The 70,744-nt window shown below is 34.2% G+C and overlaps 7 protein-coding genes across 11 annotated transcripts in view; 1 reads left to right on the top strand and 6 right to left on the bottom strand.

The window, feature by feature from the left end:
* Window positions 1–2,967, bottom strand: part of LOC114717718 (sulfite reductase [ferredoxin], chloroplastic) — a 4,545-nt gene extending 1,578 nt beyond the window's left edge. The window contains exons 1-4 of the mRNA XM_028902916.1: window positions 2,660–2,967; window positions 1,385–2,164; window positions 1,011–1,307; window positions 181–378 (exon numbers count right to left, since the gene is read on the bottom strand). Of these exons, the coding sequence (XP_028758749.1) occupies window positions 181–378; window positions 1,011–1,307; window positions 1,385–2,164; window positions 2,660–2,827 (1,443 nt within the window). The 5' untranslated portion in view covers window positions 2,828–2,967. The remainder of the gene's footprint in view (window positions 1–180; window positions 379–1,010; window positions 1,308–1,384; window positions 2,165–2,659) is intronic.
* Window positions 2,968–12,200: 9,233 nt separating this feature from the next.
* Window positions 12,201–20,388, top strand: LOC114717721 (serine/threonine-protein kinase rio2). Of its 3 annotated transcripts, XM_028902918.1 has the most exons (15): window positions 12,201–12,325; window positions 14,858–15,119; window positions 15,211–15,349; window positions 15,498–15,544; window positions 15,642–15,712; window positions 15,796–15,909; window positions 16,044–16,219; window positions 16,306–16,394; window positions 17,037–17,154; window positions 17,304–17,377; window positions 17,652–17,699; window positions 18,537–18,693; window positions 18,928–19,038; window positions 19,538–19,624; window positions 19,861–20,049. In XM_028902918.1, the coding sequence occupies exons 3-15, from the start codon at window positions 15,266–15,268 to the stop codon at window positions 20,047–20,049; spliced, it is 1,365 nt and encodes a 454-aa protein (XP_028758751.1). In that variant the 5' UTR covers window positions 12,201–12,325; window positions 14,858–15,119; window positions 15,211–15,265. The 3 variants fall into 3 exon arrangements, with proteins under 3 accessions (XP_028758751.1, XP_028758753.1, XP_028758752.1); XM_028902920.1 differs by lacking the exon at window positions 14,858–15,119 and having other exon boundaries at window positions 12,202–12,325; window positions 19,861–20,388; XM_028902919.1 differs by lacking the exons at window positions 12,201–12,325; window positions 14,858–15,119 and adding an exon at window positions 13,538–13,731.
* A 2,640-nt stretch (window positions 20,389–23,028) lies between these two features.
* LOC114717723 (probable caffeoyl-CoA O-methyltransferase At4g26220) lies at window positions 23,029–25,374 on the bottom strand. Its single transcript, XM_028902923.1, has 6 exons — window positions 25,298–25,374; window positions 25,064–25,192; window positions 24,884–24,963; window positions 23,801–23,945; window positions 23,581–23,712; window positions 23,029–23,434 (listed from the first exon to the last, which is right to left on the bottom strand). Exons 2-6 carry the CDS (start codon window positions 25,130–25,132, stop codon window positions 23,144–23,146), a joined length of 717 nt encoding a protein of 238 aa, XP_028758756.1. The 5' UTR covers window positions 25,133–25,192; window positions 25,298–25,374; the 3' UTR covers window positions 23,029–23,143.
* Window positions 25,375–27,791: 2,417 nt separating this feature from the next.
* LOC114717716 (protein RRC1) lies at window positions 27,792–39,324 on the bottom strand. Of its 2 annotated transcripts, XM_028902914.1 has the most exons (18): window positions 39,256–39,324; window positions 38,112–38,199; window positions 37,900–38,035; window positions 37,679–37,721; window positions 35,091–35,151; window positions 34,830–34,982; window positions 34,417–34,533; window positions 34,165–34,330; window positions 33,175–33,287; window positions 33,026–33,073; window positions 32,278–32,499; window positions 32,045–32,103; window positions 31,825–31,909; window positions 31,588–31,725; window positions 30,989–31,213; window positions 30,103–30,905; window positions 29,267–29,433; window positions 27,792–28,616 (listed from the first exon to the last, which is right to left on the bottom strand). In XM_028902914.1, the coding sequence occupies exons 2-18, from the start codon at window positions 38,184–38,186 to the stop codon at window positions 28,333–28,335; spliced, it is 2,895 nt and encodes a 964-aa protein (XP_028758747.1). In that variant the 5' UTR covers window positions 38,187–38,199; window positions 39,256–39,324; the 3' UTR covers window positions 27,792–28,332. The 2 variants fall into 2 exon arrangements, with proteins under 2 accessions (XP_028758747.1, XP_028758746.1); XM_028902913.1 differs by lacking the exon at window positions 39,256–39,324 and having other exon boundaries at window positions 28,333–28,616; window positions 32,993–33,073; window positions 38,112–38,186.
* A 5,698-nt stretch (window positions 39,325–45,022) lies between these two features.
* On the bottom strand, window positions 45,023–47,921 carry LOC114717717 (pentatricopeptide repeat-containing protein At5g03800-like). The gene has a single exon (XM_028902915.1). The coding sequence runs from the start codon at window positions 47,892–47,894 to the stop codon at window positions 45,123–45,125; it is 2,772 nt and encodes a 923-aa protein (XP_028758748.1). The 5' UTR covers window positions 47,895–47,921; the 3' UTR covers window positions 45,023–45,122.
* Window positions 47,922–48,756: 835 nt separating this feature from the next.
* Window positions 48,757–61,860, bottom strand: LOC114717722 (heterogeneous nuclear ribonucleoprotein H2-like). 2 transcript variants are annotated; one of them, XM_028902922.1, is made up of 3 exons: window positions 61,849–61,860; window positions 53,234–53,401; window positions 48,757–49,762 (listed from the first exon to the last, which is right to left on the bottom strand). In XM_028902922.1, the coding sequence occupies exons 2-3, from the start codon at window positions 53,245–53,247 to the stop codon at window positions 48,985–48,987; spliced, it is 792 nt and encodes a 263-aa protein (XP_028758755.1). In that variant the 5' UTR covers window positions 53,248–53,401; window positions 61,849–61,860; the 3' UTR covers window positions 48,757–48,984. The 2 variants fall into 2 exon arrangements, with proteins under 2 accessions (XP_028758755.1, XP_028758754.1); XM_028902921.1 differs by lacking the exon at window positions 61,849–61,860 and having other exon boundaries at window positions 53,234–53,449.
* On the bottom strand, window positions 56,782–62,896 carry LOC114717720 (armadillo repeat-containing protein 8). The gene is made up of 8 exons (XM_028902917.1): window positions 62,552–62,896; window positions 61,077–61,796; window positions 60,615–60,710; window positions 60,430–60,513; window positions 58,733–58,967; window positions 58,486–58,646; window positions 57,126–57,404; window positions 56,782–57,031 (listed from the first exon to the last, which is right to left on the bottom strand). Exons 1-8 carry the CDS (start codon window positions 62,894–62,896, stop codon window positions 56,981–56,983), a joined length of 1,971 nt encoding a protein of 656 aa, XP_028758750.1. The 3' UTR covers window positions 56,782–56,980.
* Window positions 62,897–70,744: the final 7,848 nt, after the last annotated feature.

Below are 70,744 nucleotides of genomic sequence, written 5' to 3'. Positions count from 1 at the left end.
AAAAATACTTAAAACATACTAAATTAAGACGGGAAACATTGCCATGAAGACATGTCATTTGAAGTTAATGAGCAAAGTAGAGAAGTACTTGGCATACAAATATAATTCAGCAATAAAGCAATCAGGCTGATCTTTATTTTCAAGAGATCATATAATTCAAGCAAGCTGTAAAATCCTCACCAGCAGACCAGCTTGGGCAAGAACTGAAGTGATGGGCCGTTTCCATGCAGCAAGAATATCAGTCAAGATGATGTTTTGGTTTGGAGTAATCCTAACATTCAAATTGTACTTCTCAATAACTTCCCGCAATGTCTTCTTCATATTGCCAGCAATACGACCATTATCAACGTGAAGTCCACAAAATAAACTGCCATCACCCTGCCAAAAAAGGAAGTTAACAAATGAGCCTGTGATGCTTATGGAATGAAACAATCGTTTAGGCAAACTGGCAAAAAAATCATCATCAACGGTTGTCAGCTAAAGAGTACTTAAGGACTTAAAAGAGAGGTATGAATGTAGTTTTCTCACACAGCATAATTTGGTCACATCTCTAAAGAGTTATAACTTACATCATACAAGAAATTAGTAAAACCTACACCATATTGAACTTGAGGCTTTAAATTATATTTAATTAAACTGCTTGATGCTATTTTATTAACATATTCAATATTATAAATGGCATGCCCCCACAAGGCAAACAGGATTGAAACAACTTTGACTTTGTCAGATAGGAAAGCTCGAGATGAAACATGCTTTGTCCTCGTATCAGATATGAGATTTGATTCCACAATGTGTACATGGAACATATCCAATACTCTAGACCATTATTCTCTAATCAAGCAAGTCAACCACAATATGGATGGTGTTGATTAGCAAAAACGTAACATATTAATATTGCATGTCAATCATACAACTTTCCCAGAATACTAATAAAGGCATCAGATATTAACCACTCATCTAAGGAACCAGCCTAAGGCATCAGATATAATCCACTCATCTAAGGAACCAACCTGCTCATGCCAACCCAGATAACCTTTGAACTCCCACTCAGGCAATTCACGGAAAGGTTCAAATTTCTTGCCATAATATTGCTCAACTACACTTCTGAACTTTTCAATTCCCCATGAGCTGACCAAATATTTCATTCTACTATACTTACGGTCATCTCTTCTTCCATTTTCTCGTTGTGTAACAACAATTGCTTTCACCGCATACAGAATATCCTCTTTAGGCACATAACCTAGAGGTTCAGCCAAACGAGGAAAAGTTGCTTCCAGCCTATGTGTTCTTCCCATCCCCCCACCAACCTGCAAGCACAATCACAGGAAAAAAATCACGAAAGGCAAGAGAACTTTTGTTCAACAATCATTTTATTTCAACTTACATATATGTTGAACCCCTGAGGCTCCCCTTTGTCATCAGTCACAACAACAACGCCAATATCATTTGTAAGAATATCCACTGAGTTATCAGTTGGCACTGTAACAGCAATTTTGAACTTCCTTGGCAAGAATTGAGTTCCATAGATAGGCTCAGGGGACTCTGGGAAATTTGTCCCATGAGAGTTATCATTGCGTGCCTGCACAACTTCAGGAGGTTCTGCAGACATAATCCTTTCCCCATCTACCCACATATCATAGTAGAAACCAGACTGAGGGGTCAAGAGTGCAGCAATGTTTTCAGCTGTCTGCTGTGCAAACAGGTAATCTTTCCTAACAAGTGGAGCAGCAGGAGCAAGTACATTTCTGTTTAGGTCACCACATGCACCAAGTGTTGATCCCATATTCTTAATAATGGTGCTCATAACCGTTTTAAGGTCCTTCTTGAGAACGCCATGAAGTTGAAATGTTTGTCTTGTGGTCAATCGAAGTGTTCCAATTCCAAACTGGTCAGCAAGATCATCCATGGTCAAGTAAAGTCTGTTTGGAACTTTGCCACAAGGGTTTTTAGTACGTAGCATGAACGAGTACGATCTTGTACCACGCTCATCTCTATTATACTGTTGATAGCTACCATGGAACTTGATCAACTGTGTGGCAGCTTCATTTATATTAGGAGCATCGGTCAGCAATTCCTCATTAAGAGGATACCGTATGTAATTACTTTGCTCTTTCAACAATTCAACCTTGCTGCGCTTCTCTGTGGCAGTTTCAACCTTCGTCGGCTGCAGAGAAATTACAAACACTATAAGGTGATTATTCAAAAAAAAAAAATTCTGATCACAATGGGACCGCAAACGTTGGCAGCAGGAGCATTCAATTAATGAGATGAGTTCGAGCTAAATTCTTTTAAGCTTAAAACTGGCGAAATCTCTCGGTGATACTGATAAAACTATCACATCTATAACTTCAATATTCAAATTTAGATTTCAAGCAAGCGATCTTTTAATCATTCGATTTTATAACTGGGGAAAACAGAAGCACAAACAACCAACACTGGGGGGGGGGGAAAGCAAGACAAAAAAAACTGTCAGCCATTTCGCTTAGATTGCCATGCGAAATTAAAGCTGAAAACAGAGCTTATTACGCTCATAAGCCTACACTTTCACAGCTTCCAAACAGTCCATCGATCAAAATTAATAAAGGAGCAAATTTCAGCTTCATGTTTTTTTTTCAAGGAAAGAAAAAAAGAATGATTAAAGTCATCAATGGAATCACACCGTGGACACAGCGCGGATGAGGGAGCGAGTGGAAGAGAGAACGGAAGGAGCATGGACTGTGCGAGTGAGAGCAAGAGAGTTTGCAGTCCTCAAGCCATGGAAGCTCGGAATCTGAACCTTGGGGTCCTTCAGAACAACAGGTTTCGCAGCTCCCAACGACGTCGTCATCCCCCGGAAAAAATCCCCCAGCAGCCCAGCGATGGATCAAGATCCAGCAAGAGGCAACTCCACAACGAAAATGGAAAGAGGGTTTTGTCTGCGTCAGTGTCTCAGAACACAAACGAACGGTGTGCGAGCAGCGCACCACGATTGGCAGATTAATAAAGTGGAAGGGATGCTGGCTGCCGATGCTGGATGGTTTTAAAATATTGTTTGTTGTGACTGTGAGGGCGAATACACCCGCACATGGAAATTCCGAATAATGTGAATTAATGGTTTAAAACACATACCACCTCCAGTAATTAATATACGATCTCGTTTGATTTTTATTTTAATATTAAATATAAGATTTCAATCCACTTTATCTGTGATATTTATATATTTTTTTAAAATAGTCTTTCTAACAATAGTAGTTCTAGCGAGTACACTTGATTAGCAAGAATATTTTAAGAAAGACAATACTTATTTATGATAAATAACTAACTTAACTTCTTTCCTTAATCTCCTCAAATTAGTCAACTAGTTTTTATAATTAGAATAGGAAGTAATATTAAAAATAGTTTAGTGTCAAAGATATGTAATGGAATATGAGGAGTTCGATAATTATTTATGAGGGACAATTAAATGTGAGAAGTATGAAATTAATGCAACAACAAAAAAATTCTGACCTGGAAAGAATAATGCAAATTTTAGTAAGAGTAAAGATGGGAAGCTGATAAATTTAATTAGTTAGCCGTTTTTAGCTCCCTTCCTTAATCATGTGAAATTAGTTAAACATGGCTTAATTTTTACAATTACAGATTTTATTATGAAAAATTGCTAAACAAAATAGATTATTGCATGATTTAATTGTCTAAATATACGTGAAATTCATTTAAGGACACAAATATGAATCTTTTTTAGTTATTCCTGTGAAAAAGAAATATTCTTTAGTTATACTCTTCCGGTCTTAAATATAAAACCTTTATATACACTAATATAAGAGTTTTATATTTAGGACCAAAGGAATATATAGACTATCTTGTTGGCCAACCTAAAAGACACTTACACTTAAGGATATATTACTTCTAACTCAAGATATGTTGCATCCCTTCAAAACGAGTTATCTTTTTCACAATAAATTTTACTGAGGAGGATTTCGAGCAATTTTTCCTTTCATAACTTATTCTGATATATTAATACTGCCTATGGTCCCAATTAATTTGACTTTTAATTTAATTCTAAATATAAAATTCTGATTCAATTTATCCTTCAAATTTATTCATTTTTAAGATAATCTTTGTAGTAGTTACACATATTAAAGATTCTATCACATGATAGTTTTAACTAATACATATAATTAGCAATAATATTTTAAAAAAGACAATATATATTTATTATAAATAATTAATTTAACTTATTTTTTTAATTTATTTAAATTAGTTAACTGAGTTTTATAAAAACACACGTTTCCTCATGCCCATATTTGAGGACAGTTAAAGAAGACGTTTTGGAGTACTATTGAGTAATGGGCTGGACTATGACTCTTGGTGATAATAAGAATATGTGCACTCTTTTTCCTTTTTGGATACATTTAAGAACATATTCTTGTGGTGTCGTATCTGATAGTGCCCCGTGGGGTCACAAGCACTGTAAGGTCCTCGTGTGTGACGCGAGCGCCTTCGTCTGTGTTTAATTTTTGTGTCAGAAGTTCTATCTCACGCGCCGCACACGTCCGTGATGCCTACGACATTGCCATTATCTTACACAATTTTAATAAAGGTAATTAAGAAATTGATGTTAATTCTATGTATAAAATTTATTTTAAATACTTATTAATTATTTTATATTAATTTTATTGATATTTTTTTAATTATAATCAAAAATAAAATGAGGAAGAAAATTAAGAAAGATATTTAGAGCTTTTAGAAAAATATATCATATTAATTAAATTAACTAATATTTTTAACTTACTTAAATTAATTAATTAAATCTTACATTAAGAACAAAAAAATTTTATTGAAAATTTTTAATGAATAAAAATATTTAAAAATTTGATAAGAATTTATTTGATTATCTATTAATATACATGATTTTTATAATTTTTTATTCTAAATACTAATCTATAATTGTAATAATTTAAATTATTTAAGATAAATAGCTTTAGATTGTCCCTTCAAAGTGAGAAGCCTGTAAGATTGGTTTTTATTTTCCAATTAATATGATGTCTTCATGGGATAAGATATGAATTAATGATATGCATTATAGGTGATCAGAGTGAGTGCTGAATTAATTTTTTTTAATAAAGTTGAGATTTAATTGTTATAAAAAATGTTTTGGGAAATTTAGTTACAGTTAAACCTGGAAATGCTTAAATCTAACATTCTAATCATATAATTGTATATTTTTAATGATTCATTAGACTTGCAATTTTGCAATTTACATAAAATGATATTAAAATAAAAATAAAAATTTTCATAAATTATTTATTTTTATATTTATGCAATGTTTAGAATACATACTATATAAATCTGTTTAAACTTAAATAAAATTATATAATAAAATATTTTAGTTATGTGATAAAATTTAGTTATAAATTTTATAATTCAAAATAGAATAAAAAAGGGAGCACGCGCTGCCAAGCGAACTGTATAGTGCGTGGGGGGGTAGACAAGACGAGCCAAATCGAAAAAGGTAGGAATCCGCGAGACGTGAATCTGGACGGAATATTGGGTCCGATCAATGAGGTGTTGAAATTATCGGAGGAGTCAAATGAGGGTCTGCTGCGGCAGAAAGCCATCCAAACCTGAACATCCAAGTGAATACTGTGTACTGACAACCGAGCGCTGACTCAGTTAGGGTTTTAACCATTTTCCCACGTAAGATGGAAGGAACAAAAGTTACCGGCGGTAAGAGGGAGCGGATTCGGCACTATTTTGGGCATCCTAATATTTTAAAATATTTTGTAACTAGGATTTCCTTCATAAAATATTTTAAAATATTAAATGTATTTAAAAACATTTTAAAATTATGAATATAGTAAAAAAAAATATTTTAAAATACTGAATACAACTGATAAAATATTTCAATGTATTATTAACCAACTTAACTTCTTTTTTCTTTTGATGAAAAATTTCTTATAAAACCATAGGAAATAAAGAAATTTCAAATCAAGTTGACAAATTCTAAAAAAATATCTAATTAATCCATGGATCTAATTTGGGATTTATGAAAAATCATATAAAAAAATTCGTTTGATGTGTGCAATTAATAAGGATAACTTGAGAAAAACATTATAAATTTAGAGAAGAATTGTGTATTGAGATTTTATATTTAAAATCAAAATAAATATTTAATTAATTCCTATATTTAGCATAGAAGGAGTAATACTACCTCCAATCTTTAATATAAGAGCTAGTTAACTAATTTGAATAGATTAAGAAAGTTTATTAAGTTAGTTATTCGTAATAAATAAATATTATTTTTCCTAGAATATTCTTACTAATCATATGTATTAGTTAGAATTACTGTTTGATAGAACCTTTAACATGTAAAAATACTATAACGATTATTTTAAAAAAATAGATAAATATGAGAGTTAAAATAGATTTGGATCTTATATTTAGAATCAAATTGGGCTAAAGTATACATTTGGTCCTTTAACTTTATGTGAGGTTTCAGTTTAGTCCTTTAACTTTAAAAAGTATACTTTCAATCCTTTAACCCCAAAATTGTTAATCTTAAATGATGATTTTTTGTAACAATCATAGTTGTTTTGAATATTAAACTTCATATGTTAGCATTTAGTAATATTTTATCAGTATTCAAGAGTTTTGTTAACAATTTTGGGATTAGAAGACTAAAAGTTTATTTTTTAAAGTTGAGGAACCAAAATAAACTATTGTGTAAAGTTAAAAGACTAAAAATATACTTTAGCCATCAAATTGAAAGTTAAATTAATTTTTTTATTAAGTATTGGAGCACTAGTTAACATGATCATGAAAATTCCTGTGGGGCATGGCAAGTGATCACATCCGGGCTCTGTCTCAAAAAGTTTGGCCAATGTCAATTACCGGTTGAGGCTTCTCTATCATGATGCTCATTTGGAGAAGTTGGAATTTGATGTTGATACCTCTCTCAGTTTACCACGAGTTGTTTCTTCTAACATATCATCACCGCACAAGGCCCAAGCTAACTAGTTCCTACAAAAACGCTAACTTGAGTTATTTTAATTTTTTTTTTAATAAAAAGAGCAATTGTACATTAAACAACAAGTACAAAAGGCCTGAACCAACCAAGCACAAACATTTTGGCCGAAAAAAAACCAAGCACAACACATAAAATATAAGACTATGTCAGATACTAAAAAAATACTAGTTTTAATCTTTAATATAAAATTTAGTTAATTAATTTAGAAAAATTAAGAAAGTTACTAAAGTACTTTAAAGTATTTATATTTATCTTTTTTTAAACTAATTTGCCTTACTTATAAATTGATATATAATCTAATGATGCATATAAATATTTTAGACAAATCATGTAACATATGCTATAATTAAGTAATTTAGTAATTTTTTTTGTCTTCCTAAATTAGTCAACTAGGTCTTACATTAAAAACAGGAAGCAGTAACAATTTTTACAAAAAAAAAAAAAGGATGATAATTGATCATATGAATAATAAGAAAACTGCAAAATAGAGACCAGAATATACTACTCCAAGTATTAGCACCTGCCAGAATCAAACAAAGAAGCAATGGATGACCCTTATGAACAGAGGACGCTCCCAATATGCTCAACTATCAAACAATAAAAGCAATGGATTAAGGTTGCCTAAAAAATTCAAATTGGGTTTCCTCATCAAGTTCCAACTCCGGTCCTAATTATAAGAGCCAGTTGACTAATTTAAGGAGATTAAGGAAGTAAGTTGAGTTAGTTATTTGTCTTAAATAGGTGTTGTCTTTTCTAAAATATCCTTGTTAATCAAGTGTATTGACTAAAACTATCATTGTTAGAAAGACTATTTTGAAAAATATATATAAATATGAAAGACAAAGTAAATTGGGGTCTTATATGTAGGACCAAAATAAAAGTCAAATAGGGTCTTATATTAAGGACCAGATGTAGTATTAGTCAAAAACCATATGAGCATAAGACCAAAGAAGGAACAAATTGTTGATCTTTGGCAGCTTGGGATCTTGAAAATCTTCAAACCCAAAACTAACTACAAGATCATCCTTTTTCCGAACTACTTCTCAACCACACCCATCTTTAAAATCAATACCCTCTTCACCTTTAAATTTTTTGTGAATATGTTGCTCGCAGTTCTGTCACAACCTCCTCCTCAATCTGGCATCACTTCAAGGAAGAAACTTCGAAAGGAGAATCAAACACCATGTCAACCATTTTAGAATCACTAAATCCATACCTTGTCCTTGTTCAAAATTTTCTCAAAGCTACCTTCTATTATTTGTTTTTATTTTCTCACTAAATTTTTCCATCCTTTATTTTTGTAAGTCACTTGAAATTGAAGAGTAATTATTGTTTTTCTGGCAAAAAAAAAAAAGAAAAAGAAGAGGAATTATTGCTTATTGATCAATTTTGTCCCTCCAATACATGTTTAAATGTAAGCTAAAATGAGGTATAGTGTGCATTAGAGGAAGTAGCTAAAATTGGCCTTTTGGATTAGAAAAGTCACTGTTGATTAATGTCTTCAGCTTATAAGCACACCACCCTTATTGGTTCTTCTTCCCATGCTTAATCTTGGGCATTAATTTTGTAGCTAAAGCAATATTATTTGATATCAATCTCTCTTGAAGAAATCCATTTGGAAAAGGAGCCAATGATCTCCTTCCAAATTACCCCCCCGGTAGTCAAAAAGCTAATTGATCTAAAATCCATTGATGGCCCCATCAATGTATTATCCTTCCCATCATTTTTTCATCCCCCACATCATGATTCCTTTACATATTATATTATGATATTTTATCCAATTTTAGACGTAAGAGTTATATAATTAATTCATATAAAATAAAAAATTAATTAAATTAAATATCTGTAAATGCATATTGCTTTTTCTAAAAGCGTAATATTTAGGTTAAATTGCTTATACCTATTATATAAAGTTTTCTAGTTACATATGGCCATGTATTCTATTTTTCAAACGTTAGCATTTAATATCATTTAATTATAAACCTATCTAGAAAAAAAATAGAACACGAGTTTATATGTACCACTCTGGTTCTTCTTAATTGTCACTTATAGAAAGGAATTTTATTTCTTTTTTATTTGTCCCTTGTATCCTTTTTAATACCTGATTTCCAATTCCGCCCCTATTAATTACGGAAGACAAATACAAAGGTGACGAAAGGGGAAATGCATGAGAAAAAAAATATGCAAGTTACTCTTTCGCTTCTAAATATAAGACTCTTATAGTATAATGGTTTTATATTTAGGACTGGAGGAGTATTTAATAAGGTTAAAAGTCGAAGATTTTATGTATTTAGTGATCTTCCTGGTATGTAAGAAACTACTACAAGTGACAATTAAAAAAGACTAGAGTGATAATTGAAGAACTTGATATAATAAATATAAACAATTTGACAAAAGTATTTTTCTTTCCAAAATATTCCTTAAAGTTGTTTGCATTGTAACTTACTATTGTTCCGGTAGGTCCTTTTAATATATGCAAACAATTAAAATAGTTTAGAAAAAAATTATAATTTCTACGCATATAATTTTAAATTTTTTAAAATCATAATCTAAATATTTTTAGTTATGTAAGCTTATCTATTTAGTAATTTTTTAAAATTTAAATATACAGGTTTTTTTGGCCAAAAAAGTTATTTTATTAATATCAAAAAAATCAATACAATCACTAATAGCCAAGAGGCCAAAGAAACACTCAAAATTTAAATATATAGGTTGAGTAACATAATATTTCAAACTCTTATGCACAAAAGAACTTAAGAAATTAGCAATTTAATATAACACAGGATAATTTAGTTAACATAATTTATATTCATTAATTTAATTAACATAATTTATATTTATTTTACTTTAAATTTTATCAAATTCAGTATAATTTATTTTTATTAATTTTATTATTTATATATTATAAAAAATTATGTAGAGCATATAATAATAAATGCATAAGAAATAAAGTGTTAAATAGATATTGTCCATCTCTGGTAAAAAAAAAGAAAGATATTGTCCATATTTTTTTCACCTTTATAACATAGTAAATCTTTGAAAGAAAAAGTAAATTTTCGACATTTTGTACCAAATGACTAATAGATATAATTTTATCCCATAATTAACTAATTTTCTCCAGTCAAAACAAAATTATCTTATTTACATATCTTAATATTGAAAACTGGATTCTAAATTTGAATTCTGATTGTCTATATGTTTTGAAAAATTATTTTGGTTTAAAAATTTCAAAATAATTAAAAATATCATATCATATTCCTAAACTTGCTATAGGATGAAACACCTTCAATTCTCAACTTTCAAGGAATCCTCTCCCTCCGCTACCTTCATCTGACATTTCTTCTTATGCTTGATTTTAAGGATATATATATTTTTTATTCTTTTGTTTTAGGGAAAATCCCAAAAAAAGTCCTTGGAATATGGGAAATGCCAGATTGGGTCCTTAAATTTCGAAAATGACAGAATAGGCCATTGACCCAATCTGTCATTTGTGAAATTCAGGCGAATTGACAATTTTGCCCTCATTTATTCATTCACTACAATGATTCAAGGAATCACTATAAGAGTTTAGGTGTTACTTAGATTTGTGTAGCGAATAACTACTCACTTTTTCATAGTCAGGTGTCTTGTTATTAACTACAACTAATTCTGTAATCACTAGAACAATGTAAGCATTACCTAGATTTGTGTAGAGAATAACTATTCATTTTTTCATAGTCAGGTATCTTATTATTGTCAGGTACCTTATTATTAACTACAACGAATCTTGTAATCACTAGAATAGTATAAGTGTTACCTAGATTTGTTTAGAGAATAACTACTCACTTTTGCTCAGGGGCAAAAATGTCAATTCGCCTGAATTTCACAAATGACAAATTGGGTCAATGACCCATTCTGTCATTTTCGAAATTTAAGGACCCAATCTGAAATTTAGTATATTCTAAGGGCTTTTTCTGGGATTTTCCCTTTGTTTTATGTGTTTTCCTGTCTTGTGCTTGATTTTAAAATATTCTTATTATCTATTTTACATCTTTTCATTTTAACAATTCTGAAATCGGAAAAAAATAAAAAAGAATATGTATTATAATATAAATAATAAATAGAAATATCATTAATAAAAAAATTCAAATAAATAAACAAAAACAAAAGAAACTCCCTCTTGTAAATTCAAAACATAAATAAAATACCAAAACTTCATCAGAGGAGAAGGTTTTAGCTTTCTTCTCCCTCGGAAAACCCATTTTGTTTTCTGCGAATCTCTTTTCCACTGGTATGAATGGGCTCTCTGATTCTTTCACTTTTTCTCTGCTTTTCATCCTCATTCGCTTGTCATTCTCTCTATGTTTTTTTTTTTTCCCACTTTGCGTCTTTTATACTTTCAATTTAGTAATTGAAAAGGTCCTAATCAACCCATCACAGAATTTTTGAGATAGTTAGGTATTCAAATAAAAAATTCAATTAATTATCTATATTAATTAAAATTCAAATTCAAAAATAAAAGAAAAAATAAAAAAATGATTGTTGAATTTCAAAATTCCAAATAAGGAATTAGTACAATAATGTATTGTGATTTACTTTTTAAATGTAATCATTTTCTTTACAAGTGTAGTAACTGATTTGAAATTTTAGAATTTAATAGTCATTTTTTAATAAAATTTTTCCAAAATAAAATTAGTTTTTATCTAATTTTATTGCCATTGCCAAAATAAGCTTCAACTGTCCAGCCCCTCTCGATAAGATCTGGGGCGGGGTGCAAAATGGGACTGAGACGGGTCAGGACTTGAGATTATCCACAGGATGTCCCACCATGAGTTTTCTATTTTTATTGCATTTTTTTGGGTTAAAATGGGTTTTGAGGTATTCAGTATCTTAATATATTTTGTGATACATTTAATATTTTAGAATATTTTATGAGATATTTAGTCTTTTAAAATATTTTTTTAGATATGTTTAGCATTCTAAATTATATTTTGATATATGTTAAAATATTTTTCAGATACCTCTATTATCCTAAAATATTAGTAAGTGTAAAATTGTATTAAAAAATTAATTTTTATTTCCAATCAGGGTTTTGTTAGACAGGGAGAGAAAAATTTTTCCTTCCATCCTGACAAAATTGCCTATAGCTTTTTTTCGGTATTCCAGTGTTGCCCTTTTAACCTGCAAACCCTTCTCGTTTCTCCTCTTGGGGGTTCAGCTACTCTTCTTCCCGCATCGGTGACTGTCGCCTCTCCTCCTCCAGTCGTCGTCGACGCCACCTGATCCTGCAGCCGCAGCGCCAGCCGCCTCTCTTCCTCTGCCCATCTTCATTGTTGTCAGGTGAGTATCTCTCCTAGATCATGTTGATTTTTATGTTCTTCATCCTTGTTCTTGCTCATATATGTCTCAATTATGTGGTTTCAAGCTTCTGGTTTTATTCCTTTTCTTATTTGATTCAGATTTCCTGTTTCTTCTTTGTTTTAAGTTTCCCTCACAATTAGTCGGACTTCAAATTTTCTGACTTGCACCATGGGATAAACCAAGAAGCGTCGAAGTTATTACATAAAAGTACATTATAAGTTGAAGTCTGACTAAACAAAACCAAAAAGCTGAAGTTCATAAATGCAATACTTAAGTTGGGAATATCGATGTGAACTTTAAAGGAGACTAAGTTGAAAATTGAAATAGCTTTTTGCTTAAGACGTCCTTGATTGAGTTCCATATGACAGTTTCATTCCATAATGAGCCAACCCCGACATCTGCACCATGAGGAATGCATTATAGTATATATAATGAATGTTGATTCTGCCTATGTAGCTGCAGCCTTTGGTAAATATGGCTTCCCTGTTCCGGGGGACCATCCAAAGTAATTGTTTTTGCGTTGGAATCTCGTGGCTTTCTATTTGGTCTACTTTGTTCCTTGTCTAATTTGATATTTATGCTCAATCATTTTTGAGAACGTACTGTGAAGCTGTATGGCATGTTTGAAGGTTCAAATCAAGGATACCGTTGTATTATGAGTACTATTGAGGTTGTATTATGAGTACTATTGAGGTCCCAATCTAATTGCTGGAGGCGCTGCATGTTTTACTCTTACAATCAACTAATCTTGAACAGTTGCTTTTTCTCTGTGTTTACTGTTTAGTTGACTTCATGATTACATGGGACATCGATTGATTGATTTGTATTACCAGTTCTATGGTGATCTTCATTTTCATTAGACTGATTGCTTGTGACTTTTGGTGAAGTTTGATGTGCAACCTTATGTACACAGTTTATACTCCTCACTCTTGTTGTTTAAATTATTAACTTAGAAGGGATTGGCCCATGGCTCTGAAGTTCATATCATGGCATTCTCCTTGCAATTAAGGTTTTGAAGGGAGTTGTTTCCCCATCGATTGTGTAACTTCTTACAAAATTTACACTTTGATAAGACCTTCTTATACACAAACTTACAATAAGACTAAAAGTCAAAAATGAACAAGGGAACACTTGAGATTGATAATGGTTTTACTGAATAACACGGGAATAGATGACCTTTGCACACTGATACAAAAGCTATACAAGCTACAATGGAAGTGACGATTACAAGCTAACAAGGAACAGAACAAGATACAACACAATGGACTGATAGACTTGTCAAACTTTCAAGAGGTTGGCTCTCTCCACCCCGAGGGCCAAGATCACAGTTCAAATTCTCCACACCCCCCGCTGAACCCCAAAGAGATGGTTTATAGACCTGACAAGTGAGTTTCACCACTCCCAACTCATGGACCTTGACTATAGCAGTCCTATAGCTACCCTACTCCCTATTTCTTTCTTCAGAATAGCAAGTCCAGCTTCTGCACAACAAAAAGTAATTTTCCCTTTTTATGCATCTTCCTAAACGTGATCCTATCACACTTTCAGTGACCTACAGTTTTGTATTTTTAATGTGCAAACTGCAACTTACCGGTAGAGAACTTTCTTAGAGTTCATAGTCTTGTGGCACTCCAACTCCAATGTTGTTTTGGTCATCATTGTCTAAAATGGAGGCTTAACTATTATTTCCTAATGCATGGAGGATCTTGTATTGTGGTTAATGTCTTGTCTCTTTTTATCCAACTTAATTTTCTAATTTTATCATATTTTAGAGAGGTAGAGGATTTTTAATAGGTATATTAAAGTTAATGAGATATTACATTATTAATAAAATCATCATTTAAAATGCATAGAGAAATAATCTATGATATATGAGTAAGGTAACAAGTTTTTGAAAATTGACTAATTAATAAAAGTAATAAGCATATAAAAATAAAAGAAGGGTAAAGTTGTTCATATCAAAATCTCTCCCCTGCCTTCCTGAACCAAACAAGATAACAATGAAACACCTCCCCTCTCTTCCCAAACACAACTTTAGAGCTTTCACTTTTCATTCACTCCGCATATTGCGGCTGCTTTCAGTCTGGTTGCCTCTGGCTTTCAGGTTTCAGTGCTTCTCCTTCTCCTTTCCCACTGCTCAACTCCAACTGGAAAATCTTGTAAAAGCTTCACCAACTATCTGTGTTGCATGCTATCAGTATTCTTCTTCTTTGAGTTTGTGTTTCTGGTGCTTCTCCTCTACCTCTCTGGGTGCGTATCTTGGTGTGTTTTTCATATCTAAAGGTTTCCCCCTTAGCTGTAGACTGATTTTTCTGAATTAAAATCTGGTAATTGCCTCGTGTCTCTCAATCAATCAACCTTTCTGGCCCAGTTGTGATTCTGATCGGTTCATGGGTTAATTTATGGTTTTTGAATGATAAATGTTTTAGATGAATTTGCTCCAGCCTTCTTGTTCATGGATTTATATTAGCAGTATCTTAAATGCAATACTTGGCAATGAATTTGTTTCAGGTTCATCTGAAAATTTGATCCCTTTTTTTTTACCCTCCTGAGGAGTAGCAAGTTGGGGGGACGGGACGAATGGTGTTGGACAGGATGCAGGACGCAATTGCTGTCCTGTCATTTCCAGGATGCAGGATGGGGTGTCCTGGTCCCTTTCCATCCCGTGCCTACCCCTACTTGTGTTAGAGGATTTTCTGGTTCTGCTAATCTGCACAGTTTTAGTCTCTTTGGGTTAATACAGTCCCATGCTAAACTAATTAGATATTTTGAGGTTTTGTTTTTTCAAAATATTGCAATTTATGCCGTAGTTTCATTCTGGTCACATACAAGCTAAACATTTATAGATGAATTTATGTTTACAGCTTGAAGGCCTAGTAAAGCAATCTTACTAATTGTTAAGGAGTAAGACGAGAGATAATGAAGCTTGATGTGGATGTATTGAGATATCTCTCCAAAGATGATTTTAGGGTTCTCACTGCCGTCGAGATGGGAATGAGGAATGTATGTATCTCTCTCTTATTATACATTTTTTATGATTTAGGTGGTATATAGTGATTGTGTGTATATCCATGGAAAAAGATAGAGAGTGAAGTTGGTTTATCATTGTTTTTGTCACTTGCTTTGAGCTCATTGAAACTCTTCTTTGCAGCATGAGATTGTACCTACTGAACTCATTGACCGCATAGCACGTCTCAAGTATGTTTTAAGGGCCTTTTGAGTAACCAATTTTTTTGCTTTATCATCTGAAGCTTTACTTCTGGCATTATTAAATGGTCTTCCAACTATTGTGTAGGCGTGGAGGCACTTACAAGGTTTTGAAGAACTTGCTCAAGAATAAATTGTTGCACCATGACTCTTCTAAATGTTTGTAACCTCTAATCTGTATTACATAGCGTATTCAAGTTCACATTCAAGACTCCTTCTAATTGAAACTTACCTTGATGCAGATGATGGCTTCCGCCTTACTTACCTTGGCTATGATTTTCTTGCCATTAAAACTATGGTGAACAAGGGAGTGTTTCAAGCTGTTGGTCGTCAGATAGGTGTTGGAAAGGAGTCTGGTACAATTCTGTTTCTTGCTTATAAAGACGCTAATCATTGACTGAAAAGCTTAAATTTTAACTGCTAAACCTTAACCCTCTCTGCTGTCACATCAGACTTTCATTTGTTAAATAATGTAGTTGTCCTCTGCTAGATATCTTTGAGGTTGCCTGTGAAGATGGAACAATTCTAGCAATGAAGTTGCATAGGCTTGGCAGAGTTTCGTTTAGAGCTGTCAAATCAAAGCGTGACTACCTAAGGCATCGTAGTAGTTATAACTGGCTATATTTGTCTAGGCTTGCTGCCCTTAAAGAATTTGCATTCATGAAGGTTCTTCTCTATCATTTGTTCCTTTTAAATTTATAAGGTGGTTATCTTCATAGTTGATTCTCATGACTTATGCTTTGCTTGAGCAGTCTTTGGAAGAGCATGGTTTTCCTGTTCCTAAAGCTGTAGAGTGGAACAGACACTGTGTAGTCATGTCACTGGTCCAAGGTTACCCTCTGTGAGTGTCCTCTTTTGTTGACTACCATTTACATTCATATCGAACTTGCACAATCACAATTTTATTTCTAAATGATAATTGTAGTCACTTTTCTTCTATTGAAGCCTGTAACGATTGATTATTGTAGTCAATTAATTTTCTTCTATTGAAGTTTGTAACGATTGAAGTGTTAGAGAATTCCATTATGATTAGCTTTTGTCACAGTTGATTTACTATTTTGATAAAAAATGTACTAGTTGTGTTATTATGATATTTAATTATTGTAGCTGTAGATTATTGACTTACAAGTTATAGTAACTTTTACAACGGTTTGAGTGTTGTGAACTTTGAATATTCATTGCATTCACATAAATGTAAAAAGTGTTAAGAACATGTTGCATTCTCAAATGCACTGTTTGTCACTAGTTTTCATTATATTTTGTAGTTTCTCATGCCAACTGTCCTAAATTTGATTGTTTTCTTCATTTGCCTGTTGTTGTTTATGGGGCTCACACTTTTAATTCCCACTGCCCCCCTTGTTTTGGTTCCTTTTTTGTTTGAATTGGTAGAGCTTGGAGGGGATTGATTATGGCATCAATGTAGAGAATTGTGCTCTTAGACAACTGTAAATGGTGGATATGGCATTTGAATTTGTGACTGCAGGGTTCAGGTGAAGCAATTGCAAAATCCAGAGATGGTTTTTGAGACAATTCTTAATCAAGTTGTTCGGCTGGCAGAGCATGGTCTCATTCATTGTGATTTCAATGAATTTAACATCATGGTATGGTTGGCTTTATTCTGGTTCTTTGTCTTTGGACCAGTTTTGTGCCGACTTCTTGACGTAATTTGTCCAATGGAGTACTACTTGTTATTTTATCTAATAATTATTAGCTTCAGCTTTTTGTTGACTCTAACTTCAATTTATTGCAGATTGATGATGATGAAAAAGTTACGATGATTGATTTTCCACAAATGGTATCTGTATCACACCGTAATGCACAGATGTATGAACTTTTGCCTTATTTTTTATGGTGTTTCCTTCCTTTCCATGCTTATATAAATGATATTGATGAAATCACATGCCTGAGTAGGAGCTGGCTATTCCTTGATTAGGAGCATATGAAATAGATCACTATAAAGATAATTACAGTTATCTTTTGTTTTAATATGGTAGTAAACATGGGAAAGGCCAAATTTTATTATTCTTGTTAAGATCATCTAAGATATATGCTGTCTGCAGCCTTAGTGCCTCACTGCATATTATTTGATGTACTGCAGGTACTTTGACCGTGATGTTGAATGCATCTTTAAGTTCTTCAGAAAGAGGTCTGTTAGCAACATGGTGCCCATTATTTGTGAACTTGGTTGTGAGATACTGAGATAGTTTTATGCTTGATTGATCTTTCCTTTTTGATGATTACAACTACGCTATAGGTGGTGTGAGCCAGATTTGAACAATGACATGAACTGTGATGTACATGATCAATTTTGGGTTTTGGTTGTAGTCATTGATAAAGTATTTTAAGAGCTGCCTTATAAATGAATAACTTCATGAGAACTGAAAATCTTCTTTAAGTGTTGTACGATATTGATAGTGTTTGATGTGTTGGATAGAACGACTCCTTCTGTAAAATATCACATCTGTGCTTGTAGATAATTTTTACTTGATCCAAGTCTCTTCTTCTCTGGCTATGTTTTCCACTGTTACCTATAGAGTCAAGTGTTTTTCTGATGCAGATGCTTCTTCGTTAATTGATTTGATTGGCTAATGTCAAGTAGGGCTTTTAATTTGGGAGCTATGGTTAACCTTTATTTTGGCTTGTTTTGATACTATTTATTTGTATTCTAATTAAGCATGAGTGATTTTGTTCTGTTGAAGTTTTGCACCCTATATATTTATGCTTAGAACATTCTAGGTATGGATTTGGCTTTGTTGCCTTGTTGCATTAGTGATATCTCTGCTTTTGTACAATCTCCTTTAGCTTTGCATTATTTTCTTTTCATTCATTGTTAGTACATGGCATTTTGCATGACGTCTCTTGTTTAATGGAACAGTTGATGTGATATATTTTTGGCCTTACGCCTGTTGGAATTTATTAGATCCAAATTAATGGCTATGTACCAATTTACCTCAATGGTTTTCCTCCCACTTCTGCGCTTCAGGTTCAATCTTTCTTTTCAAGAAAGCACAGATGATAATGAGGGTCCTGATGAAGATGGAAGACCTTGCTTTTCTGCTATTGACAAAAGCTCTGGTTTTCTAGATAAAGAACTTGCTGCTAGTGGCTTCACCAAAAAGGATGATAATGACCTTGAGAGGGTATGATAATATCTTTTCCTCCTGGGGAGGGGTTGGAAAAGGGGTTGGAAAAGATGGAGACCACTTCATTTTAAATGCTAGATACTTCTGTTTTTCTCTCCCTTCTCTTTTAACTCGGTAATGACATGAAAAATTTATTTGATAAAGCATGGTATTCAACAAAGGGCTTACAATAGGTAGACTGCAAATTTTCATCTTGCATCCTGTCTCATAGCTTTTAAACTTTATGTGCAGTTCATTGAAGGCGAAGAAGAGATGGCTACCCATTCAGATGATGTAGTTGAGTTGGCAGAGGACATGAGAGAGACAAATGTCATAGGTGATGATTCTTTACAACTGGAGCAGGTAATATCACCATTAGCTTTTGTTGCTGTAAAGGAGATTTGAGTGATGTGCCTACTGTCTGCTATGTCAAGTAAATACGTATATGGCTTTGCTACATTTGGAATTAGTTTCTCTCTATTTTCCATTTGTGTTTGGTAGCATTTTAAGACAACAGAAGTGGCCACTGCTAATCCCTCTTTTATCAAGTAATGTCTCTCTCGTTGCTAAAAGTTGAGGACAAAAAGTACTTAGGTTTTAAGAGCAACTAAGTACTTTTAGAGGGAATGTCTTTTAGACACACTGAACTGTGACCAAGATATAGGAGGGATGTGGGTATGGCAGGTGGCTTGGATATTCCTTTAAAATTTGTGTACAGTTTTACTTTAGATTGTCATGGCCATCTACTCTTAGCTTATCATTGTCGTGAACTGGTTAACTGTATCATCTTATTTGATAACTCTGCTATCTTGCGTGAAGTTTCTTATGTAGATTTTACAGATTTAGACTATGTTTTCATCAGGATGAGAGAAATGGAAGTAAGAACGAAGAGGAAAACTCTGAAGCAGCTGAAAGCAGTGATTCTGAGAAGCCAGATGCAAGTGATGGGGTATGGAAACTTCCTTTGCTTCGTCAAATTCCTTTTTATCATTTACGGTTTAGTTCTTGCAAATATTTACTTATATTAATATTTGTTCCTTAAAATTCTTCATTTGAACATTTTAAAGTTTCAGACAATTCAATCCAGAACTGCATCACTTCCAGTTCTGGCCAGTCCAGATTTTGTGACATCGCTTTTCGTTGGACTATAACCTGACAATCCACAATTATCTTTTTGATTTACAGGAGGAAAACGATGAAAATATGACGCAAAATGATGCTGAACTCACAAAGCGTTTGAATAAGCAGAGACGACGGGCCATAGCATCAGCTCGCAAGGGACAGAAGTCTTTTGCATCAAGGAATTGCTACAAAGCCAAGGGTAGTAAGTCTGCTCACAATTCTAAAATACAGAAGCAATTAAGTGGCTGGTGAAGTGTAAGAATCCTTCGGTTCCACTAATGTTTATGAAACTTAAACATAGGCGACCTGTTTAGAGTTGGGAGATGGTAAAGCAGATAGGATATTGTCAAGTCAATATAGTTGAGTGTATTTTTAACCCCTTCTTTTTTATTTTCGGTTAGATCAGGTGGGCTTGAATTTGAGTTACACTTCTAATATGTGAGATAGTCGAAGTTTGAGTCCCTTGCTATATATAGTTTTGGATGAAATAGGATTGTATCCAGGACTGTTTCTATACTGGATGAAATTTGTCTTGGTGGAAAATTTTGCTTATTTAACCACGATTTTTCAAGAATGGTTCACTATTCTTCATGAATAGTTAGGGAGTCGGATTTCAGTTTTGAAAAGCCACTCCATGTAAGTGGGTTAAGCTAAGGATGCTAAAACGCCTTGATGTGTAACCTTTTAGTGTTTTTTTAGATGTATCAAATTGCTATATTAAATCAGTTAAACTAAATCTATGGTTTAATTGTTCATTCGGAATTGAATGGAAAACAATACATACATACATATATATATTGAAGAATATTTAGTGTCAGATTTGGCTTTTTATCTTAACCGATCATTGGTTTGTTATAAATGCTTTGTCCTGGGAATCCTATTTATTAAATTCTTGCTGCTTTTCACTGCTACACATCTGCGTTTTATACCCTTTGGCTTTCAAGAAGACAACCCCCATCCAAAACAAAGAAACAATACTAAAACAGCGGATGGAGGGCTAAATTCATTGGCAATGGATAGAGGGATTGCAAACAATATATATATATACACAGAAAAAAGAGAGGGGGGGGGGTGCGGTGTCAATGTATAAAGAATAACGAGAGATGAAAATTTGTACCCAGATTTTTGTCTATTTCTTGTATCTTTTTGGGACATCATGTATCTTTCAAAATGTATAGGTACTTTAGATTAATAGTTTTTTAAACACAGATTTAAACCAATGGTGAAGAATCAGGATTGAAAACTATTTTCTAGTCTGGGAAGAGGTGAACCATTCATGTGGAGCCACACACGAGATGATCTACTACGTCAGTAAAATTGATGGTTAAACCCTCTCAAACTGGTCGATTTTTTAATTTTTATTATTTTTAATTTAAATCATATTACTGCCTCTGTGACCCGGTTGATTAATTTGAAATGATTAAGAAAATTATTAAATTATTTAATTATAGCATTTATTACATGATCTTTCTAACATATTTATTTGTGTTATTATATATGAATTTACAAGTGATGCAAATTATTTTGAAAAAAATAATAAATATAAATAGTTTAAATTAATTTAGTAACTTTCTTAATTTCTCTAAATTAGTCAAATGAGTTTTATATTAATGGGAGTATCAAATTCTTTTTCTTCTTTTTTTGGTAGAGTATCAAATTCTAAATTATGCACTCTATACACAAGATACAGTAATAAGCAAATGGGTAAGGAACATGCCGGAGTATACATGCATATTATAAAAATATATTATAATTTATTAAATAAGTAAGGGAGAATCAGTTCGAAATTACTAAATTTTAAATAAAGAATCCATATAAAAATGTGTTTTTGTTTGTAAGTATGGTGTTGTCAAAACTTATCAAAATGTTAAGACGAAAATTAGATTTAATAATTTTAAACTTCTTCTCTTTCTCCTATTAAGTAAATATAATTATAAATAAATAGGGAAAACGAACCATCTTGGGCTGAGAAAGGAGTTGTTAATAATATGCTGCCCGGTGCAAGTCCACAAAGTAATTTCTTGTCAATTAATGTAGAACAAATAATATGCAGACACCACTAGTATGCAGACTAAAACTCCGTTTTGATATTTGAACGATGAGCAAAACATCAATAGCGGATAGCCAACTCCAAATCTTATTGTTCTCACTGGGGCATTCTTAGGATAGAAATAAGCTATGCCATGTTAAGCTTTGGTATGCAACAGATATTTGAAGTCTAAGCTTAGGCATAAGCCTTTTTTTTTTTTTTTAAAGCTTGAATTTGAGCCTTCAAAAAACCTAACAAGGATTGAAACCTTTTTAAAAACTTACTTAAAATGTAAGCCTTTAAATAATGCCTCTAAATTTATAATCCTTCAGACTTATTTAAAAGCCTATATTATGTCTTAATAGTCTAAAAGTCATTTTTACTCCCAGTATAAGAGTTTAGCAAGGAAAAAAAAAAAAGAATGCAAAGTAACAATAGTTGTCAAATCAAGTAGGAATAAGAAAAATATTATCTAAATAGATATACTTTCTAAAATTAACCAAACACAAAAAGTAGCAAGTGGCATTAAAACTAGATTTTATCTATTTTGGTTTTCTCGCATAAGTTGTGACAACTCTTCCTACTAAGATAATAATATTTTATTTAGATGTTACTAAAATAAATGTACAACAATTGTTATGCTTTAGCAAACAATGCAGATCAGGGGAGAGGAAATGAGTAATATTGCCATCTTGAGTGACCAAAACAAAGAGAGGTAGAGGTGAATGACAAATAAATAAAAAAAGACTGACCTTGTGTAGGAATATTGCAATGTAAAACTTAGGGTCAAACTAAAGTTTGCAATTTTATAAATAATTTGTTATATTATATATAACAGCACAAATTTTAAAAAAATTAAATAAGTCAGGCCTATAGGCTTGAAAATCAGGTCCCACGAAAATAGGCCTCATCTGCTTGTCTAAATAAGCCTGGGAATAGGCTTAAATATGAGTTTGGCCTATTTACTAAACAGGCTAAGTTAAGCTTTATGTAAGCTAGGCCGTAACAAAAAGACCTGGCCTACTTCCACCCCGGCGTATTCTGATTTCGTCCTTTCACAAGTAGTATGATAATAATCATTCAAGAATCAAAAGTCTTTCGAAAAATCCAATTGCTACTATTAGCAATTATTTTGCCTCAACCGATTCTTGACCCTGGTTCCAGTTTGAAAATTAAAGATAGAACAAGTACGCATTTGAGAATACATTTGCAAACCCCATACCGCCCGGGGTTTATTTCATACCTTTTTATTTATTATATTTTTTTTTGGTAACACAGCATAATCTGTAAGTTTCAACCCAATCACTACCACAAGAATTAAGAGTTGCGCCTGCAGATGGTGATACCATCACCTAAAGGAGCAAGGGAAACATGAATCCGAGGATCAGCTGCGATTAGTCTGTTAAATTCAATTGTCAGTTTCCTCCCTTGTTTTCTATATTCTTCAGTGTCCTCATCACTCATTGCTACTGATCCCCCCCAGAGTGTGTTGTCATAAACAACTATGCCACCAACCTTCACCAATTTCATTAGTCTTTCATGGTAATTCCAGTAGTTAACTTTGTCGGCATCAATAAATGCAAAGTCAAAATTCCCTTCATTTGCACGCTGCAACAACAAAATATCACCCCAAAAGTTGGAAGATAAGATATACGAGAAAATGTGGGGAAACTGATGAATCTTGAAGGAAAAGTCATTAAATAAACAAGGTTGCAAATGGAATGAGTCAGACAAAAATAGATAATAATTCTCACATCTTTCAAGAGCTGATCAAGAGCCGGCAGAGCTTCAGACTCAATGAAATCTATCTTGTGCTCAACACCAGCTTTCCTAATGATTGGTAATCCAATCTCATATGACTCGCGATTCAAGTCTATTGCTGTTATCTGCAGTGAGGAACTATGTCAATCTATGAATTTTATAAGTTCAATAAACCTTAAGCAATACCAGTGAAAAATGGGGTTTCCCGATGACCTTTCCATCCTCCGGAATTGAAAGAGCAGTGAGTAGAAGGGAGTATCCAGTGAAGACTCCAACTTCAATAGTCTTTTTTGCATTGACTAGCTGCATAAGCATGGAAATTAGTTGACCAGCATCTGGTGCAGTAGCCATGACAGCCCTGCAAAGAGAGAAGCGAGATAAATTTTACTGCTGCTATTTGATTCGACTGGTACATCAAGATCTAGATGGCCCCCCATCACGGCATAGGTAAGCAAAACTCAACATGCGGCAAAGGGAGTATGGGATCACGGAATCCTTTTCCTAAATATAGACAAACCAGACTCAAAAGGTTTGGATGCATTTGTTGTTTTCTGGCCCTAATCAAGGGTTCTGAGCTTCCCATGCAGAATTTCACTTAGAGACAGCCTTGTTGGATGATTTAGCTTACAATAAGTTAGATATCTTTTAGGAGTAAATACCCCAAAATATTTAGAGACTAGAGCTATATGAGTCCACATATTTTCAAGGACCAAATTGTTAGTTTGATCTAGAAAGTGTCAGATGGTCATCATGCAAACGTTTTTTAAGCACATAGCTTTGATCAGTATGCAAACCGACACATGTCATTAGCCATGACTTGACATATTATCATAACATCTCTGAGGTTATTTAATCAAATTTTATGGTAATTTCGGACTGACAGGCACATATTTGCAATTCCATCAGAACATCATTGTCTTTCTTTTAATAAACATTGCACTTAGAGGAGACATGACTCATTAATGAGCTTAGAGGAGACATGACTCATTAATGAGTCTGAAGATATTTGATGGTCATCATACACCCAAAGTTTAACCACATATATTTATAAAACGACAAGCGCCGGCAAATAGCAAGAAACTACAAGGTTATACATATGAAAATCATTTGAAATTTCTAAGAAATCCATTATTTCGTGAAGCTCATATAGATGTGAATTTCATCTGAAAAAATCGCATATTTGTAATTCCATCCGGTAATGTTTTTCATTTCATTTCGATATGAACTGCAAGTTCAATATCGGAACCCAATTCAGTTTGATAAAAATCAAAAGCATGCAATAGGGGGAAGAGTCACCTTGGGTGATTAGCAGTGACTTGCCTCAGCTCCTTCAGAGGCTCTGGTTCACGTGGGTACACACTAGTCTCCAGAATATACTACCATATTAAGAACACAAAACTTTGATCCCGAAATTTCCGACAAATATAGCAAAGAGTGGAAGCAAGGAGCATACGAGCCTAAATAAAATATTAATACCTCATATAATTCTTCACTTCTCAGTAAACCCTTCGAAGGACTTGGTACCTTTTTCAAGTCTTGCTCCATTACCCTCAAACTTCTTCAGATCAAGGTTTCAATCTATACAGCTACACAAACTTACAGAGGCTATCACGGCAAAAACGTAGCCATTAAATTTCATACCACAAAATTTATACCAGTCACAGCAGAATTTAAACAAACAATCCCCAATTTGACATTCAGCAAACAAACCTATTCTGTTTCAAAACGCCATTAGGCGGGAACAGTGAGGTTAATTGAACTGTTATACACTTGAAAGCAAAATCTATGGAAATCTACAAGGAAATCAACTACTATTTCGATGAGGAACAACGATCTACCAGGGTGAGAGAAAACAAAGAGGGAAAACAGTCAATGGCTTAACCGTCTTTCTGGTAGTGAAAACCGTAAGTCTAAACGAAACTCTCACCAATTGGACCACTTGATAAAGCCCAAGTCATAATTAGCTCTCTGGCCCAATATCCAGCTCATGACCCAAACACATAATAAGGCAACGATTTGAAAATAATTATAAATTTATATTCACGCCCCTCTTTATCTCCAAAGATAGGGTGTCCTAATCACCCAACACCTATTCCTTCCCTATTGTCCATTGAGACTGCTCTAAGCAATTCCTTTTTTGCCGGATTATGCCAATATAATCATAAAAGGCTAATTTTTTCCGAATTTTAGACGAAGCTAATACTCCTCCGGTCCTTAATATAGGATATAATAGTTGAGTTAATTTTAATTCTAAATATAAGATTTATTTATCATATTTATCAATTTTTTCTAAATTACCCCTATGGGTATTCCCTTAACCATAATCAAGTAGAAGAGAGAGGAATGATATTAAGAAAGATGATTATGGTGTTTTAGGCAAAAAAAAGGTCATATTTCTTATAATTAATTAACTTATCTAATTTTCTTAATCTAATCAAATTAGTTAAATAGGTCTTATATTAAGGATCGAAAAAGTATTAAATTTCTTTTAATGTTGATTCTAGTTAAAAAAGAAAAGTTATTAGAAATTGTCTTTGAATCTTTCCAGCTGAGTTTTTCAGTTTCTTCCAACTAATTATTCCAGTTCTCACGATGATATTTTCTTGGCTTTTATAACTCTATCATCAATCATCTCTAAGAGCAGTTATATAAGTTAACGGCCTAACTTTATTCCCACGCTCACACGGAGACTCTTCCTCCTCCTTTTTTTTTTTTGTGTGGATAAAAGTGATCAAGATATATTAATAATTTAAATCATATACTACTTCTGTCTTTAATATAAAATCTAGTTATGGACTAGATTTCATTCTAAATATAAGACATTAATTCACATTGTCTCTTATATTTTTTCTCCCCAAAATATCCTTATTAATTGTTAGGGGTTTCCACCAAGAGATAATTTTGATCATTCAATGCACACATGATTGAAAAGGATGGTTTAGAGATACTAACACATATTTGTGACAAATAACCAACTTAACTAATTTTTTTAATACCTATAAATTAGTTATTTAACTCATATATTAAAGACTGAAATTAGTAACATATAAACAAATAAATGGCAACTTAGAAACTAAATTGACATGTTTGGTGGGAGCCGAAAGGAAGACTTTTAAGAGTTCAATTTAAAAAATTATAAAAATAAAGTTAAAAGATTTTAATCAATTGTGGTTACTTGTTATCTCATATATTCTTTTTATTAAAACTTTATAATCCCACTTATTTTTTTTCCCTAAAATCATTCATTAAAATCTGTTATTCCCTCCATTCCCCTTCAAGCAAACTAAGTGCAGAACCAAATACACAGTAAACAAACCAAAAATATGCAATACAAAAAAATATGATAAAGAACAATTACAGAAACTAATAAAACGATAATTAAAATGAAGAAGGTGATGCAGCTCATATCTCAGTGACCGAGAAAGCTTCTTGCTCAATGCAGTTTGTGAGAACACCATAATATCCGTCGAGAGAAATGAACTGTTTCTTGATGCAAATTATTTCCAGAGAACCTGCTCTTGAGGCCAAAAGAGATTTATTTTCAGCTTCTCTTTTCTTCCCTAAGAACTGTTGCAGTTGCATGTTCCATGACAATATATGGACCTGATTTTCTTAAACTCGTGAAGAATGATGGTCCAGCCTTTTACTATTCAACTTAATAACATCACTATGTGAGGCAGAAGGGATCAACTTTTGAGTCTGCAGGGCTACGTTTCTTCTCTGCCAAATGATGTCAATAAGATAGATAATTCCATGAAAATGATTTGTAAGACCATCCTTTTCGAAGCTGCCTCAAAGTACTTCTCATTTCAGCATGCTCAGAAATCCCCTTTCAAGTTCAGAGTTATATGGCTTGATTCGCAATGTTGGAAGGATGGATGCGGAGACCTCCTCCTTCAGTAGATGATTCTTTTCAATGAAAAAAAACGAACCAAAAAATGCAACAGCAAAAGAACCTTAAAAAAAAAAAAGGGATACCATAAAGATATTCCAGAGCCATTGTTCCATTACCTTCAAGAGATCAAATGAAAAGGTCGTACTGCCGCAATGAATCGTCCGACGAGGATGATATACCAATGAACCGCATGGGAATCCACAAAATTCACAAAACACGTGCATAAAGGCAACCGTGCAAATTTGATAATAAGATAGTAATAACGAGAATTTCTTAATTCCGTACATAAAACAATCAATTCTCAACATGTACACGTAAAATGTCATATAATAGAAACCAAATTATGAATCTCAATGGTTAAGCTTGCAAATCACTCCACCAACAAACAAATTGAAATGATCCTCCGGGACTCGGAGTTCCAGAATAATCTGACTTGGTGAAAAGTTCACATTTTTAACAGTGAACCCTAAGCATTAAATTCTTTTCACTTGAGGATTCCAGTTTAAATTTCAAGATTAGAACACCACAGAAGCTTAGAAGCAAATGAAACATGGGCAGAAACCCAGTTGTGTATACATAATTTGAGGCAGCAAAGCAATTGATTCATTGACCAAAATAACAGAGTCAAGAATGTTGACAATACATCTGGCTATAATTATAGCTTCTACCCAAAATCAGATTGATTCTCTCCCCATGGGAAAACCATCCTTTTGAAACTGTCTATGGTGACAATTTCCCAGCCGGCATTTCTTTCCTTCTTCGTTCAGGTATAGAAATGGCTGGAATCTCCCCATGACGGCGCTAGTCTAGTCTGACAAACAAATCTGCACCTTTAATTATGTGGGATCTCTTATTTCACCCGTCTCCTCCGGTCCCTGTCTCTGCCTCTCTCCCTTTCATGATCATCCCTCTCCCTGCTTCCACTTTTCTCTCGATCCCTACCTCTATCATTATCAAAATCATAACCCCCTCTATCTCTCTGTCTATCTTGGTCCCTGTCTGCATCATGTTCCCTCTCCCTGTCTCTGCCTGATCTTCGTTGTGGACTATGACTTCGGCTACGACTACGGTGGCGTTTTCTTGAAACATCATGTGAATCATCTCTCCTGTCCCTCCTCTCTGAAGATGTTCTTCCTGCAAGTATTTTAACAAAAAAAGATGTTCTGTCAAAACTTTCAAATCCATTAGAAACCTGGAAATCAATTCCGAACAAGTAGTAAAAGAACAATGCACTATTTCAGACTCCATGCAATTGAACAATTTTTACCTGAGTTCAAAATTATCACTCTTTGAAGTTCTAAGAATTACAGGAAGCTGGATCTCTAATTTTCAACTTACATAATAATAACACCATTTCACAAAGCGACAGTTACGTCACATGAGGATAATATGTTGATTTTGTTTCCAGTTTTAACAGGATTTTGTGAACATTTGGCATATACCATGCTAAAACTTGAACAAGTTCATGCTGTTTCAAAGAATATATCTGAATAATATACAAGAAATATCATATTTAATCACCCTGATTTCAATTCAATGTTAAAAAACCCAATTACTTTTGCAATACTTTCAAGCTAGGAACTATGGCTGCTGACTGACTTGGCAACACAGTAAAAGTGAGTGGCAATAAGTCAATTTAAACCGCTGGTTAGTGTCCAACAAATGTTAGACCTGGACACAGCTCCATTATTTAAAATTTTAAATATCCTTGCTTTATGGCTCCAACTAAGGGGCAGGGAAGAGGGGAGGAGAAAGAGCCTAGGGTTAGCGCAGAAGAAACTTACTACTTCCTTGACCATCTTCTCCAGAATCTGATAATCCAAACTCTGCTTGCAACCGTTTCCTGTGCAGTGTGACTTTTCTCTCAATTTCCTCCAAATTTTTTATTCCCCTCTCTTCAAGAGACTCCCGGTATTCAATTAAAGCAACTTCTAGGCGTCTCAACTTCTGCCTGCGTAACAACCATGGTAAAAGAGCAATAAATAACGCACCTGAGAAGAAACATTACCTGGCCTTTAAATAAGTATTTTGGAAAATACTTACTCAAAGTGATACCCAGGATTCCTCAAACAATTATGACACCAAACATTTATAATCAGCACAAGAATTTGCTACGCTAAAACAAATATCTAGTGCTTGCACAAAGAAAAGAACCAAAAGGACAATGAAACTGTGATTGCGAATGAAAAGGGACAAACTTGCAGAATCAAAAAGTTATAAGAGAATAGAGATACTAGGGCTGGTAGAAATAGGGAATTAAGAGACAATCTCACAAAAGACTGCAGGCAGAAGCTTGTTTCACCGTGGCTGACACCTCTTGATGTTAGAGGGTAGCAGTAATGCAAAAAAGTCCCAGGATATTTCCATAAAACCACTCCCTAATGAACTCAATTCTTCATTCTAATTTAATTTGATGATTTCTTACTGAACATCCTGCTTAATTATTGTAGGAAATTTATTTATAGTAACATTCCTTGATTAGTCAACAGTAAAATAAATGAAAATCCAAAGTCACCATCTGCTAGCAGAACAAAAATGCACAGTATCAATTCCAAAGACACCATATCTACTGCTGGAATTATAAAATAAGGCAACAAAGTGAGATGAAGTAATATACAACCTCTGCTCTTCATTCATTCCACTATCAGCTGGTGCGGAAATGCTCGTATCAGCAGCAGACTCCAGCTCATCTGTCTTAGTAGTACCATCACCAGCATTCTCGCTACCTGAAGATGAGTAGCTTAATCCCAAACCCTTTCCACGACCCTTCTGTTCATCATCACTATCATCATCCTCTCGAGCCCACTTAGAAGCTGGTAACACTGGATCATTCTTTTCTTTCTTTGTGAAGGCTTTCAATTCAGGGTGTGGAATGGGAAAAGTTTGCGCAAGTGGCACTGAGCCTTTGCCTTGTGAGTGTAAATCATCCTCCCCATAGTGGTCCCATCCAGAGAAACCAACTGGTTCGGGCTCAGTGCTTGTTTCTCTCCGGCTACTTGAATATCTCCCAGAACTTGTTTGGTTCTGAGCATATTTCAATTCATCGTCTAGCTCATAACCCCTTTGCTTTTCTGCCTCCTCCAGGCTAAGCAACCGTGCAACCATCATTTCCCTACCACCCACAAGTGACAATCCATTGTGTCGACATCGTCTTTCCAGCTCAGCAAGAGGAAGAGACATTAGCTCCTTCGTTGCAGCTCCTCTGCCCATTGCCAATGCAGAGTCTTGGTTGCTCTTGCTGCCATCAACTGTATCTTCCGAATGCATATTTTTCTCAATTTCAGGTGCATCACCACATATGGAATGAAATAGTGTAACACCAGAGTTGCTAGAACGAATAAACGTGGCTCGTAAGCCATTCACATAAGCATCAGAAAAGAGAAACCAATCTGCCCACACTTGCAGAACTTTTAGCACTCGTTCCTGAAATATTTCAGCCAAAGATCACACTATATGCAAGGATAACCAACAATTGTGTCAAGGCAATCAAAGCTTGTCCAGCCTACCTTTAGGGCCTCAGCAGTAATGCGTCCTGTTATGCTACGATACAAGTCATTAAAACTCTCCATTATGTCAGGCAATGTTGCTTCAAACTTGGTGCGATATGCAGAAGCATTTCTTACTGGAGCACTACTATTGTGAAGCACATCAGAGACGAGCATAAGCCTTGCAACTTTAGTTGGAATAGGGGTCTCTTTCAGTGTCAGGGATTCTGTTAAAACTTCAACTATCTGCAGTTTAAAATAAATCAGAGAAAATAAAATGTTTCAGGAAGAAATATTATATGATTGCCAAAGAAGTGAAATATATTTAATGACAGCATGGTTATAGAATCTGGATGAAAACACTCTTCTTCAGTGGTGGGATACAACTCCTTTTCCTTACTAAAAGCAATACACGTGGATAGGAAGTTTGGGTCAGCAAAGCAACCAAGGTAAAGAAAGACATAAAACGTATAAAAAGAAGCACAGTCAGGCAACAAGAACTAAAGTACTACGATCAGAAAGCAACATCAAACATGAAGAACAATGCCAACAGAAATCTATTGATTTTGCACCCCAGTGACACATATGGAAGTATTCAAGCACCAAAATAACATAAATACCTCTCCAGCTGCATCAGCGTTGTCCAAAGCAAACCCCATAGCTTCTTTTATTTGACTCCTCTCTAATGTTAAAGCACGCAGCATATCCTCAAATTCATCCCTTTGTGCATCAGTCAGTGTTCTTTCGGGTTCCACACGCTGTGAAATCAATTAGAAAATTTATGCAAACATGAGTTGATCCTGACAGACAATGCAGAGAAATTATATTTATTTTTCTTGCAAATACAAATAGAATACCCTGCTTCTCCCTGCAGCATGCGTGGACCCAGACTCCTTTTCATGTTCTGGACTTTTTGTAGAGGGCAATGATGGAGGAATCCATCTGAAGAAACAAACAATGTTTTGTTCATGGTTAACAAGAAGCCGCTTCACAACCACCTACTGACAATTTTAGTTTACTGTTTTCTCATGATGATCAACAAAGCTTCAAACGACCACTAAAATTTGGGGAAAGTACCTTCCACTGCCAGTTATCATAATGAAGGGTTCTGTCCGCCATCTCTGAAGAGTGTCACCCTGCATTGCAAGTAAAACAAACACATAAACCAAAAATGCTCTTAATACTCATTTTGCCAGAATGATAGTTATACCACCTTTTCCCTTTGATTCTATCAAGCTAGACAATAGTCAGCATTCAATAAATCACTGGTAATCAGAGCAAATTAAACCCAAACTAGAACAAAAATGTACCTGAGCAAATGAGTACAGTCTCCAAACATAGTAAGTATGTTCCTTGGAACCAAGCTCAAACAAGAAATTGAAAAGAGGATTGCCACGGCCCCTCTCCATAATGGCTTGCTCAAAAGCACATCCTCCATCCAAAACATACAAAGCCATGGTATCAATCACATGCCTTAGATGCTCATCTTCAGGAGGTGTAACCATTATATCGGGAACATTAGGAGTGAGAACCTACAACAAAATTAAAACATTAGTAATAAATATGTTAAAGGATAGAAAAACAAAATGCTCCAATAAGAACCATAAATTCACAGATGCAACAACACTAAAAGGCCCACGTGAGATTTCTGTGAATCCGCTTATGTTGAAACAGCTTATTTTCAGATAGAGCTTCTGAAGAAGTGCTGCACAAGAGCATTTTGTGTTCGGCAAAATCATTCATTAAGCACTTTTATCACTATTTAAAAAGCAATTGTGCTTGGAAATCCTTCAGGGGGAAAAGTTCCTTTATCACCAGTCAAATCACCATGAAAGGCATTTTGCTTTTGATAAATAATTGAGGATAGTTATGATAAATAATTATTTTGACTGGGGGTATAACATCTTCAAGAACAACAACAACAACAATTTTCTGCTTCCATCATTGCTTCAAAGGGAAGTGTGAGAACCATGGCCAAGGAATCTATTAGTTAGAATAAATGATACCAACTAAAAGAGAACTAACCAGTTCAGAGTTCTGGTTAGAAACAGAAGTTACCGGTGGACCTGATGGGCCAGATGGACCAGACAAGATCACAGTGGCACCCTGACAATTAAAAAAGTGTAACATATTAGACAACACTTTCAGAAAATATAACATCAATTAATAATGAAAACAGCCTTTTAAAAGAAAGATGATAATAATACCTCCTTACTCCTGATGGCCATATGCCCTGGTGGAGGTGCAGGGAGTGCTTGCGATGGGAGAGCAACAGACTTACCCCAGCCAATTTTCAATTCATACTCATAAACCACGACCCCTGCAAAAAATAACCAAATTCCTGAGTCTTCTGCATTTAGACATTTCAGCACATAAATTTACTGTCTCTCGCAGGCAAACAGTGCATATGAACATACATAAAAAGCTTAATCATTTAGTAGTTATAAAATTAAAGCAATCATCCTATATCTTATGCTCACATGCTACCTTCCTAAAACATATAGATTGAATAATCTACTAAGATATCATCAGAGAAGTTGCGGAAAGAAATAAATTCAAAATACACTGCATGGAACAGGGTAGTGCTACAGGCTCCTGGTACTTCAGCCCACATGTTTTCCAAATTAGCAGAGATGCTCGTCATAATCATGTTTAGCCTGGGTGACTGACTAGGATGCTTTTGACAACACTGAAGCAAAGCTATCTTCACTGGCCCTAAAAAGCTTAGATCCTACACTATCCCCCATTAGAAGTAAACAAATGATACCATTATAAATTAATTACTTCTAAAAACGTGCACCTCAAAACTAACTTCTACAGAACACTAACTACTTCCAATCGCAAGCATTCCTCTAATACCCAGCATAGCATATTTCATCCTTACAAACCCAATTCATGATTATGTTAAATAACATAAGTATATATCCATTTGTTCCTCAATTCTACAGTTCTCATTCAATAACAATAGTCACACAGCAATCACACACAACTCTGGAAAACTATTGTCAGACGAACTTCAATATTTTCACCTTCAATAAGTTATATAGTATATATTATTTGCAAAGAAGTAATAACTTAAATTCGAATTTCATGGCAGAAGTAACTGATATATAGAATATAGATAATAAATTAGCATTTACGTAGGAAAGACAAATTAATATTTTTTCTGCTTCCAATTTTGGCAAGAAGGGTCAAACCTTGCATTTCATCTTTAGCAGCCTGTCCATCAGCTCTGTTCATGAAAGCAACAAAGCCACAGTTTCTTTGCCGCCGTCGTTCCTCCTCTGTCCTAGGCCACATTATCTTTACGCTAGCAATGGGTCCAAATCTTCCAAAAGTTCGGAGAAGAAAATTTTCATCAACCTAGAATTAAGGAAAATGCTGAAATGAGATTTACATCTCCCATTTTCAATAGCACAAGAACTTATTAATGCAAGGAGACAAATCACCTTTGGAGAGAGATTTCCAACATATAGATTTGTAGTTTGTGGATCACCATCATCAAATGATCCTGGCAGTTTTCCACTTGGATCAAAATCATCAGGCAATTCATCAAAGCGACTAATCTGTAGGAGAGGGATAGATTTGCATGTCACAGATTATGCAGTCGATCAATTAATGTTTCTCATAACATCAAATAAGAATAAAAAAGTGCAAGCATATAACAGTGTGATATGCACGAGAAATTCATCATGTACTTATAGCAGTCTTACACTTTTCAAAAGCTTTACCAAATCTTATGGAGTTAAACCTAGCAGCAATACTAGTTTTGTACGGTATGAACATCAAGATACAACCAAAAACATTAAACTACCAGCACTTATATGCAAATAAGTACACTTGTCAGGAAAGAGTATCTTACACTAGAATGTTCAGTGCTGCGCCCATCACGCCAATGTTCACGTTCTTGGTTTCGCCTCTCCCTCATTTCTTGCTCATGTTTTAGCTCCTCCATAAAGTTATCTATATTCCGCGACTTGCCTTTCTCCTTCTCCTTAGGCTTCTCCTCCTCTTTCTAGTACAACACAAGATTATTAGACCTAGAGTCTAGACACGGTGTAGCATTGAAATGGAAAGAACAAAAATATTATTTCAGAGATGATAACTTTATAGCAATACTGACTTTCTTCTCAGCTTCTTTTCCCTTGGTTGCCAAAGGAGGAGGTATAAAAGATGGAACATACCTGCAAAGATATATCAGGTATGAATAGCCATACTCATATCAGTCTAAAAATAGGATATGTTTGTGTGTGCGCGCGCGCGCGTGTGTATGAAATAGCAATTCCCAAAAGGTTCTCATCGATAGTCAGATTTATTAATTTGTATCTTCTACATTTTCACTGAGCAATCTAAGAAACTACTCCACATGACACTAACAGTCATTCCAACTGATGATTTTGGTTCAGGAAGTTGTATTCTTTCTTTCAGTCGATGCTTAATTTCATGGAAAAGCAAAAGGTGGGATGTTGCAGCTAGATCACATAGAAGCCGAGTCATGTAATAGCATTAACAACCTTTGAACTTGTGTAGTTGGAAGAGTTACTAGGAGAATCAAGGTTTGGAAAAGTAGGTAATCAGGCAACCCTACTTGTCTAAGTTTTTTACGAGGGGACAAACTACACAGAAGTTGACATCATCATAGAAAAATCAATGGATGCATTAATGCTAGAATTTTCAGCAAGTCTTTTGCCTGTCTTTATAACAAGCTTGATGTAAATGCATGCTCCAAGCCTCCAACTTGAGGGGAGAGTATGAATAGGTTTGCACAAGATATATTGCAGCTGTACTACAAGCACAAGGGTTGCAAGTTCTACTTTACTTCATATTTGATGAGGGAATTTTAACCGTGTAAACCGAAGTTTTGTACGTCAGTACAGCATTATCACCAACATACATTCTCAAACCATAAGTTTCCTCCTTTATTCCTAGGTTCAAACTATTTGTATTGAATACCGTTGTATTTTCAACAAGAGCTGTATTAAATAAGTAAAATAAATAAAGAATTATATAAATACTGATAAATTATTAAAACCACACATTGAATATAATATAGAATATGTAAGAACAAAACTCTCACATATCCCCTGGTGCAATGACCTTATAACCCTACAATAGCTCAAGATGCATTTTAAGATTGGGCACCATCCATAACACTGGATGCAACAAAATTCACTGACCTCATCATACAGATCACATGATCTGCTGATAAGAAAAGTTAGTGAATTAACAACCAAACATGAATGTGAAAGTAAAAGGAATACGTTCATCACAATTATATATCTAAGTTAGCCAAACATTATCCTTTATCACAGCATCAAATATCTTATAATGCTATATGCCAATTATATGTTGGCAAAAAAAGTAAGGTTCTCATTTCTGCATACTATTGTAGTTGTAATTTTTTTAGAGGTTTGCAAAGAAGCCTGGAATTCATTAAAAGGACTGAAATGGCCACTGCTGATAAGTTTCTCAATAGCCATCAATCAACTATCAAGACTTAAAATGATCAATGGTATGGTATTTTATCTCCAAAAAGATTCAAGCATGAATCGGATGAAGTGTTAAAATATCCTTGAGCAGAAATTAGATGTAAGCTACAGTAAAAACCGCTTAACCTGAAAACTTCAAAAAGGAAGACATGACAATGCAAAACAAAAAATTCTGATAGGCCAAACTGTCACAAAAATTTTGATAGGCCATACTGTCACAAAATCATACTACCTTCTTTTTCTTCTTTTCAACATTTATTAAGCCTTAATAAAAAAAAACAGAGAGAGAGAGAGAGGTAAACAAATAAATTATATGAATTCATACGCGCGCACAAATTGCAAGGTGGAGTGAATTTTAGTTCATCAAGAATATCTACAAATGATCCAAAATATGAATAAAATATGCAAGAAATCCAACATCTAATTTCTCAAAGAAGAACAAGCTTTCCACAAAATAACTCCACTAAGTGGAGCAAAAATAACTGCACACCGTGCAGAGTGGAATTGTATTTATTAGAATAAAAGGAAACATTACAAGGAAGCAGGATAACATATTCTCAGAGATAAAACAGAATGAAAACCATCAAATCAAGCAAACAGAAGTGCCGCCGCTAGCCCCAGGGGGCCAGAAGAAAGTGCACATATGCACGTGCACACACCCAAGGGGACCCGATATCAATTGGATATGCCTCGTTATTTGACATGATCTAGTAATTTAATTTCCACCAATTAAAAAAAGTCATATGCACCCAGATTTCAACAATGTTCCTAGGCCAACATAAATCAAAACTTCAACACAGACAATAATAATAAAGCAAAGGAAACTTCTCACAGCAAATTTAAATATGAACAGATTACCAGACATATGAAGTTCTTGTTGTTTGAGAAATAAGGTGTCAAAGTTGGTCAGACAAGAACAAATCAAGAAAGTAAATTCCATATTTCTAACCAAATTTTCTTTTCTGCAATCAGAATACATCAAATTCTTAACAGAGTTGGAGGAGACTACATCTTACAGAATATTTTCCAAACCCAAAAAGAAAAATACCAGTAACACTACGTTTCTACAAATATTTTTTAAAGTACATTAGTTACACAATCAAATGTGTCATTATTGATTTACGCCTAACGAACATAAATCCATATCGGACAGACATGTTCCTATGTATGATACCTGATGAATATAGCATAGCAACATGGTTAATCAAAAGCATTTATTTACCTACTTCCCTTCTTTGCAGAAACCCCATCTTTGGACTTTTCACCTGCCATCCGTGAATGAATAAAAAAGTTCCATACTTTTATTAATGTTATCCAAAATAATAGCAAAAACTAATATTTATCCATAACATGAAAATATCTATAATCAAGATTTCAGAGAGTGTGCAGAAATGGCATAAATGGGAGGGGTAAAACAGTACAGAATTTATCAGTCATACCAACCTTCAGAATCTGCTTTTATTTTTTCATTGGGATTGATAGTTCCTCCTCGAACAAAAGCCTTTGATCCAGGAGTGCTATCACCTTGAAATGACTCAACAAACTCAGCATACAAGCGTGCAGTTTCATCTTCTGCTCTCTGCAGAAGCCAAAACACATTAGATAGTTAAAATTGTCTTCCCTAATAAGCACTAAATTGGGTTTACAAGCCTTACCTTCTTCTTTGCCTCTTCTTCTTCTCTGTGCTTTTGAAAGGGTGTTTTTTTCCGTGTAATGGAGAAGGAACTCATCTTTGCATAGAACCTGAAGGGATGATGGAAAAATTTAATACATTCTGCAACCTCAAACAGAATTCTAATGGGAAATTAGGTTGCACTGAGTATTGAAACTGTCATAGCTTTTCATGATCATTTTTCTATATCTAGAACCAACTCTTGTTTTACTCTTACTTCAGTATGTAAGATCTGCAATAAATTAATGAAATAAAAAGTGTTGCAAACAAATGACTGTAGGAAAAATACATTACCAATTCTGACAATCCTCCAGAAAAAAGAAGTAATATAGACATGAATGACAATTACCAACTGCTCACTACTGTACCTAAAGCCTTAACCTAGGCGTGCCGCTAAAATGTAAAACGCATAGTAACTGATGTTACAAAATCATCCTCATATTCAATCGCTGCCCTCTCAAAAAAGTAACCTAAACTAAAAATTGCTTATTAAATCAGCTACAGGACACGGGGTTGAACCAAAGTACCCAACTTCCCCCAATTCCCAGAAACCACAAACTTTCCCTAAACTTCCGACCAAATATATAAAGTCAGTTCACGAAATTCAATTTACAATGAATAACACATTTGAAAGATTTCCCCAAAATAACCACCCACAACTATTATTCATCCCAACACCGAAGAAACACAAAAAAGTAGTGACTAACGGAATGATTAATTCAAAAGTACCGAGAATTCAATACGTATTAAAAAATAACGTGAAAATTGCATCCCAACCACAAATTGATTCAGTAACCAGTAAAGTAGCTGGCACTTGAATCCAAAGGAGTAAACGAATGAGGACAGATTAAAGTAACGTCCAACCAGAGTCAAAACATGAAAACTTATGAAGGGAAAACTACAACCTCGGCAAGTGTGAGAGAGAGAAAATAGAGAAATCATAGGGAAGCTAATGAATAATCGAAAGCCATTGTCGCAATTGTACGAAAACAAGAAAAGAAAATCCGTGTTTGCAGACGCATTAGATGCATGAGCAGCAGAAGTATGAACCTTGGTAATCGATGAACGAAGGGAGAGATTTGACAGAGGAGGAGACCGAAGAGAGAGAGAGGGATGGGGCAGCTCACCTGGGTTTTCTTTTTCCGCTCCGTTTGGGTTTTGCGCGTCGTCGGGTCGGAAACAAAAGGAAGGCAGAACAAGCAGACTGGCTTACAGTGGCATATGTGTTCCTTTCTAATGTTAATTATAAAAATGTGTTTATGCGCTTTGTATTATTCGTTACATTTATAAAGCAATTATGAATGACACCCATCAATGTATGAACATTTTTTTTAAGTATGAAATTGTGAATTTATAGACTTTCTATAAAATATAATGAATGTATGAATTGTGGCAGGAAAAAATATTATGTTATTTCAAATTTACTTCCATGATCACTTAATCAAGAATAATATTTCAAAAAATTATTGTTTTATTATGTTATTATAACAAATGTATGGCATTAGAAGCAAGCATTAGAAGCAAGCGTTAGTAGGTCCTAGAGCTAGTAATACGAGCCAACCCGCAAGTTATGGACTGACCCATGGCGAGGTTGGTCTTTTTAGGACCAACTTCTCCAAAGTGGGTTGACGGTTTAGGCCCACTAACCTACCAATTTTTATAAACTTTTTTTTTTTACCTTTTATTTTCTTTTAATAACATTTACTCAAATTTCTAAATGTCTAAAATAAAACACACAAATAGAAATTATCATAAATAAAACATAGAATCCAAAGTTTCAAATATCCTAAAATATTAAATATATATATATGATACATCCTAAATGATTTAACAAACATTCCAAATTAAAACATAAATCCAAATCAATAATAATACAAAGTCATAAACACAATGTATTACTACATAAATTACTATCAAATGCTCAATCATGAGCTATCACTCAATATTGATAGGGTTGGAAGCATCATTTGAAGATGTGAAATTAATTGGTTGAGCTTGAGAAGTAAAACTACCATCTCTTTGCTTAGCTGACTCTGTCACAAATAAAATTCAAAAAAATGAGAGCTGAGAGGGCAGAGACTCAGAGAAGCTGAGAGCTTGGGCAAAAAGCAAATGACTGAAGAATGAGGGGTAGGAAATTGCTGCCTTTTGAAGCAGAAAATTTAAGGGAAAAAAATGAGAGGGGCAAAGACGGTGTGTTTCAAAGGGGAAATTTTTTTTTAAAAAAAAAAAGTAAAACGGGCAGGCCCGCCAACCTTGCAAGTTAGCACAGCAGGTTTGGTTTTGGCAGTTATGGGCTCAAAAAATCCGTTTTAAAAGTGTTCCAATTTTTATCAATCCAACCTGCCACTTCTTGGTCTAATATGCCCTACTCAGCGACATGGAAGGCTCGTTTGGAAAGACTTATGAGTAGTTTTTTTAATCATAATTTGTGAAAATACAAGGTAAATATGTGAGATAATTTTATCTTAGCTTATGTAGAACATGCTTATAAGTTATGCTAAACAAGGTCGAAGGGGAATTCAGAAACCTAGTTTCATCCAAGGAAAAAACACTTCTTCCATAGTTACAGAAATTATGAGGATTCATGAAGGACTATACGTTTTAAGTTGGAATTAAAATTACTGTAAAATTATTATCTTTAGCAACTTTGCAAGGAGTTTGCGCATCAATAGCAATCCAACTCAGAATTATCCTCTCAAGTCTAGAAGACGGCTGGACAGAAAAATATGCAACGAGAAAAACTAACCATTGCGCAATTCTTTAGCCCACCAAGGTTACTCCATAAGGTTGAAGTTAGGGTTAATATAATTTTTAGTCTTTGAAATTTGGGTACATTTTAGTTTTAGTTTCTTAAATTTTAAACATGTTGCTTTAATCCTTGAAATTTAATCCACATTAAAGTGCTAGTCCCTGAAGATTTAACGGTATTAAAATTTATTAAAGTATCATATGTGGAGTAAACTGGAACTCGATATCAATTTGGTTCAAGCCGTGTTGGTAGACACTGTTCTTAAGAATTATTCCTCCACCGTGATAAATATAGATGCAGCACTCCTCAGGATTAAACGAACTCTTCCTGCGGCAAATAGGGTGACAGAATAACAGAAATAGAAATATAACTAAGCAACAGAGAGAGGAGAAGATGAATGCTCGAAAACTCAAGAGCGGTGCACCAAACACACTGTCTTGAACCCCTTTATATAGGCCACGGATCATCTGAACGTTGGGCATCACACTTATAACAATAAACGCAATTAAGTGGGTATTTGGATGAAACCAAACTATGGTTTGAGAATAGCTTTTGGGGAAAATAGATTTTATGAAGAATATATTTTGTGAAAAAGTGATTCTGATGAAATGAGAGTGTTTGGATAGTTGTTATCAGAAGTACTTTTATGTACAAATTACTAAAAAGGGCATAAGTTAATATGATAATTATATAAAAAATAGATTTTATAATATATTTGAATTTGAAGAAATAAATTTGTTGATAATATTTTTTTTTACCGACATAATTAATAATATATAAAAATGTAATTAATAAATAATTAATATGTGTATATATATTTATAAAATATAATATTAAATATGTTTACAGAAAAATGATTTTGTCCTCTTCACTAATTAAATATGTTTATAGAAACTGATGAACTCTCCAATAGCACAGCCAATTGATGGAGACCATTATATTATACAGGATGCTTTTTTTTTTCCATTAGTCTTCTCTTTTCTGAACAGCAAAGGCGGAATGAAGAGTGAGGAATGAATTATTGGGGGTTGCTTTGTCATATACAGTTGGGGCCACACCAACGACCGGAAAATTTGAGCCAAAAGCAAATTGAAGTTGCTTCATTCGAAACCATCGTTTTGAAGTCCAAAACGATGGTTTTGCCCTGCATGGTTTCATATTTTTTCTCCCTATTTGGCTGACTCCTTTCCCAAGCCATGGTTTGGGGAGACACCCAAACAAGCTTTAAATCTTCAGTTTCAGACATTGGTACAATGAATAATATTTACACCTTCGATTATGAACATTAGAGGCATTCAAAAATTGGATTTCTGGACATTGGCAAGCATTAATCCATGAAAAATGGTTTAAGGATTAATGAAGGGATAATCTTGATTTAATGAGAAATAAAACTTCCCTAATGTTTAGTAACCTTGGCTAATTCAAAAAATAAACTGATAAAACAAAGGTTTTCTAAGAAGCTCTCTTGACACAATTTTATAATTCATTTTTGCAAAAGTGTTTTGTAAAAAGTACCTAGTGTTGTCTTATCTCGAGCTGGGGGGAATTGCTAGTTTTCAACTGTGTTTTCCTCCAGTGGGCCATTGTCGTGTGCAAAATCCTCCTTCTCCTTTAGGCCTATTCACTAGCCCAATAATATAAGATAGTATATATACACTTGAACTTCCTCTCTCTTAAGTAATATGGGACTTCACTTTTGGCACATCCACTTTTATTCACAACATCATAAACGGTGTTAAAGTGAAGATATGAAACCATTAAATAGCACCTAACTGGATCTTGCTTGAATAAGAGAACAATTATATAGAGGGGGATGAGCTTTCAAAATGTGAATAGGGGAAGAAAAAAGGGGAGTTAAACAGCTGCGTTTTGAAGACTTGTTCTTTTTTTTTCCCTCCCCTCTGTTATCCACACAAGATCTAATTAGGTATCATCTAATGACTTTACAACATCACTTTAATGCCGTTTTATAATATTTCAATAGATTTTAACACAATTATACTTTTAAGGACTAACATTTGAAGACAAACTAAATTACAAGAACTAAAACTACAGGTTTAAATTTTGAGAAATTAAAACCAAAATGGATCTAATTTCAAGGACTAAAAATTACTACCTTTGGTCCTAATTATAAGAGCCAGTTGACTAATTTGAGGAGATTAAGAAAATAAGTTGAGTTAATTATTTGTCTTAAATAGGTGTTGTTTTTCCTAAAATATCCTTGCTAATTAAGTGTATTGACCATAACTATAATTATTAGAAGGACTATCTTAGAAAAAATTGAGTAAATATGATAGACAAAGTGGATTGGGGTCTTATATTTATGATCAAAATAAAAGTCAAATAGGGTCTTATATTAAGGACCGAAGGTAGTATATTAACTCTATTATGAATATTTCTCTCATAGAATACACAGTCATTCTCTTCAAAAATTTTAGTCCTAGATTAACGTTAGCTGGCTAGTCTCTGCGTGTTTTGTACGACTTTTTATTTAAAAAAAAATTACAGGCTAATTTCACAAACATTTTAAATATATGGATCTATTTGAAGATTTTAAAATTATAAGGACCGAGTTGAAATTAATATAAATTGCCTTATGAATCAATGCGTATTTCTCCTAGTTACTGGTATAGCATGTAATCAATAAGCATTAATAGTATGAAAGATATATACACACATCAAAGCCAAAAATATATATATGTATACACACAAATACATAAAACTTAAATATGTGATAAAGGAGAAAGAATCAATTTTGAGTGAAAAAATTGATTTTCTACAGTAAAATCTGATTTTTAGTATTTAAATTCACACTCTGTTTTCTTACTTTCAAAAGTGATTTCATGAATTTGAGATGGTGTAATTATTTTTAGTGCAACTTATGTTCAGTTATGTGTAAATAATTTTTGCATTAAAGGCTTTTGCACATAATTAAGGATAGATCACACACAAGCTGCACCTGTTGAGGATAAATACATCAAGTCTTTTGACCAAAATTTTTTCTAAATAGTGGCTTTTCTCCAATTTGCCCCTTTAAGAAAATTGGAGAATTTATTATTTATACTTTTAATGAGCTTTTGGTTCTTATTCATATGCTTAACAGGGTCAACCAACACCATTAAGCTCATATCCAAGTTTTTATATTTTGAACAGAAGACATATGGCCAAAAAAAAAAAAACCACAAATTGAAACTATAGGCTGACTGTTGGCAAATTAATCTATAATCCATTATTATCATGTGTGCGCCTGTGTTTTCGGCCCCCTGTAGGTTTGAAGGCTGTAACTTATTCAGTGGAACTTGAAGATTTTATTTGATGTCATTGGCATTTTCACTTTTTCAATCCTGGATAAGAAAAAATTGGTTAGAGCTTAGAAATGGGTCACCAAATTTTAAATATTAGGAGGACACAACTACTATCTTTTTTATCAACAAAACAGAGAGAAAGAGAGAGACACAAAGCAATAGTTTTTGTCCACTTTACTCTTTGTTTGGCATTTGTTGCAAAACTGATATATTCAGCCATAGGTAGTTTCAATTTTATATAGCAGCAGAGTCACCAACGTATAGCTAGAATAAAATCGGTGGGATTAATCTATATAAAGCAGCTTGCAGCTTGCTGGCCAAAAAAAAAAAATTGTAGTTTAATCAACGATATGAATATAAAAATGAAACAATTCTAAACCAAAACCAAGAGTTTTTGTAAAGGAAAAAACATTGATATTTAAGCAATTAAAATATAAAAATACTGATAGGTAAGTTGAAAGAAAACATTTCAAATGATAACTGGTCTTACCTCATGCCCAAAAGTTGAGGTGTTTCAGGATGAAGAGCACCTAGCAGCAAATCATTATACTCCTGAACAGGAGAAACGGAACAGAACCAAGAGAGAAGACAGAACAAACAGTAACTTGTACACAACTCATTCACAAGTAAACTTTTCCTGAAAGTTAGTATGAGAAAATAGATGTGCAACCAAACTGGACTGCACCATGATGGTCGGATGTTTTCAGTGCTTTCAACTGAAATGAGTTTTCAGGCAGGCTTGCAAAGTATTTGCACATTGTAATTTCCATATATGAAAGCATAAGAGTATCTATCATAGTCGCTTTGTGGTAACTTTTATGGGAGATTCTTTTAACAAACAAAGAATAAAAATATATACCTTTTTTGGCCAGGAATACGCATTTATAGTTACAACTTACAGGATTTATGAAGCTGAAAAAATAGATCCACCGGCATTTTACCAATAATCTTTACATGAACATAGGCCACCAGAGAAATAATGAAATCCTGAAGAATCTCTCAGAAAAATATCCCTCCTAGTGACAATAGATACATATTTCAAGAACGCATGGCAATCCCCACAGAGTAGAATGTTCTTGACAATCCGAAGAGGCTTTCCATGCTTGCTTGTCAGGAGTCCATAAGTTGCAGCTAGTTTTGCACTATGATGAAATAAAAATTCCTTTTTCTGATGCTCCTCTACTTCATGAAGAACAAAGCTAGTGTCAGGTACATATCCCAATTTCATGCACTCCAAGATTAGAATCTCCAATCCACGGTAGATGTCTTTAGCTTGGGGATGGGACCTATCTCTAGCATAGAATGAATGCATCTTCCTCTGAGAAATGATCCAACTTTGAGCTGGGTGCTTGCGAAATCCATTCTCCCTCATATTCTCCCTGATCACTTCAGAGCAGTGCCACCTCCCAGAAGCAGAATAAAGATTCGCAACAAGTACATAGGTTGAGGGATCTTTTGGTTCCAGAGATATAATTTGCTTTGCAACCCGTTTTCCAATAACTGTATTCTTATGCAGTCTGCAGCTATCAAGCAAAGCGCGCCAAACAGAAGCAGTAGGCTCAAAAGGCATCTTACTGATAGTTTTCTCTGCTTCTTCCAGGAGTCCCCAGTAACCCAAAACGCTAATAAAGGAGGCATAATGCTCAGAAGTGGGCTCAATACCATAAACAGTTTTCATTGAATGAAACAAACCACGACATTCATCAACTAAATTCACGTTAGTTAGCCTGTACGCTGAAATGACTAAAACGAATGTAATTTCATCTGGCCTTATGCCTTCCCTCTGCATATTTGACCATATTTCTAATGCTCTATCACCTAATCTGTGCAGAATGTGACCAGTAATCAAAGCATTCCATGAAACAATGTCAGTTTTGGGCATATTATGAAACATCTTAATTGCATCATCCACATTCCAACACTTGAAATACATGCTGATGACTGCATTTCCGACTCCCACATCAAATTTAAAACCTAATTTAATAACATGGCAATGAATTTGCTTCCCCAATTCATGACTGCCAATAACTCCACAAAGACCCAGCATTGAAGATAAGGCAATTTCATCCATAATCATTGTCCCTTCTAATTGACTATGCTGGATAAGAGAGATTGCTTCATCTGGTTGTCCATTTCGAGCATACCCACACAACATGGATGTCCAAGCAACAGAGCTTCCTTCCTTTAACTGCCATCTACAGAACATCTTTTTGGCATCTTCCATCCTCCCACATCTTGTATACATGTCAAGCAACGCTGATTCAATACAAACATTTGGTCCAAAACCAAACTTAAGAACAAACCCATGGATCTGCTTGCTGACTCTATAATCAGCAAGCAAGCTACAGGCACTAATAATACTAGTCAGAGAGAAATCTGTTAACTCTACATCATCTTCTACCATTTTGAGAAACAAGTGCAAAGCCTTCAGACCTTCACCATTTTGACAAAATCCTGACAAAAGAGCATTATAAGAGACCGGATTTTTTTCTGGCATCTCATCAAATATTCTCAAAGCTGAATTAACTAACCCAAACCCCATGTAAGCTCTCACCATCTCTGTCCAGGTAATAACATCTCTCACAGTCATCCTCTCAAACACTGATACCACATCGTCAAGAGTTCCACACTTCGTATAGAATCCAATAAGGGTATTACCGACACTCACATTTGATTCCAATCCAACCTTAGTAGCATGTGCATGGACTTGTTTGCCCTCCATCACAGCAATACTAGCAACACAAGCGGTCAAGAGGGTTGAGAGAGTGAAGTAATCTATTTTTAAAACATCAGTTGCCTGCATGTCACGGAAAAACTGCAATGCCGTTTCGTGCATTGACTCCTTGACAGCACCCGATATAACAGTGTTCCAAGATGCAATATCCCTCTCACGCATTTCACCAAACAATTTGAGGACGACATCGTAGTACCCACACTTGCTATACAACCCCATAAGCGCATTTGCAACGAAAGCAGAATCCAGAAACCCCATTTTGATTGCTAGATTATGTATTTGCAGACCCAAAGACAAATGCAAAATCCGAATGCAAGCAGTTAAAATCGCAACAAAACTGTATTCATTGGGCTCTATACCCGAGTTTCTCATGTGAAGGAAAAGCTCCAAAGCTGTGTCTTCTCGATTAGACTTGGAAAACCCTGAGATCAACGCGGTGTAAGACACCACATCTGGGGAAGACAGGCCCAAAAATACGTTGTAAGCATCAGAAAAGAGACCCAGCTTCAAATAAGCCACAATGACGGCATTGCCCAGAGATGTGTCTTCCTCGAGCTTGATAACAGAGGCATGTGCAGCCCTGGCGAGTTCAACATCGCCGTATCGAGTCGCTAAACGAAGCAACTTGAAAAGCCGATCAACGAAAGAGTCCAACACGACTGAAAAATTCCCATCACTAGAAGCCTCCGGGAGAAGAGAGGGATTTGAATCAGAAATAGAAGTTTGTGGGGATGGAAGGAAGTAGATGGGTGAGGCTGAGGAGTGAAGGCCATGGTGAAATTTCGAATCTTTGAATAGAGGAGCAAGCAAGGTTGTAGTTGTGGAGTGCAGAAGAGAAGTGGGCGGTCGTTGTGGTGGTTTCAAGGGACAGTGAAAGAAGTTATGACAAAGCGAAGGGGAGAGAATGAAGCGATACTGAGAAGGTGAAGAACAAGAAGTGAGGCCGAAGGAATTGGAGTCTAGAACGGTGGCCATGTATCCGATTTCCTAGCGCCAACCATAATCTTCCTTGCCCGAGTTCTTCCACTCTACAACGCGGGCAATGGAAATAGAATCCGTTATTGGGAAATATTACCCTGTGGCTGCGCTTTGTTTTGTGGGTGTTTACGTAATTTTGTTAAATTTTCACAGGACATAACTCTTTGCAAGAATATGTCTAGTTACCATTTATTTCTCAGCTATCCCTCCATTTTATAATAATTATCGCAAAAAACCTCTTCTGTGTTTGTTTAAAATGAGTATAATTTTCTTTGGCAAAAAAAAAAAAATGAGTGTCATTTTTTCCTAGTTCAAAAAAAAAAAAAGTTCTCCCCCTTATTAATGCACTCATGAGTGATTAAGTACTAATATTTATTTAAACATTTTAAGGGAAAAACCAAATTGGAGGTACATATAATTTCTTTTCATTTTTAATTTGATACCTATCTGTTTTTTTAATTAATTAAATCATTTAATTTTGCTCTTTTAGCAACATTAGCTATTATTACTTTGCTCTGTTAACATTGATAGCATTTGTACAAAGATTAATAATATTAATAAAGTAAAATTTAAAATTTAATTAAAGAAAAAAACACATAAGTACTAAATTAAAAATTGAGAAAAAAAAATATAACCACCCCTAAAACAGTTTCGCCCGTTTTAAGAAAACATTAGATTTTTTTCAAGAACAAAACTTGAATTATTTAATTATTTACTCCGCCTACATGAAGCATGTTTTCTTCAGGACACTTTTTATGATGCCATTTTTGTGAAACGAAGGGCGTCGATAGTAAATTGGCATTCATGTAATTAAGCCATCTCTCAAAAGAATAATAATTCATTTGCCCAGAGAAAATCGGAAAAATGGAAGTCCAGAAACAATCTGAGTTCAAAGCAGGCAAACGTTCATTTTTCACAAAGAGCATAAAAAGCATATTATTCTAATACAACAATACGGCATATCCCTCACTGGTAAAAATTAAAGCTACAGCAAAATTCTCAATTAAAGATTAATTATAAGATTTAATTAACAATAATAAGATAACAACTAGTGAATGGCATATGAGTGGAAAGGCATGCTAAGGAATCACCGCCCTCTTGAAACTGCTTCATCCATCTCACTCTGTGATGAAGGAAACAACTCAATGTAGCGACTGCCCAGTGTCATTCTGTCCTTCGCCATTGCTGCCTTTGAATCTTCAGCACTCGCAAATTCCACATAAGCTTCCCCAGAAGGTCTACCCTCTGAGTTCATCACAATGTGAATACAATCCTCTGACACAACAAAATCCTTAAAGAATTCCATTATGTCATCCTTGGTGGCAGAAAATGGCAATCCTCTCAACCGCAACACGCCAGTATGCTCAGCTGAATCTTTTCCTTCATCGTAGGATTTAGCCCTAGAAGCACTTCGACGTGGTGAACCACCACCACCGCCAATACCACCACGAGCATCCGAAACCTCATTTGCGATTGCCTTGTAGTATTCCTGCCTCTTGCTTCTGAAAACCTCCACGTATCTTCTCCCCATGTTCTGCCGGTTTCTCTGAAGAGCAAAGTCAACTTGGAAAGGGTATGCAAGAACACAGAAGCCCTCCCCAGTGAACTTGCCACCTTTGTGAACAAAGAGGACATCAACTATATCTAGACCATGGAAGAACTCAGCAACATCAGCTTCGGTGCAGTCGAAGGGGAGGCCACGCAGACGAACAACAGGAAAAGGAGGTTGGTTGACATAACCATATGGAGGTGGATTGTACATGAAACTGGAACCAGGAGAAGTCCCATAGAACGATGATCCTGGGTCAACAATTCGTTGACGTTTTGCAGCCATTTCACGTCCATCACCACCATCAGCAAATTTACTGCATCATTCGCCAACAGCCAGAACAGAAAGAAAGAAATTTATTAATAAATCAATGGGACTGACAAGAAAAAGAAAAGGAAATCAAAGGAACGGAATTGAGCTCTTTGAATCCTTCAAAAGCTAGCTATTTCACAACACATTTGATGTTCCCCAGCAGAAACTTGCTTAAGATAATACAGCTGTATTATCTTTCAGGGGAATTTTGTTTCTTGGCGACAACAGAGATCTTCCAGTAATCCTTGCTAGGTTGTCATCATCCCGACCTTTTCTTATTTTACCCTCTGCCCTTCCACCATTCTAGGTAGGTCCATAGTGTACAGTTTCTATAAAGACTATAAAGGCCTACATATGAAGACTAATATAAAGGGGAAATCAATGAGGAAAAGTAATGAAAAACTTGCATTCACAAAAGGATAAAATTGTGCTTAATTATCTGACAAGGGTAGTTATTAATTTGAAATTCAAATAGCAATTCCTTTACAATTAAATTTGAAATTCAAATAGCAATTCCTTTACAGGTAGATATGTATATAGATCTCACTTTGACAACCATAATAATTAAGAAAAGAGAGAGTGTTGGTCAAGATTTATCAATCAAGTTAAACATTGAGACTTCAATACTATTAATTTTCCCCATCAAGTTTGGCCTAATATCTACCACCTGTGTTATTTAGTAACTTGGTGGGAAGAAACTAAAAATTGATTCAGTCAATATTATGCCAAACTTGATAAGGAAAATATTATCCTGACAGCAACTCGCTCATAACAAATATTCCCGTTAGTCTTGTTGAAATACTGTTATAACACCCTAAAAGACCTTTGGACCCATTACACTAATGTCTGATCGAAAACACTTTCTAAAGCCTAACAACCTCATTACAAAAGTGCCATCTCACAACATGCATTACTCTCAATTTGTAGAAGAGACTCTAGTCAACAAGAAACCAGTAAAGCAACCCTTTCTTCCAATGGTATGACAAGCGCCAAAATAGCATGAAACCTTCCAATAAATCACATATTGATTGCATCCAATCAATATCAATATAAAATATAAAACCTCTTGAACCTCGTGCAACTCTTTTTTATTCTTTCAATCTTTTTTTGCACATTTTAATCATGTTTAAATGATAGGAAAACAAGTACAATCTTCCAATGGGTATTTGTTTCTTCAATTGTTGTTCCATGACAATCCATATAAGTACCTCTACTGCGCTCTGGCTCTCCCAAAATTAATAGCCAACTTTTTTTTTTTTTTGACTAAAAGGGAAATATATTAAATAAGAAATGTGCTAAAACATATTTACAGAGGAAAGAAAAAGAAAAATAGCAACTGTCCTCAATTCACTCTGTTACGAAAATGGTTCACTCTTTCAGTGTGGGCTCTAATCAGCTTCTTGACAAAAGCTCACAAGTAGAAGCAACCAGCTTCTTGACAAAGCTAAAATGTTTGACATGACCCTTGTAATGTCAAGGACATGCCTTGAGCGTCCTTTAGACTTCACCTAGGTATTCCAGAATTCCTAGGAGCATGTTTTCTGTTTACACGACTCAATGAGTAAAACTGAAAAAAATTAGCAATAGGAAAGCTTGAATCCCCCTCATTAAATTTGGAGGCAAGAGGCAGGAGGCAAGAGGCAAGAAATGAAATACTAACTTTGCAGTTCAATTTGAATATAAGATCGAGCTTGTAGTTCAATTTGAACTACAACCTAGATTTTATATTAAGACCAAAGATAGTAATAAGATACTTTCTCCCTCATTAATTATTCTAGCTCATCAGATACTATCATCATCTTATTTATATTATAGGTTAGCAAGAATACATTCATACTGCGAGGAACAAAAACAATGAAAGGAACTAAGTACGGAATGTTCCCACCAAAACTGACTATTTCTTATAAAAAGTTCATTACCAGATTCAATAAACAAAAGGTGGAGTATGACAAAATAATTAGCTTAAAAGACAACCTCTTGATTAGTTGAAGCCTCTAACTAACCCAATTTACTACTTCTTTTCTAATCCCAAGACACCAAATTATAATAGCCTACCCTTTTCTAAACCTTCAAATCAAAAATTTTCCTTAGGCATCCACAAAATATCGTCAAATCCTACTCAATGGCACCACCAAGATATCTAGGCTTCTGTGATATGTCAAACCAGCAAGGGCAACTCAAGGAACACGTCGTTCATACAATAAGTAGACATTATTAGGAGGGAATATTGCTCAATATTAGGCATGATCTATATACTTGAGGTTTAGGATTATAGAACTACGTCAGCTGCGGGCAACTATTAACATGCCTTTAATTACCTCTTCTACTTTTAGGTTACATTCAATAACACATTTTATGACAAAGAAGTTTCTTCCCAGTTTACAAGTTAAACTGAATTATATGATAACATAGGTTGTATTCCTCGCAGCATTCATTTAACAGAGTAACTAATGTCATCTCAAGCTAATATCATGCCTAAACTTGTTTTCCCCCAACTTCCCAACTGATTAGATGGAAAAATGTCACTAATGGAGTAGAGGGGGTTTGAAAACACAAAACTTCCAATATTATCATCCTGAATTCAACCTTTTAAAAAACATAGACAAGGAGAGAAGGTTAGGAAAGGAAGCTGTAAGGACTGCCAAGACGAAATGGAATGGGGAGCAACGTCCAAAATGGTAGGAGGGAACATACGCACGGTGAGTGGTGGGTAGAGTGAGGACAAATCTAGACTTAAAAACCCAATACTCAAGTTTATGGGTCCTTTTACATTTATTTATATGCCTTATTAAGCCAAATTATATTCAATGTGAAACTTCTTCACGTACTCACACCTAACGTCCTCGCCTAAACGAAAACTTATTAAAAACCTCTGCCAAATCGTAAAACCCCCAAAATTTGGATGACATAGAAAGTTGGAATGTAGGATGGTTTAGGATAAATTCCAAAATCCAAACCATCCTAACGCACCTCACTCCATTAGCTTTTTGACATCCAATCAATGGTTGAATTGTTCAAACCATCCGCAACCAATCATTCCCAATCCAGCCTTCAAGGAAATATGCTGTGAAGATTTTTACATTTTTTTAAAAATGTGATGGTATTGCTCTCGCTCTCGCTCACGCTCACGCTCACGCAAGGTTGAGTTTCTTAGTAGAGGCAATTTCGAAAAATACCAGTAACCAATCCTAAATTTTACCCCAAAAAAGAGTTCAATAAAGAGACCCAGAGGGTGAGGAGATGAGATTACATAGCTTAAGAGACAAAACAAATCCTTATTTTCAACACAGGAAAAGTTTCCAAGTGATGAAACAAGGTTGGCTAAGAGAATTCGCCATAGAACTACAATCAATTGCTTTAGCCATTAAAAACAACCCATGATTTGCACCGAAGAGGAAGCGGAAATAAAAAACCACAAACTTTACTTGAAAATTTCAAACAAAAAAATGGGGAAAACAGGAACCAAGCCTCTTACCCTCTGTAATACATTTTTAAAGGATTATGTCAATGACCCTCTCGATCTTTTTCTTCACTGATTTGTATCGCACAGCTAGTACCTGTGAAGATGGCCGAATATGAAGGTTACAAGTTCCAATTTCCGAGTTTCCTCCGAACGCTGATGATTGTGCGTCGCCTTTCTTCGCTTCGTTTAATCGAACCTCGCAAGACAACAAATATTGGCAGATACGATTTTCTTCCTGGCTGAACCCCAGAGCACAGTAATTGCAATTACGCTGAGTTTGAAATGACTGATGGCCCCATTATCGTAACAAAATTACAGTTTCACCATTATGTCAATTTTTCGGATGTGGGCTTCGGTGGGGAAAATGGGATTAAAAGTTTAAAATGAAAAGAAAAATAAATCTTGAAAACAAAAAATAAAACTATTTTATTTGTAACAAGTTTTTTTAGAGGTATTTATAATAAGTTATATTATCCTTAATTATTTATATTAATATTGCTCAAATTTCAATGATTTAATGAAAAAATGTATTATTTTGGTGTCGTGTGAAAGAAAATTATTGACACTATCTCTATATTTCATAAGATAAAAATTATATCAAGAATAAGAAGAAAATATAATCAAACTATTATGCGTCTCCGATCCATTAAGACTCATTTAACTAATTTGATTAGATTAAAAAAGTTAGGTTAATTAGTTAATTATAAGAAATATGACACATTTTCATAAAACACTATAATTATCTTTCTTAATATCCCCTCTTCCTCTTCTATTTGATTATGGTTGAGTGAGTGTCCATAAGGTTAATTTAAAGAAAATTGATAAATATAAAAATGAGTTTTATATTTAAAACAAAAGGACCGGAGCAATATTACTTTTACACTGGGTAAAAAAGTACCCTTGCTTTTGCACTCTTTCGGGAAAAAAACCACTAAAAAAAACTAAAGTATACTTTTGATCTTTTAACTTTATGTAAAATTTTATTTTGGTCCTATAACTTTAAAAGTAAGCTTTGAGTCCACCAATCCTATAACCATTAAGAAAAAAACAATGACATTGAGCTTTTGAATATTGATAAAACATTACTAAATACTATAATATTAAGTTTAATTTTCAAAACAACTATGCTTTTTACAAAAAATCATCAAGTAACAATTTTAAAATTAAAGTACTAAAAATATACTTTTTAAAGTTAAATGACCAAACTGAAACCTTATATAAAATTAAAGGATCAGATATATATTTTAGTCCTAAAAATCTCACGAAACAATCTCAAGGTCGAATAATCAAAGAGCAAAGCTAGAGGTCATGCTTATTTTCCAAGAAAAATATTTTTCATACTAACAAAAAGGACAAATGTAAAACGTTATTTTTTTAAATTTTTTCTTAAAAAAATATCATATATTTTTAAATTCTTAAATAGCATTTTCCTCTTTTCATCAATAGAAAAATATTAAAATCGTTAAGAAATTCAAAAGAATATTTTTTTTCACCTAAATGAAATATTTTAAGACGCTTTTGGGAGCTTCAACAAATTGATTTCCCCCTTTAATTTCAGACACAAAAATGAAACTCTTAACCAAATAATAATTGATTTCCCACCATCTTCACCTTTGCGGGAGCCGGGCCATTTTGTTCAATTACTAAGCGTATTCCATTCCATCAATTTAAGTAGCTAATGTTCCTTCATGACGAAGAAATTAGGTAATCTCCATTCCTTTAATTTTGGCAATTAATGAACTTCCCCGATACCACGAAATTAAGACACCGTTTGGGTGACACCCCAAACCATAGTTTGGGTGATAAGTCACCTAAATACCCACCCAATTAGCATAAACCATGGTTTTGGCTCCAAAACCATGGTTTTGAAAAAAACAAAATTTTTTTTGCTTTTGGAGAAAAAAAGGAGAGTGTGAAAGCCTATAGGATATGTATCTTGTTATTTTTTTTATAAACATATTTTTTTATAAACATATTTAATCTTATAGTTTATAAATATATATACATATTAATTATTTATTAATTATATTATCTTATGTATTATTAATTATGTTAATAAAAAATATATTATTAACAATTTTATTCCTTCAAATTAAAATATATCATAAAATCTATTTTTTCTGTAATTATCATATTAACTTATGTTTTTTTTAGTAATTTGTATATATAAAAAGTACTTCTAATAACAACTATCAAAACACTCTCACTTCTCAAAATCACTTTTTCATAAAATTTATTCTTTCCAGAATCTATTCTTCCCAGAATCTATTCTCCAGAATCATTTTTTCAAACCACGATTTGGTTTCATCCAAACACACCTTAAATTGAATTCAGCGGGGGGATAAAAGATGGGGGAAATTAGTTAAACCAGTTAAGGAAATAGCAGAGATTCATAAATATGGACGTTAATTACTTTTAAAGGGGAGGTCAACATTTTGGACAAAAGGATGACTCTTTAATTTGAAATATATCTATTATCAGATACCGTAATAAAATTTTAATATACAAATGTTTATTTATATAATTTTAATCACATATTAAAAATTTAGATATTAATTCAAAAAGTTTAAAATAGTTATATTTTGATCATTTTTGTCATAAAAATATAAAGTCATAGTTAAATTTTCATTGTTGTTAAATACCAAAAAAATTTTTTTAAAAAAAATTCAACATTTCACAAATATATAATCGAATTCATTAGCCAAAAGAATGGATTCATATGAGATGAAGGGAGAGCATATTAATATTAAATCTTCACCGATCAAGCTGAAATAAATGGTTTAGATTTACTTCTAATTTTATTTTTCTTATTTCTATCTGTTTCAATAGGAGTTTGTCTGTTGATTGAAAAGAACAGAATTATTTAACGATTAAAGTTTTGGAAAAGACTGCGTGTACAGAATGTATGAATACCATATATATACATATCACAGCCTCTTGGCCCAGTACCTCCTAACACTCTAACAAGTGGTATTGGCGTAACCTGGTCAGGAGTGCTTCCAAAATTGAAAAGCTTTCTCACTGCTCTGACTGGCTCAAAAATAATTGAAGCCATTTGCAGCACCTGCAAAGAGGAACATAAAAAGGCACTCAACAACTGGACACATTACATAAGCAATAGTATATAACTTCCATGGAAAATGATATCCAGTGCCGGGAACTATCCTGGCAAACAAAGGAGAATGGAGAGAATGCTGATATGAGACTAATGCCCCCAGTTTGGCAGCATATAAGAGTTTTTGTTATAGAAGTGGAAGTGGGGTGAAGGTGGGGTTTTGAAACCTGATTGGTAGGTAAATGGGAGTGGGGTATAATTTTTAATTAAAATATGTATTTATAATATAAAAACACCAAAAGCTGAGAGACTTGATGTAGAATCACCAGCTCATATCTTAAAATTTGTTTGGCAAGGACTGCAAAATTAAACGGTTGAACTACAGAAAACTTCATGGCAGGTTTGACATCACATTTGACTGATGATTAAACTGCCAGAAAGAATCAAGTAACTATGAGAAATTTTAGCTTCTTCCCCAAAAAAAAAATAAAAAAAATTGGTTCGCTTGTGATCCTCATAGAAGTAGAATACACAAAAAGGAACTCCTATGACAGTAAGGACTTGTTGAAGAACATCTTAAAAGCTGAAACACAAGTTACATACCGCATATACAAGGTGTAAATACAAGAGAAAACACATTTGAGCAATATTTCTGTTGTTTGCATGCAGCACAGGGGCTTGGAACGCAGGGGGTTTGATTTCATTTAGTTATCACCAAAAGTCCTAGTATGCCCGAGAGCATGTCTTGCTCGAAGCTGTGACAACGGAGCATTTATGAGACCACTGAAAAACAAGCCTACAACAATTAACAAAACCATCTTGGAATAAATAAATTGAAGAAAAAAATACCTTCACATCCAAGCAAGAATCATTGATCATCGTTTTCAGTTGAGAAATTATGCCAAATTTACGCAGTTTCATAATCCGATCAAATGCACCTGGACTTGATGGGAAGCTGAGATTTACTACAACCCAAAGTGCAGCTGTGCGTAGGTGGTTGTCAGTACTCTGCAAAAACCGGTTAAAGAAAGAGTGGCATTCGTTCTCTGGTTGTGGAAAGAGTTGATGCATCACAGCTTCCTTTTGAAACTCATTCCCACTCGCAATATTGCTGAGTACATACATCCCCTAGAATGGAAAATAAACCGAATAATCAGCCCAAAAACCAAACAAAACCCAAGTAAACTGGTTGAACTAATTTAAACCATACCAACCCCATAAAAAACCAAACAAAAGTGAAACAAAAGATCAAAATCAGTTTTTAGCACCATGTCAGTTCATTGCTGGTTAATAGTTTGGTTTGGCTTCAAAAGATACCTGTCCTATATAGAACTGTTTTTTCACGGAAAATAAGATAATGCTAAACATTTCAGATTCATGTGGAGGTTAAATTCAGAGTCATTAATTTAATACGAAAGAAAAGCACCATAATGCTAGTGTTTTAGTATTCAAATTCACCTAGTTGAATCTACAGCACCTAAGTAGGGTAGTTCTCTTATACCAATTTCACTAACGCTCTAAATGTTGATGTGTTACAAGGCACAAAAGATGCAAGTTAATCGCAATTCCAGCAAGTTATCATGCCAATTATTAACACTTCGGAATGGCACATTCAACATAGATCATGATAGGACTCCAAGTCAGCACATTAACGCACTAGAGAAGAAATAGGGAGACTGGAGTAGTGGTTGAGTCTGTTTGCATCTTTTTAGGAGAGTTGAATGAGTCTTTTAAGTTTTATTAATTTTATTAATGATTTATCAGTTGAATAAGGGGACTTTAGGTTGTTAGAGGTCCACCAACGTCTCTTTCTGTTAGTTCCAAGATATTAGGGATATTTACTAAATTTTTATATTTATTCAATTGTAGTTTCTGCATTATAAATATTTATGAGAGAAAGAAATATTTATTCAGTAATTTGGAGATTCTCCTTCTGGCTACTAAATTTAGTTAAGTGAGATCCTTGCTTAAGTAAATTTTAGTGGATTTTATCCTGGCTATTAGTGAGTTGAGAGTGAGATTCTTGCCTCAACCCTCTACTAGATTATATTTCAGCTTTTATTTTTATTCACTTAATTATCTAGCCATTCGGGTTCTACCACATCAGGAATGACAAATTAAGGAATTGAGATACTAGTGGCTGCTAGAACGTGAAAATATGCCTTATCAATCTACATGACAACTGTTACTATTAAAACTTATATCCTACCTGCATCCCAATCTCAAGGTTTGAAGCTTTTCTTAGCTGCCTTCCAACAGCATCTAATATGATACCATCTTCAGCAAAAGCATATTCAATAGAATCTATACAGCCATCAACAAAATTACGAACAAGGGCAAGGGCTTTTTCTTGAACAGAAGGCTCAGGATCTGCAGGGTAGACACAAGGACAATTTTATTCCTTTTCCAGTTGGTTTGCCTTGACCAGGAAAAATCTAAAATGTCAAGATCATTACCACAGATAAGACCAGCTACTGAAGATGCTGTCAGCTCCATAAAAATTTCTTGCTTACACATTCTATCGGCAAGGAATACCATGTTCCTCAAGGCCCATATAGCATTTAACCTTAAAGACAAATCCACTGACTTGGTCAATTGAACAAGTTCTTTAATGCCTCCACACTGCATGAATATTGACTTACGAGTTGTAAAGCCAACCACTATGTTGCTGATAGCACCAAGGGCTGCAACCTGGAAACAGCACGGGGGGAAAATGATAAGCATTTCTAAATTTTGATGAGATTAGAGATGCAACATCTTGTATTTAGGGTTAATAAGCATTATTCTTATACAAACTCCAGTGATCACTAACAATAGAATAACATGCATGGCTTTTCTTGAAAACTCATATTATAAGATATAATAATAAAAAAGGCTAATGTGCAAATTTGCCTCAGAAGTTTTTACTTGGAAGCGCAGGGCGTCCAAAAGTCTTTTTGGGTGCAAATGTGTCGTCCTGAAAGCTTGAAATTGTAACAATGTAAACCCATACCGTTAAAAAACTAATATTGACTGATAAAATAGCAACATTGTCAATTAAGATTTTTAACAGTAAGGGTAATGGTGCTACAATTTTAAACTTTTGTAGCAAATTTGTACTTGAAAAACTTCCAAGTGAAAACTTCAAGGGCAAATTTGCACCTTAACCCTAACCAAAGTGCTTTTTTTTTTTTTTTAAAATAATAGTAAGCTAGTTCTTGTAGTAGTAACATATCATTTTTTTCCCCATGTATTTGACTTCATAAGATATTAAATCTTAAATACAAAAATAATTAGCCTCAGACAGAAGCCTCCTTTTGAATGTTGAATTTCACTGGGACAATCAATTCAGCTTGACCACTCAATAATGTCATTTTCAGTTCTATTATACCTTTGCTAAGTCAACAAGCTTCAAAATTTAACCTTTCACTTTAATCAAAAGCGGTTGAAAAGATGAATCAATAGAAGCATGAATTGGTTTTGGTGGACTAGAAAAGCACCAAATTGCGTGTAATGAATAATGATAAAAAAATCTTAAGAAATATATCATACAAACACTAAAACTACAGATGTTATCAGAAATGATATAGAAACTATGGGAGTCCTGATTGATCTACTCTATTGTTAACAAATTTTGAAAAGCTATCTGTTGCAACATTCAAACCATCCCGAATGATGAAGCCAATATGATAACCAATCACTCAATTTGCACATGCGTTGTCTGCATTACTTAGAGCATCCCCCAAACTCAGTATTAGGACCAGACAATAAAATAGAATGAGAATTATCATCAGAATACACAACAAAATAACAGAAAAAATTGGATAAAATTCAGTATTGTTGAGACATTTTAAATTGTCCAATGGTAAGTCTCACAAATTATGTTTAAGCACTCTTAAAATAAACGTGAGATAGCTATCAAAATATAATCATGACATGATCCTTAAACACCCCCTTAACTTTGAGAAACATATCCTTGAATAACTGGTGCAATTCTCAACAGTTATGTATTAAATTAACTTGCGGTCTTCATCTCTGGATTCTAACACTTAGATTTCTCCTTTTCGTGAATTTGGTAGATTGCTTTCAACAACTATGACGAATGAAACCTATGAACTACTCATTTTAATGTAACTGCAAGTTAAAAAATGTCAACCACAGAATAAGGGCGTACCTGAACAGAGATTGAAAGATCAGATAGAAGCCGTACCAAAGGAATGATCACCCTTTCATTCATAAAGTGGCCTGCGGTCAAATTCTGAATCAAATTTTGTGAGAAATGAGTATTAGATTCACACTGTACAAACCCCCCCCCCCCAAAAAAAAATCAAATGCCATCTGTTGTTTTACGTTGCAGACCTTGATTGAGCGAGTGACGCTTCTCAAGCAAACACAAGCTGCAGCACGTACATTTGCATTATCATGAGTTAAGGCATCGATTACAAAATTCAAGACCTGTAATGACATGAGTATGTTACGAATTGAAAGAGGAATTAGTATTTCAATACAACCAAGTTATCACAACAACATGCCACAATGAGATAAGAAAACAAATATGCAAACATATATACATATAAAAATGTATATGTATATGCTGGCTCTAGCTTATTTTTTCAAGAAGAAACATATTTCAGTATTGGTTCCAACAATGCTCATAGTAATGGATGTACAAAATGGTTATCATCAACCAAGCAATAGATGATTAAATTCATTAGTCATTATCTCAAAACCATTTCAACAATCAGGTTTTGGAGGGTGCAAAATACTGATATCTATGACAGTTCAAGGTGCACCATAAACAATCTCCATAGAGAAACAGACCTGCAATGAAAGAAACTTAGACCTGCAGCATTCCAATTTTGAGCAAAGATCAGCCAGAGCCAGAAATATCCCTTCAAGACGTCTTGGTTGTAACAGATGATATTGCAAGCTATTGTGGAACTTATCTATGGCTGTTGCCTCGAATGCCAGCTTCTGTAAATCTTCCTTCCCAGCAATTAAACTTGAGAAAGCAAAAGAAGCTTCATCTCCAACTTGACCATCATCATCAAGAAGCTCAAGCAAAGTATGTATCAATTTGGTTTTAATTCTCTTGTCTTGCTGATAGCAAGAAAAAGAAACGTTCACAGAAATCAAGCACAAGCAAGCTAGAAATCTTGTCCGAGAATATCTGTCCTTAACTAATTCTACTACAGAACTTAAAGCTCTTCCATTTTGAAGGTCCAAAAACTTTGAGACGGCTTCTGAATTATTTTTAAGAATTGCGGCTAGAGCCTCTAGACTGGCTTCTCGCTGAATTAGAGAACCATCAAGGAGGCTAGTAAGTTTCTCTAAAGCACCAGCATGGCATAATATATTTTGCTCTGCAATGTTCTCACAAGAATGAATGATAATACTTGCACCAAGTCCTGACAGATTCTCATTCTCAGTATCCAAAATGGAAAGAAGAAGTTTCATGTTTTCCTCCTGGTAAAAATCATACTTTGGAGATAGTTTTGATTGATAGATCATTCGTAAAGAACGCGCAGTGGCATCTACAATCTGAAATGACGGGAAGAAAGACAAATTAGAAGGGATTTAGAATGAATATGACATTGAACGAAGAAGGGGGAAAGGATAGAAACGGACTCATATTAGAACATAATATCACGCTGGAGATAAGGATCTATTTATCTTGTTCTCGCATTGTACCTCCTATAGATCCATGCTAGAAGAAAAGGCCAAAAGAGCCATGAAACATGATCAGAATCCAAATGTCGTATAAATTAAATTATTTACATGAGACAAAACATAGGGGACTGATTCAGCCCTCCTGCCCTCACTTATTTATACTACTGAAATAACAGAGTTAGACAGTGTAACTATAAACAAGATAAACTTCATAATAGTTCCCTTACACCTCCGTTGATATCCCTCTATCCGAATCTAGAACCGAAATTTAATGAGCACAAGTTACAAGTAGGTAAGGCAATTAGATGAGAGAAGAATGAGAGGTCTATGGATAATAAGTCGTGTCCCCAGACTGCATTAGACTGTAAAAGTCCATCAAACAAATGTGCAATAGACGAAGTTGATGAACTCTCCACGTCAAGAAACTTAAATTCACCAAAAGAAAAGAAGTATATCAACAAAATATCTGAACTAATAGAACAAGAACCAGCATTAAGCACAACCTAGGGATCAGCCTACCAATTGCAAGCATCGTAGTAGTTTCATCCACAGCACCAATTCCTCGCAAACCAATCAGAAAAAAAAAATATCAAAAATAAAAACCCGTTCGAACTAATCGAAAGAACCTTCTCGTCGACGGTAGAGAGAAGCCTGATCAAATGAGGGAACGCGCCGGCATCGAGAACAGCACGGACGCCAGCCTCAACGCCACAGGCAAAGCTGCCGAGTGCCGCGGCGGCTTGCACAATAAGGTTGGAGCCACAAGCGGAATCGGCGTCGGCTTCGGCGAGGACATCAGCAATAACAGGGACTGCACCGAGCTTGATGTAGGAAAGCTTCTTAGTTGGGTTCCCGATGATGCGGTTCTTGACCTCTCTGATGGCTTTGAGCTTGATTTCGGGATCAGTGGAGGTAAGGCGGTCGAGGATGAGATCCGAAGAGATACGTGTGGTGGAGGAGGGGGTAGGCATGGTGTTAGTGTCGTCGACGGTGGCGATGAAGGAAGATCATGCAAGCCGGACGACGAGAAGCAATCTACATCCTAGAAAAGGCCTCACGGCATGAACGCGGAAAGAAAAATGTTTGGTTTTTTAAATGTTAGAAAAAAAAGAAAAATTGCATGGAAAAAATAGTTTCTTAATTATAAAATTTAAAATTTATAATAACAAATAAAATTAAGATCATTGAAATTTAATTTGGACTATTTTTGTTATCCTATTAATTTTTTTTATAAATTTATAATTTTACTTTTTATTTATTATTGTGTTGTAACACATTAAATAAAGATAAAGTTAAAAGGTTTTTGAATTTTAAAGCAAAATTAATAAAGTCTAATTTTTTTCTTAATTTGTATAATATATTAAAAATAACTTATAAATTTTGACCAAAAACTACAGTGTTCTTGTTTTCTGGCAGCAAAGAAAGTTGGTCCCAAAGACAAATATGGACAAATTCGTCCCATGATGATGAGAATAACTTCTAAGCCTTGGTGTTGTCCCAAATTATTCACTTCAACTGTACAAAGTATTGTGAAAATCAAGCACTGATTTAAGTCTCTATATATGAAATGCCATTTATATTCTTAGATAAAAATTAATAAAAATATAAAAAATGTAATTAATATTGCATATTTTGATTCTCATGCAATAGAAAATGATTGCAAAAACAGGAATATTGATTGCTTGGCGGCAGGCCTATGAGAGGGCAGTGCAACTACGTTACCTGATAAGTACAAACCAAGCCAAGAAACCCAGTTGGTAAAAAGGGCAGAGCCACGTGAAGAGTTGGGTTGAACGTTAAGTTGGGAGAGGAAAATCTTCTCTTTTTAAGGCAAGAAAGGAAAAAATAAAACTAGGAATTAATCATGGTTGTTTTATATTTCAAATGCCATTTTTATTAAAATTAATATAATTTTTGGTCCCATAAATTGACATGAATTTTATTTTAGTCCTTCAATTTTCAAACCATAAGTTTTAGTTTTTAGTGGACAAAATTGTCAAGATTTTTATTAAATTATAAGAATCAATGTTTTAAATAAAAAGAAACTTCATGAATGAAAACATATAATTTAAAACTGGATGAATTGAAATAAAATGAGAGCAAACCTAAAACCAAGAAATATATTAACTTTATTATTATCATGTTGTGAGAAACTACGCACACAAAATACTCGTGTATGAAGCTTAAATTCACAATCTCACGCTTTGAAAATTAAAATCTAAGAAAGGTATTTAATGCTATTAGGTTAGAAGTAAAGGTAAAGCGGCTGGCTTGTCATGGGTTAGAACCCATACAGGGTGGTCCTAAAAGGGCCACCTCCGGCAGGCTCACATTTAGCTAGCCCATCGCGTCAAAGAATGGGTTGGTGGGTTGACCCGTTGATTTCCATTTTTTAATAAAAAATTTGCATTTTTACACATATTTTTAAATTTTGAAATTACATTACAAACTTTTATAGACTAAATTCTCCTTACTTTTATATTTTTATATAATTATATAATCAAATTAATATCAAAACTTGACATATAAACATATAATAGTTATTTTATTAGTATAAAAATAATAAAAAAAATACAAAAAATGAGAAATTAAATTTAAAATCAACAAAATACAAATTTATATGTAAATTGAGTGAAAATGATAAAAAAAATTTCTTATAAAATGAAAATAAAAATAAAAAAATTTTAAAAAGGAAAAAGTGGGCTAGTCCGTTGCAAGTTAGCGGGTGGGGCTAAAAAAGACTGCATCTAAATGGTCCTTATTTTCCTCAATCTAACCCACTACTTTTGGGGTTTGTTGGGCTCAACTTATATTACCAGTTCTAGTTAAAAGATAACCTACCAGCATTATTTCAAATTTTAACAAAATTTACCAACAAGCCATTGAAGAAGCACATCACATCACATGCGATAACGAAACAACTAATCTATAAGTTGGATTAATGAATTTCTCATAATTAAAATTAGGGTTATGAATAGTCTCATACAACCTGGTCCAATCCAACAAAACGCACCCTGACCAATGTGGAAAATAAAAATTATTGGTTTGATGTGAAAAATGCACATGGGAGAGAATCAAACCAATTGATCTGATTATCAGATGGATTTTTTTTCCTGTTACCTGTTACCGAAAAAAACCCACTAGCGAAACAAATTTGGAGGATCCTGTAAACCTCTCCTATCTTTATCCTAGGACAGACACTTCAAAGGAAATATACTGATCTCTTGGATAAAACTCTTTGGAAATCTCCCCACAATTCCTCCTGGCTGTGAAAAGGAATCCTTCAGAGCCACCCGCTTTGGTTGCCAATGCAAGTCAGTGTCACTAATATCAATTCATTGAAAATAATGGAAGACCTCTTACTCGTACCCCGTTCGCTTGGATCCTTATCAATTGGAACCAAGACCTCATCTATTCTACTTATTCATCTGAGACTGAAAAGGCCAACCGAATCCTATGCACCCCAATTTTGTTCACAGGTAGATCAGGTAAGATTATCTGGAACCCAGTCAGCAAAATATGGATTTAAATTACTAACAACTATATCAGGACAACTGCAAAGTTCCTGGCAATTCCTCTGGTTCATTTCCGTCCCTTCAAAAATGATACTCTTCGTCTGAAAATTACTCAACTATGCGATTCCTGCTATATTTTCCCGCCATCATCTAAATGTCCGTGGCAAGTGACTTTTTGGGTGATTAGAAACCGTGGATCATCTCTTTGAAACCTGCCCTTTTCATTTGGTTGCATCTCTGTTCGCATGGACCGCACAAAGAATAAAACCAAACCGAATTTACTCTTGGGTTGGACTGCACATGGGAGAGAATCACACTGGGCCCTATACTCCTTAATATAGAAACTAATTGACTAATTCGAGTAGATCAAAAGATCTGTTAAGTTAATTATTTGTAATAAATAGGTGTTATCTTCTTTAAAATATCCTTGCTAATAATGTGTATTAGCTAAAAGTATCATTTGATATACTATTTAACATGTACAACTACTACAAGAACTAATTTAGAAAAATTGATAAATATGAGAGACAAAGTGAATTGGAGTCTTGTATTTAGGATTAAATTAAATGTCAAATTAGTTCTTATGTTGAGGGCCAAAAATAATATATAATTATTATATGTCATGGTTTTCAAAAAGAAAGGAGGAATTGAGGTGTTTTGTCCTTATCCACTTGATATTATAATTCCCTCTAAATTCTTCATTCTTTTATTTCTTTGGCCAGCCTCTAGATCCTTCATTCTAACTAGAGCCGGGAAAACGGGTTGAGCCCGTCAGGCTGGCTCGTTTAGGCCCTGAAATTATAAGGACTGGGCTTAAAATTTTTCCTTCAAATGGAAAATAAGCCCTGGAGGGCTGAGGGCTTAAAAGGGCTAGCCTGTTTAGGCCCTTTTATATATTTTTTTAAAATTTTTTATGTAATTCTAATATTATTAATTTTTACATTGTTAATAATATTTCAAATATTTAGTTATTATTATCATTTTAAAATTAAATTTACAGAATGATTTGATTTATTTAGTTTTAGATAATAATGTATTCAATTAAATTTTTAAAAAATGGGTTAATTTGGACTTTAATCATGATTTGATTTATACTATATGTGTTGATATTTTTATACTATATATATTTGATAATTTGAATTAGAAATTCATGAGTTTCAACAATAATATTTCTCACATTAAAGTAAAATAATAGTTAGATTGCAAAATTTAAAAGTAAAATTCATATAAAAAAACTTGATATTTTTGTTACGAAAGAAAAGCATATTTATGAAGAAGAGTAATTAATTATAGTGATGATGAAGTTTCAAAAGATTAATGATAATGTTTATTTATTGCATAATTACACTATAGATAAAACTTTTGGATGTTGTTATCTTATTAATGAATGTTTTAGATGTTCTTGAATGTTGATGGATATTTATATATGATGATATTTTGTATTTGTGACTTAATTTTATTCATATTTATGTCTTTTATTAACAATTTCATTGGTTTATTTTTATTTTTTTGATAAAAAATATGAGAAATATAAAAAATAATATTTTTTCTTAAACGGGCCAAAAGCCTGTGGGCTGGCCCTGAGCCCATTAGTTTAAGGGTCGGGCCTAGCAAATTGAGGTATTTTTAAAATTTCCGCCCTAGAGGGCTGACCCTTTGAAGCCCGCCAACCCTAAAGAGTTGGCCTTGATTCCCACCTCTAATTCTAACTGTTCCCGGAAATAAGGAAATTATTTCAGTCTCTTTTTCCTATTGTCTCATTCTCCCCACTTCTTCCCCTTAATTCCTCTCCGTATTCAAATCTATATTCAAAATATCACTGTTAGGCTCATAATTAATGTGCTCAAAGGGACAAATTATAAAAATAGAATAAGCGGTTATCTTAGATTTTAATTTGCATAGGATGAAATATTTTGAAATCAAGGTTAAAAAAAAGATATTTTGAAATGAAATAAAGAGTTATTTATAACAAGTTTAGGGATTGAGTTATAAGATAAATTTCTCCAATGATATATATATAAAATAAAGTAATATATCATATTTATTAAGAGATATGAAAACCCTTTAATATACTCCAAACAAGTAATAAATGTATATTTTAGCCTATATTATAATATATTAATTAATTTTAATATATTAAGTGGCTCATGATAAGTGTAGAGAAAATTTAGGAGTCAATACCAAATCATGATAGGTCCTGGCATGTGGGATTAAAGGGTTAGGACTAATGCCCCGTTTGGTGTAATGGAAGAGTTTTTGATGAAAGTGGAAGTGGAACTAGAAGTGGGAGTAGAGGTGGAAGTGGAAGAGGAAGTGGGTTTTAAAGTGTGTTTGGTATGTTGATGGAATTGGTGTATTAATATGTTAATTTTAAATATAAAACGGCAAGTGTGCCCTTCCAAAGAAAATCCCAGCCTCTGCCTAAAATAGCCTCAGCCATCCTATCATCCTCCACAAAAATGTTTGTCGATCACCATAGAATCCACTGCCGATCACCATCAACCATCAAACAATAACAGAAAACCAGATCCAAATCAAAGGTAACAGAAATCACAAACCAGATTGAATATATCACAATAAGAAAACAAACAAGATGCAAAACCAGATTAAACTAGGCTAAAAAATTAGATATGAAGTCATAAAACAAGATAGACCAGGTTGAAAATTTGCGACCTACCAACCCATGACAAAGTAAGATTTGAAGAGGGAAAAAGGTTTGCCATCCTCCATCCAAAATCTGAAGTCGAAGTGCTGTCTGTCGTCTATCCTCATCATCATAGATGTGAAGAGGGAGAAGAAGGCAAAAGGTTTCTCGTCACAAATCTAAAGTCGAGGCTTCATTCACCATCTGCCGTCACCTTCTACGTGATCCTCCTCCATCTCACCATCATTCTCATTCATCTCAATATCATCCTCATCCATGAAAATCTATAAAAGCTCCTGTTTATTAATGGATGCAGAGGGAGAGAGGCACAAACACATCCATTAGGGGGCTTGGATAACCATCGAGGGTGTAAGGTCGCCGTCACCTTCTCTATGGAAGATTGTTGGTGTGAAGAATGATCATTGTTGTTGGTGGAGGGAAGGAGGAAGGGTAGAAGGTCAAGGGGAAATGGACTCATAGAATTGGAGGTGCAACTCAATTCCATGAGGGGAGGCAAGAAACTCACTTCCGTCGATTTTGATGGAAGTGAGTTCCATAAGAAACTGGCTTCATGCTAACAAACGGACAAAAATATGAGTTCCACTTCCAATTCTTAGCCTCCAATTCCTTGCTACCAAATAGGGCATAAGATTGGGATCAGGCAACACCAAGTTTTCGTATAAGAGAGACCCAATCCCATCCTATGTGGGGTTCTTGATTACAAATGTTTTTACCAAAATACCCTCAATTGCCATGTGTCTTCTCCTCAGCCATCATCGTCACCATCCCTCCCACTACCTTCTCCTTTATCTCTAATCACTACCAGCTATCTACCATCCTTTATTGTTCTCCCATCATCTTTGCTAACCATTATCTGTTGTCACCACTAACCATTATCTATTGTCCTCCGATCCATTGTACCTCTATTGCATCATCCACCATTCCCCAACTGTAATGGAGTTTTACTGTCATCCAACTCAATGGTACTTTATTTGACACATGTAGGGGATTGTTGAGAAAAGTAAAGAAGTGTGTGTCAAATAGAGTCCCACATGGGATGAGTGAGAGGAAGTGCAAGTGCATATATGAACCTAAGCTCCCATGGGCGAGTAAATGGGTCAAGAGGAAGGTAAGTCTCACGCGCACAACAACAGGCCACCGGGAGGAAATGTAGTTGAAAACTGGTGATTTCCCCCCTGCGCGTGAATTAGATGTGGTAACGGGCCTTTTTTCAAAAATCAAGTTAGTTATTTTTTCAAAAATTATTATTGTCTTACCTGAAAAACCTTATTTTTGGATTCTAAAAGTTGAAAACCTCACTGTTTAAATTTTTGGGGCCTACCTAACGTGTCCTGTGAGGATGCTTTGCCTTCAACAGAAATGACCGTCATTTCTGTTATGTCTGTTCAAAGAAACAGAGGGGCATGTCTTAAGTCTTGTGTGCTTGTTCGCATCTATATAAAGGCGTGCTAAGGAAGCGCAGGTATTGCACTATTGCCTCCTGTCTTCCCTTAAGATCTTACCCTCCTGAGTTGTCTTCCCTTTTGCTGTTTTGTAACCTTGCTTTCCTACAAGAAGGGTTTGTTTAATCCTGGGGAGTGCCGCTTCCTTAGTCACAGAGGGTGTGCGAAATATCTCTTAAGGATTGTGTCCTTCTCATGCGACTTGGACTATTACAATTTTCCTGTTATCACCAACAATCTCGAGATATTCTATGTCATGGCTGAAAACAACAACATTCCTATTGCTATCCTTGTTAACATCTCGACTATTGTGCCTCTCCCCAGGCCATTTCTAGATACATCCAAGATAGAATTATTTGATGGGAAGAACTTTATGGGGTGGTAGGAGTAGATCTATACCATTCTAGACATGCATGGTGTTGTTAGTGCATTTATTGAATCTAAACCTGCTCAAGATGCTGACCAAACCCAAAAGGATTTCTGGCAACATGCAAACAAAGTATGTAGACAAACCTTGATCAGTACCTTGTCTAATGATTTGTTCAATATTTATGGTGTCTACAAAGAGGCAAACAAAATATGGGAGTCACTAGTTCTTAAATATACTGCCGAGGATGCCGGGAAGCAGAAATTCGCGATCAGTAACTTCTATAGATGGGAAATGATTAAGGACAAAGACATCAAACTCCAAGTCAATGAATATCACAAACTTTTGGAAGAACTTCAAGCTGAAAAGATTAATCTCCTTGATGAGTTTGTTGCTAGGATCCTAATTGAAAAATTGCCAAGTTCATGGAGCGACTACAAGAAATAACTAAAGCACAAGAAGAAACAATTATCACTTACTGATTTGATCACTCATATCATAATTGAAGATATAAATCGGAGGACAATTCAAACAGCAAAGGAGAAAGAGATGGCTACCAAAGCATATTTGGTGAAAACAAAATCACGCAATAAGAGGTATGATTCTAACTCTAAGAATAAGAAAAACAAGAAGCATGATTACAAATCTAAGGATTCTAACCCCAAGTTTAAGAAGAAGGGAAATTGTTTTGTATGTGGTAAACTAGGGCATTATGCAGCACAATACAAGAAGAGGGCTAAAGAAAATTATAAAAGGAATGAAAATCCTCCTAAGCCAAATGCAAATTTGGTTGAAGGAGATGACAGTAGTAGTGAGGAAGTTGTCGCTTC

The sequence above is a fragment of the Neltuma alba genome, unplaced genomic scaffold (assembly GCF_004799145.2).
Source record: "Neltuma alba isolate B1F8T4 unplaced genomic scaffold, ASM479914v2 tig00011771_pilon, whole genome shotgun sequence".
Lineage (NCBI taxonomy): Eukaryota > Viridiplantae > Streptophyta > Magnoliopsida > Fabales > Fabaceae > Neltuma > Neltuma alba.
This window is presented reverse-complemented; position numbering and strand designations above follow the sequence as displayed.

Excerpts from the sequence above, each read along its gene's own strand:
- LOC114717720 (XM_028902917.1), bottom strand. The coding sequence starts at position 62,896 with ATGCCTACCCCCTCCTCCACCACACGTATCTCTTCGGATCTCATCCTC. Across the intron at positions 60,711-61,076 it reads CTAAGTTTCTTTCATTGCAG|GTCTTGAATTTTGTAATCGA; the intron begins GTCTGTTTCTCT and ends ATGTCATTACAG. Across the intron at positions 58,968-60,429 it reads ATCTTTCAATCTCTGTTCAG|GTTGCAGCCCTTGGTGCTAT; the intron begins GTACGCCCTTAT and ends TGCTGTTTCCAG.
- LOC114717723 (XM_028902923.1), bottom strand. The coding sequence starts at position 25,132 with ATGGAGCAAGACTTGAAAAAGGTACCAAGTCCTTCGAAGGGTTTACTG. Across the intron at positions 23,713-23,800 it reads CAATTCCGGAGGATGGAAAG|ATAACAGCAATAGACTTGAA; the intron begins GTCATCGGGAAA and ends TCCTCACTGCAG. Across the intron at positions 23,435-23,580 it reads TTGATCAGCTCTTGAAAGAT|CGTGCAAATGAAGGGAATTT; the intron begins GTGAGAATTATT and ends TTGTTGTTGCAG.
- LOC114717717 (XM_028902915.1), bottom strand. The coding sequence starts at position 47,894 with ATGGCCACCGTTCTAGACTCCAATTCCTTCGGCCTCACTTCTTGTTCT.
- LOC114717721 (XM_028902920.1), top strand. The coding sequence starts at position 15,266 with ATGAAGCTTGATGTGGATGTATTGAGATATCTCTCCAAAGATGATTTT. Across the intron at positions 18,694-18,927 it reads ATGATAATGACCTTGAGAGG|TTCATTGAAGGCGAAGAAGA; the intron begins GTATGATAATAT and ends CTTTATGTGCAG. Across the intron at positions 19,625-19,860 it reads AGCCAGATGCAAGTGATGGG|GAGGAAAACGATGAAAATAT; the intron begins GTATGGAAACTT and ends TTTGATTTACAG.
- LOC114717716 (XM_028902913.1), bottom strand. The coding sequence starts at position 38,186 with ATGAGTTCCTTCTCCATTACACGGAAAAAAACACCCTTTCAAAAGCAC. Across the intron at positions 37,722-37,899 it reads AATAAAAGCAGATTCTGAAG|GTGAAAAGTCCAAAGATGGG; the intron begins GTTGGTATGACT and ends CACGGATGGCAG. Across the intron at positions 34,534-34,829 it reads GCAGCACTGAACATTCTAGT|ATTAGTCGCTTTGATGAATT; the intron begins GTAAGATACTCT and ends CCTCTCCTACAG.